At 42.2% G+C, this 60,948-nt stretch overlaps 3 protein-coding genes across 7 annotated transcripts; 2 read left to right on the top strand and 1 right to left on the bottom strand.

The window, feature by feature from the left end:
* Positions 1 to 43,861: 43,861 nt before the first annotated feature.
* Positions 43,862 to 45,769, bottom strand: MRPL32 (mitochondrial ribosomal protein L32). Its single transcript, XM_075142951.1, has 3 exons — positions 45,585 to 45,769; positions 45,135 to 45,316; positions 43,862 to 44,500 (listed from the first exon to the last, which is right to left on the bottom strand). Exons 1-3 carry the CDS (start codon positions 45,706 to 45,708, stop codon positions 44,246 to 44,248), a joined length of 561 nt encoding a protein of 186 aa, XP_074999052.1. The 5' UTR covers positions 45,709 to 45,769; the 3' UTR covers positions 43,862 to 44,245.
* A 280-nt stretch (positions 45,770 to 46,049) lies between these two features.
* On the top strand, positions 46,050 to 52,917 carry PSMA2 (proteasome 20S subunit alpha 2). Its single transcript, XM_075142958.1, has 8 exons — positions 46,050 to 46,161; positions 48,493 to 48,569; positions 49,192 to 49,324; positions 49,729 to 49,851; positions 50,258 to 50,339; positions 50,973 to 51,046; positions 51,505 to 51,562; positions 51,645 to 52,917. Exons 1-8 carry the CDS (start codon positions 46,121 to 46,123, stop codon positions 51,759 to 51,761), a joined length of 705 nt encoding a protein of 234 aa, XP_074999059.1. The 5' UTR covers positions 46,050 to 46,120; the 3' UTR covers positions 51,762 to 52,917.
* A 2,937-nt stretch (positions 52,918 to 55,854) lies between these two features.
* Positions 55,855 to 59,748, top strand: C2H7orf25 (chromosome 2 C7orf25 homolog). 5 transcript variants are annotated; one of them, XM_075142952.1, is made up of 2 exons: positions 55,855 to 55,938; positions 58,173 to 59,748. In XM_075142952.1, exon 2 carries the CDS (start codon positions 58,189 to 58,191, stop codon positions 59,446 to 59,448), a length of 1,260 nt encoding a protein of 419 aa, XP_074999053.1. In that variant the 5' UTR covers positions 55,855 to 55,938; positions 58,173 to 58,188; the 3' UTR covers positions 59,449 to 59,748. The 5 variants fall into 5 exon arrangements, with proteins under 5 accessions (XP_074999053.1, XP_074999055.1, XP_074999058.1 ...); XM_075142954.1 differs by having other exon boundaries at positions 55,855 to 55,935; XM_075142957.1 differs by lacking the exon at positions 55,855 to 55,938 and adding an exon at positions 56,275 to 56,294.
* The last annotated feature ends 1,200 nt before the right edge of the window (positions 59,749 to 60,948 follow it).

Genomic DNA, 60,948 nt, shown 5'->3' on the forward strand with positions numbered 1-60,948 from the left:
TCATTGCTTTAGTTAAACTACTTATCATTAGCTCAAGTGGCAAACCAATGAAGACAGCAGCTGGTGCTTTAAAATCTTAACAAAAATGCAGAAGATAAGGCAGCATTTGGTCTCTTGGGAAAGGAACTTGACTGTAGTGTTCCCTTCCTCAGGGATTCAACTTCTGAAGCCCCAAGAATAAGAAAACACACAATCTTCTGGGAATGTCTAACTCTGCATCCTTTTGATAAGGCAAACTTTTTACTTCATTTGGGTTAAATTGGGGAGTTAAAAAACCACACATCATATTTTCACTCTCCTACTTTAAAATGCAGTCTGTAGGTTCAAAGAAGGGAAAGCAATCACTCAAAATCTTCTAAGACCTTTCAGAATAGAATATATTAGAAAGCTACTAAATAGATGCTCAATATCCAAAGCAGCTTAGAGCACAAAAAACAGCGATTATAAAACCCAGCTGAGATGCTTATGTAGTTTATCACAGTTCTGAAAACAAAGCTATTTTTCTCCTAATGAGACTGAAGCAAGCTATCATTATTGTAGCTGTTCTTCTACCTGTTGGTAGAAAGAACTGGCAAATAGCTTGGGGGATCCAGTCCTCCTAGTACAAAACACCCATCCCGGTGTACTAACTGTTCACATCATTGGGCATTACATTTCATTATCCCAGCCAAGAAAGCCTTTACTTTTTAAGAGAGATTTGTTTTCTGAATAAAGCAAAGAAGCATTTGTACCATTTTGTTACATTGAAAGAGAATGCTTAAGTTGATAAACACCTTCCTTCCCCCCCCCCCCCTTCCTCAAGGAATATACAAAATATCTATTTCTGCAGGAAGTTTCAACCAAAAGGCACAAAGATAAAATTTGACCAAGACATCTAGGAAACATAACAGCAAGAAGTTAAAATGCATAAAACCTGTTAGCGAAGTGCTTCACATTAAGCATTAGAGCTTGATACCTTGTTGTTTTAAAATACTTCCATCTGTATTTATTTTAGTCTAGTAAGAGAAAAGACATTTTTATTAACAAGCATCTAAGCAACTCTTGTGAAGTTACGTAAGCCAGCATTTCCGCATACTTAGAAGCAGGCCAAAGGGGGACCAGAAGCCAACAGTTGATTTGTCCAGTTCTACCCAACTTAGTACTTATTCAAATCCTATTTCATTTGGCCTGCCACTTGGCTAGGTTTGGTAATTCACAAATAGCTTGTAGGAACCTGTCTCTGCAATTGTTGCTTGTCTGTTAAGATTGGTTACATTGGTCAGATGTTTCTTAAATGTTAATGGAAGAGCTAAGTGGAAAGGAGATGAACACCTTGAAAAACTGTCTGCTTGAAAAAAACAGACCTAAGTCAGAAGTTAAGTAAGACTTCAGAAGATCTCTTCTTACATAATTAAGGGATAAGTCACATTCTCAAAGCAGCTGGTAGAAGCGCTTCACCAAAACACAAAAATTGAAATACATCCTATTTATTGCCTTAAATATAGACTTGAGGTAAAGGTTAGAAAACTCAAAAATGCAAGACCACTTGACCAAATGGTTGCTGAGATGTCTACACCAAACATTCATCTCAGCCAGCATCCTGACTAACAGCACACAGGTGTACACAGCCATGGATGAACCCAAGAACCAGATAACTATGTGGTAACATATCTCCAGATTACTCACCCAACTTCCCAGGTACAGTGAGCCTCAAGAACCTTCACATGAAGAAAGATGAGCCTGGAGCTGAGGACAACCACAGTGAGCAAGGCCAGGCTGATGACAGGGTCCATCAACAGCAAAGACAAGGCAAAATGATGAGCCAGGTCCAGCATCCAGGAGCAGCAGGAAACAGAGCTACCATGCAAGTCCCAGGTCCGTCCAGAATAGAGGACCAAAGGCAGGACCAGGGACAAGCAGCATCATACCAGAACCCACCCAGCAACACCATCCTCAAAGCAGGCACAGACAAAGCCTCACCTCTGGGCTTAAACAGGGCTCCTGGGCCAATGGGCAGAGGATTTGTGGGAAGCTCAGGTGGGGCTCATCTGGGCCATTAACACTAATCGGTGCCTTCAGGGCCTCACCTACAGTCAGTCCTAATTTGCTTTCTCTGTGTCTCTTGCTTTTGTTATAGTATAGATCTTTGTTGTCCTTTTCCACAGTCATTTCTTCTAACACCTAAAGACTCCTAGTCTACCTAATCATTCCTGCTATGGAAATTGTGTGATTATCCTTCTCACTGCTCTCTGAGCCCTCTCCAATTCTATAACCTCTTGAGGTGGAGGAAGGAGAACAGAACTTCACATGATATTCTGGAGACAAAGATATTACAAATTTATACAGGGCATAATTATTACCTGATGTTTTGTTCTCCAAGCCTTTTTAATAATTCCAAAACATTTGGATTTTGCTGGTTTAGTCACTACTGAGCACTGAACTGCCATTTTGATAGGCTGTCTATTGAAATCACACCAATATCCTGAATAATAAAAATCTAGAACCCCTTTTTTATGCACAAAATTAGGATTGCTTTACTTTCCTTTGCATTGAATTTCCTCTGCCTTTTGTTGCTGAGCTGGACAGTATTTTGAGGTCCTACTGCCTGCCTTCCTAGCTAGCCCTCGTCTTCACTACCTTGACTAACTGAAGTTCTTGGCAAAACGGGTTCCCTGGTTATCTACTCCCCTTTTCTGACCATAGGATATATCTGCCTTTCAGACCATTCAGACTGGAAGGGATATCATGGTAAACATGTTTGGCAGAATGGTTGCAAGAAGTCTCCACCAGCAGCAGACCTGACTCCTAGCCCCGCATCGGGCTCTGTGGGCACCCCAGCACGCTGTGGGACTGGTAGCAAGGGATGCAGTGGGGACAGGAGTGATGTGACACAGAGCAGGTACAGACTGGGGTACTCACAAAAGGCCGTAGTATCTTCGCCTCTTACTGTGTTAATCCACCTCTGTATTGTCACTCTTTCAGAGGAAACGATGTGTCTGGTGGGCAGGCAGAGGTGTAGGAAGGAGGCATATTTGAGCTCTGCTATATATAGCACAAGTCTGAGGAACTGTTGCTATTAATCTCTACCCCAGCAGCAATCTTCCTGCAGCAGGGGAAGAGCGAAGCTTGGGGGCCGTGCAATTCCCGGGATATAATACATACACGCATACATCATACCTCCTTACTTGAAGACTTTAAGTTTGGCTTTAGGTTTTACCCCGGAGAAAGCCTGCTCCACATTTCTCATTCTCACCCATCAATCTTTATCTCCCTTTGCCTATTTCTTTCAATCCTTGTTTCCATGGATCAGTCTCTTTGCTGTGTTATCTAACAGGCATTTACAAGTTTTGGCTTGTGTAGGCAGCTCACCCTCTCCTCCAGACATCAGTGTGAACGCACGAGGCCTCTCCTCTAAGATTTCACATCTCCCCTTCCAGCTGAGGATTCATCCACGGATAGTCCCCTTCAATAGCTGTGAAACACCTACAGCCCCAGCTCCCAGCCATTTCTGTTGTCCCTGCAGCACTCCAGGCTTCTTTAGTGCTATTTTAGGAGTGATTATCATCCCCCACTAGGTTTCCCATGTCTTTGAAGGTAGGCACAAGAAAAAGAACAAATCCTTCCATTCACCCACAGCTCTCATCTGCTCTTGGGCTTCTTGGAGTTCTCATCCTTTTTCCTGGGTCAGCCCGTTTTCCTCCTCAGTCCCAGCAAACAGTCTGCTGAATACTTTCTTTTCACCACAGGTTGCAAAATGCCTGCCCTGTTGAGGACAGGTAGTCTCCAAGCAGACTGCAGACTACGGCCCAAACCCTGTAATCTACAATTTGCAGTCAAACACACCACCAGGCAACAGACAAAATATTACGTTACCCCTCGCCCCCCAAAATGCTCACCCTTGCGGAGAAGGAAATACTTCTTCCTTACAAGAAGTCCCACCCAAGCTTCTGACTTTGTTGGCTCTCCTCATCACTGGGGTCTTCTCTGGGAAAGCCACTACTTAAAATTATTCATAGCACTGCAGAAATACACACATTGGCATGGCTATCAGCAGTTAAGCCAAGGCACTCAAAGACCTGCTAGGTATTTGGAGTATTTCTTTTACTCGTGTCTAGTGCATTAGAAGTTCAAAGGCCCAAAAAATGCCACTTTTGCATCTGTCAAGAACAGCCAAGTGAAAAAGTGCCAGAAGCAATTCTTACACGTGGAGAGCAGAAAGCTATTTTGCAACATCGCCCATAATCATGCTTCTCAGCTGATCCTACCCAAGCCCTGGAAATTGATGTTCATAACATGAAGAGACATAGAATGAAAACAGTCAAGAAGTCATAGGCTGAAAAAAGAGAAATTAATATGCTCCTGCTCTCGTAGCTCTCAGGCAGTGTACTCCTGCCATGAGGACGATCTGACAGTTCTTTTCCTTAACAAATAATCACAGAAATCTCTCTTTACTGGTCATCTCTTTCCCAATCCTGGCAATGCTGATTTTTTTTAATGCTGCATATGCTCAGACACCAGGGTTTCTTTACTGTCTTTCAAAAGCTACTTCAGGATTAAGAAATCTTACAGAATCTCAATCTGTAGTATCTTTTATTAATTTATTTTCATTCTTCCAAGGTCTACATCTCGTACCAATTAAATAGAGTATCTCCCATCTAAACTGATACAATCTTCACATTATCTCTTTATCTCTCTTGCCAGAGCACTATACATATTGGATGTTTCCAATAGAAAAGATTTTGAGGAATTTATTCTCAAAAATGTCTTAGGTATTTAAAATTATATTTTTCTCTTTCATAAATTGCCTGAAGTTTAAGCAACATTTCCCAGTGGAAAAAAGTAGCTGCTATTACTGCCGCAGGTTTGGTTTCACTTTTCTGTTCAGAAATTGCAGTATTAGAAGGAGTGGGAACAGAACTCAAACATGACATCCACTGTTATCCTTATATCTGTTATAAGGAACAATGTCTTTGATGAATTAAATAAATCTTTTCTTTTAAACACAAAACCACAGAAAATTATCATCCATCTGCTTGAGAGATTGCACTGCAATTTTCCTCTCGGAGATGGCAGCTTTTGGTCGGGCATTGTAACTTTTATTTTTGCTGTCCCATAAGCAATCTTATCTTTTGCTGACGGCATTCCTGAATAGCTGAGACATGGCTTTATGCGCATCTTGTAGGCAGCCAACACTAGCAGGGGCCACTACAAGAATGGAGAGGGCAATATTTGAAGACCAGATTGTACACAGGGCTTATGAACGCAATTTCTATCCACACATTGTCACGTTTATGACAAAGGCTTAAAGAAGACACGAAAAAGACACATCTGTCCTTCCATAAGCAAAAGTTATATATCACATAAAGCTAATTCAGCTGGACTGTGAAATATTTCCTGGAATTAGAGAAAAAATAGCCTGCAAAGTGACACTCTCCAGACCTCCACTTGTTCTCTGCTCTTCGGTGCAGCCACTTTCCCTTCAGTGTGGAAGCTAAGTTGCAGGATGGGTGCAGAAGAGAAGAGAATGAGAAGTACAGGAGCATCCTCTTGATTTACTGCAAAACAGTAAGGAGGTACCATCACTGGGGAGCTTAATGTCCTTCGTGACAGATGCCCAAGCAGTAGACATTACCTCTCAACACATCACCTCTGAACAAACAACCAGGTGGTTATTTCACTGACAGCTTATGTTCATTGGTTGTTCATTTGCTGAGAAAGCTGTCAGAAATATAACTCTCTGATGCTCTGAGCCATGCCAAGTCAAAAGTGTCTTCTGCTCTAATATGAAAGGGGGAGGAAGTATTTTCTTGGTCTTCTGCTTTTTGATGACTACTTTTATTTCATTGGTATTTCATAAAAATTAGTGATGGGCAGGCAAATTTGTGCGCTTACAATCTAAGCAGCTGCAGGACCCACCAAATCATGTGCCAAGTTCAGGCTATAATAAGTTGGAAAAAGCTGTTTAATAAATATAGAGGTGGAGATAGGGGTGGTTCTGTGGGCCAGTATCAGGAGAGAACTAATGGAGCAGAGACTGTACAAGCTGCTGAGAGACTTTACTGCTTCTTTAAACCAAGGCTGTTGTCTGTTTATTATGAACACAATCCTGCAAGGCAAAAAGTACCTTCCAAAACATGTTGAGCACATTCATTATCACCGCTGTCCTATCTGAATTTCTCCCAGGTAGGTTTTTTGGGAGTGAAGGAGATGCCACCTCAGGAAACTAGAAAATGGCAAAGTTTATCCCTGTGAGGTGGAAAATGTCATGAAAACTGTCCATCGGGTGTGTCATGATAAAGCTGTGGAGAACCCTGGATCCAAAACTGAGTCTTGCTGCCTATACCTCATAGCAAAATAAAATAAAAGTAGTATTCTTAATGCTTTCAAATTAAACATGACTAGATCTAGAGCTGGACTTCAATGCAGAAATCCCAAAATAGCTTGCATAAGATTGACCTAAAAGTATCTAACTTCTCCGGCTGGCTAAAGTTATTTGATGACCAGTAAATATTTGCCTAATGCTTAAAAAATTTCATGTAATTCCTTTGAACTTTTCAAGGCTGTATGACACTGCGCCTGTAAGTGTTAAAACATAAACAAGTCTCAGGATTTAAATATCAAATATACTGATAAGACATTTCTAGATGCTTTGTGGTCCAACAGGTTCTTTTGGCCCAACCAGTTCACCTTGAATTCAGTCAGATTAATTGCAGCACAAACACTTGCAGGTTTACCCTTTGCTTTTCAAGATCAAAGAAATATATAGCACAAGACTTTATGGATCAGTCACAGAAGTGAATTTATGCTTATCAAGTGAACCCGTTTCTCTTCAGTCTTCAAGTGAAAGAGTGAAGACTCATTTTCCATTTTCTATAGGGCTGTCTGTTTCAGCTAAGATGGAAACATCGTAGCTTGTGGATAAATTAGTAGCATACGCAATTCAGAAAGAAGATGGACTTGCAATTTTCAGCCTGGATGGCAGACATATGTCTTCTATTTTCACCCGCAAAATAAAATTTGCTATGTAATTCCAAGCAAATCACTTCACCTCAATCCTCCCTTCATCTCCTACCCCATAAACCATAATTACACCTGCATCTTCCTATCACAAGATGCCACTGCAATCCTGGCTGTACTTTTTTGTGCTTATTGGGCCCTACCTAAAATGCTTCCTAAAAAGCACAAAGGTTTTTAAGTTCTCTGACAAAAGGCCAGGAAATGGTGAATTATTGTTTGTAATTAAAAACCAATATATAAACGTTTTATTTGCAACTGTGAGCATGTGCAGTTACATTCCTCAACCTATTAACATACATTATTAATATAGGCATGCAATGCCATGGCAACTGACTCTGAGAACAACAGTGTTCACCAGTAAAACAAGAAGGCGTGTGTGCATATATGAATATATGTATTTAATACTGGAGATCATGTCATCAGTAATGGTATATGGTAATATGATAGCTAGGTTCTCATTATTTATTAAAAATCATACAAAATGATATAGACACATATAAAATCAATAAATTCCAAAGCGTAGAGTATCAGCCATTTCCTTCAATAAAAGACCCTGTAACAGTCTCACATTCCCTCTTTCACCCTCTTAAGCAGCACAACAGTTTTCCGGGGTAGGAACAAAATGCCTAGCACAGCATTTTGCTCAGTGACCGATACACTTTGAAGGGGACTTCCATCAATTCAGATGTACTTGCTATGTATTTGTATTTGCCTTTATGCTGAGGTAGAGGTTATCAGGAAAACAGCCAGAAAGGGAGGTGTGAAGGAAGGGTCTGTGCTCCATGCCCTGATCTCCTAAATCTGGAGGCTGGTTTCTGTATAAATACTGTCAGCGGGCACATTGTCATTCTTCCGTGCAAAAGCAGAGAGGGATTTCTCCTGTCTTCCTCTCCAGTTAAGCTGGAGAGAGCTTGTTTTCAGCCATCAGCAACACACCGAAGCACACGTACCTACAAAGTGTCTGTGTGGTTTTGAGCTGCCACCTACGAGTTCATGGCCTGTCCTCTTAGCCTTCACTCTTCTGAGAAAGATATAGCCCCCACAGGGCCTGAGTGACAAGAGTGAAGACAAGCTCATTCAGCAATGTCCTCACACTGTCTCCATCAGCACGAAGCAGCTCATACATCGCAGCAAGCAATGGCGATGAACAGAGAATGAACATCTCCTCAGCATCTCAATTGGTCCCATGCACCGCGGAAGGGTGTGAGGCTGCAGCTTGAGCAGGATCACATGAACAAGGATTATTTGTAGTTCACTGCAGCATGAAAGCCTGGCGTTATCTCAATAGGTATGCCAAGGATTTTCATATTGCAGATTATTTTTTAATCAAAATGCCAAGTTCTTTTCCATCTCTATCTCCTGGGAACAATCAGAATACCCATAAAAAGCAATATATTGACATTCCTGGAGACCAGAGGTTTCTCACTTACTCCCCATATCAAGTACAGCATGATCAATCATATCTTGCAAACATGAATCCATAATAACTGTCTTAATTCCCCTCCAATTCCTGTCCTACAAGGCTGCTACGTACAAAATTTTGCGGTGCACATTTTGGAGAAGGAGCATTTCACCACTGGAAACGAGAAGGTGGTCCTCAATTCCTCCTGAACTGGTCAGACATTAAATTTTTTTAACTTATGCCATCATGAGCTCCATTCAAAATGGCAGCCTCAAAGACCAAGTTTTATATTTTATTACTGTGTTTAAAGCTCATTAAGTCAAAATTTCAATTTTGTAGATTCAAGTACTTTTAATAGAGAAATTTGAAGATGTTTTTCCTCTTCTGCCTCTCCTTTCATTGTTCATAATTTTGTGAGTGTTTTTTAATACAGTCATAAATGTATGGTATTAAGGACTATTAAAAGCAAATATAGCTTAGCTTCTATTTTAGTTAGAAATGAGCTGATCTTCAAAAGGTTTTAAACTGTGACACAGGAGATTTGTTTTCAGTTCCTGCTACAAAAGCTTTCTGCATTATACTAGGCAAACCATTTGATTGCTCTGTCCCTTCCCTATTTGTCTAAATATGTCCCTTTCTTTTCTATTAAATGTCTCGGCTATGTGCTGTGACAACGCCTAGCTCTCTTCTCTCTGTGTCCCCACATTCAGTTAGGAACACGCAAACTTGTACAATACCTAACAGCAAACCCAATAACCTGGCAGAAACACAAAGCATCTTATCCTTATCCTTATCCTTATCCTTATCCTTATCCTTATCCTTATCCTTCACCATTCCATTGACTTCTCCATACAAAACATACCTTGACATGAACAGACTAAGCCCACCTGCCTTGTTGTAATAAGGAGACTACTGTACCATTTCTTATAAAACTATTTACTCTGTAAGAAAAAGGTCTACCAGACAGTCACTCTCAACCCCATTCTTAACTGAGCTTTACCTCCTCCTGGCCAAGTGCCTGGGTAATTCGTACCATCACAATATATAGTCTCCAGTGAAACACACACTTAGAATCATAGAATCATAGAATCATTAAGGTTGGAAAAGACCTCTAAGATCATCGAGTCCAACCGTCAACCCAACACCACCATGCCCACTAAACCATGTCTCTAAGGGCCTCATCTACACGTCTTTTAAATACTTCCAGGGATGGTGACTCAACCACTTCCCTGGGCAGCCTGTTCCAAGGCCTGACCACTCTTTCAGTAAAGAAATTTTTCCTAATGTCCAATCTAAGCCTCCCTTGGCGCAACTTGAGGCCATTTCCTCTTGTCCTATCGCTAGTTACTTGGCAGAAGAGACCAACGCCCATCTTGCTACAACCTCCTTTCAGGTAGAGCCTCTTCTTCTCCAGACTAAACAGTCCCAGTTCCCTCAGCCGCTCCTCATAAGACTTGTGCTCCAGACCCTTCACCATCTTCGTTGCCCTTCTCTGGACACGCTCCAGCACCTCCATGTCCTTCTTGTAGTGAGGGGCCCAAAACTGAACACAGTATTCGAGGTGCGGCCTCACCAGTGCCGAGTACAGGGGCATGATCACCTCCCTGCTCCTGCTGGCCACACTATTTCTGATACAGGCCAGGATGCTGTTGGCTGCCTTGGCCACCTGAGCACACTGCCGGCTCATGTTCAGCCGCCTGTCAACCAGTACCCCCAGGACCTTTTCCTCTGGGCAGCTTTCCAGCCACTCTTCCCCAAGCCTGTAGTGTTGCATGGGGTTGTTGTGGCCGAAGTGCAGGACCCGGCACTTGGCCTTGTTGAGTCTCACAGAATTGACCTCAGCCCATCGACAGGTAGCTACAGAAGCTGTAAAGACCATGAACTGCAGAGTTACCAACCTGCATCCTTATGACCTGAACATACAGTTTGCCCTGGCACAGGTCACTGGAGCTTTTGAGGGAGGTTGGGATACTTGGTTTGTTCCTCGGGGGCAGCTCCAGATGCCAGTCTGAGGGGCATGAGCGCCTGCTAGTAAACCCTGCTGGTCTTTACCAGGCAGTGACTCACAGGTTTTGTCTGGCAAAAGGAGAGAAGGAGTCTGGCTTTATGCTTTGGAATTGCATACACTGGCCAAGTGGTTTCCTTAACAGCGCCAGTGTGGGGCTGACACTAAGCAGACACATGTTGTACCATATATGCTCTTGAGTCACAGCCAGCTCAGTCCCACCACCAAATCCAGCTCATTTTCTGAGTATACGTTATATCTCAACATCCATGTGTTTAACCACTGGCGCTACTTTGGCGTATAAACATGAATTCTCACTAGTAGGGAAGCTGCCAATACAGAATTTAAGAACAGAAAAGTGATGTGCAGACTCTGATGGATAAGAGCAGATTTTACATAAAAAGCGTTGCAGGTACAAGGAGAGGATCTACTTCCTGACCACTTGCAATCCACGTACAGTAAAACTGGTGAGAAAGCAACAGAAAGGCCATACACACTTCTCCAAACTAGCTGCTGTCACACGCTCTGTATTTACAGTAGGTTATTTTGGCAACATAAGTCTTTCATTTCGCATGATGTATAGGGCTTGAAGGAATGGACTGGGCATGAATACATATCCACATACAGGGATGCTCTGACTCTTCCCTTATGAATATACCATGCAAGTTATCTTTCTTACAAGTGCATTTGCAAAACTATGCTCCATTTCACCAGTTTTACAATATAATAAATGAGAGCTGACAGTAGTTCTCAGCAGCCTACCTTCCCACCAGAAATGAAGCAATAGCGTATTTCAGGTGCTTTAAAAGGAAAACGCTGTCTCTTATTAGTGACTGTGCATGCGAAGATGAGGGCCACTTTGAGTCAACAGACAAAAAAAAGGAACTATTCACAGGTGGCGGCTTTTTTCCTGAAATGACACTTGTCAAGGTATTAAGCAGTACACCTGGTAGCAAGTGATTGCTGGATTAGGTCCTAAAAAAGATGCTAATTTTAAAGCATCTTTGTCATGGTTTAAAGAGAATTACCATGAAACCAGGTGTACAGAAATACCAGCTGGGAGAGGAGGAGGAAAGTATGCATCAGGTCCAGTTTAAGCCAATACTGTCAGGCTTTAAAATAAGGACGCAGATTAGAGTGAAGGCAGACCTAACGCTGTAAAATATCAGTACTGGTGCTGCATTTATCTAAAGGGAAGTCATTGCAGATTCACAGAAAGGTAGGAAGTTCAATTTTGTAAATATGCTACTGGCCTGGGACTTGGGCTAATGCAATTCTTGGCCCATAGATTTTCTGCATGTACTTGGACAAGCCAGCGATGCGCTCTCTCTCTCAAAACCACACCAGTACAACAAGGATGCTACTTCTCTGTCTCACTGTTTGGGGAAGGGGACAGGGATTTTTGCACACATTGGCACTAAAGTCCCAGGGAGAAGGAGCCAGGAGAGCAGTGCTGGCAGGTCTGAGCTTACGTGGCTAGGGATGGGGAGGGGGAACTTGCCACCACACTGAACATAAATGACGTGGCTTCCAGGAAAAGGGGGAGGCTTGCCAGAGCTGTATTTAAACAGGTGGTTTAAAAACACCATCTGTGATTTCAACTGCCAGTGCTGAACCAGAATGAACTGCTTTTTGGGAGGAGTATATGAAGGTGAAAAGCCATTTGTGATTCTCTGGGACTATGATTGGCCAAGATGCCTGTAGACCTTGTTCTCCACATCAGTTGTGTTTTGACGTTGTGTCACCAAGCTGTGGCACAAGGGAAGGCAGCAATAGTAACACAGATGTTGTCATAGCATCTATCGTGGCAAAACTGATAGTGATATAAAAGAGGTGGGGTTTGAAGGAGGAAGTCACACATTTTATTAGCCCAGGGGGTACAGTTGTGGGAGGAGCAAAAATCAGATAAACTTCTGAACACTGAAGTCCATGGCATAGGCCACCCCATCAGAGTCCCCAGGGCTGTGAAAATCATGCAGCAGGTCAGGGCTGTGACACACAGACTGCAGTTTTATGGCCACAACAACAAAATCTAGGAGAGATGGTCAGGAGCGTTGATTTGCATGACCAAGGATCCAGTCATTTCTCTAAAAGCAGTTATAAATAAAGGACACAGCCCAAGCTGGTGGAAGTCCTTTGCTTTGGGTACAAGGGCAACGGCCTCTGTAACAGCAAATGTTGCATTGGGGGGGCGGGAGGGAGGGCTCTACTGAAGCAAATAATGACTTTGCAATGAGTTTAGCAGCTGTGCATAAAACTGATCTACTAAAATGCATCACCTTTAATTAGATTATCAGACTCTCGTGTGTGTATTGTATGAAAGCCTCCATCATTTTAATTACTAAGGACCACATGTCAGAGGAGGATTCAGGTGAGAAGAGTATTTCAGGCAGGGGAAAGATGAATTCTCCCAGTTGGGGCTAGGAAGGTAGGCTTAAACACAGCTGTGTTTTGAAAAAATTTTTAATAAATTGAAAGGTATGAGGTGCCAATTGCCTGCTCCTCTTGCAAGGCTTCATATAAAATTTAGGGAGGAGGGAATGAAATAACAAAACCCACTACACACCATTAAGGATCGTGCTGCGTACACTGGAAGTGTTATTAACCTGCTAACCAAACATGCGGGCTTTCATACAAGTGTCTGAGCAGAGGGAAAAAAGTAATTTATCTAATTAAAACTTGAAACTTGACAACTTTTTCTTTTCTTGAAAGTCATGAGCACTCACAGCACCTCATACCAGTTTCAGTAGCTAAATTGCCTCAGGAAATAAAAAGCTTTTAAAAAGTCACAGGCAGGATAGCTTTGAAATGTCAAGCTGCCCCTATAAAATAAGAAAAAAAAAGCAGATATGAAGCATCACGGGTTTGCAGCTTTTAATATATTTTTTCAGTTCAACTGGCATAATGTTCATCTCTCCTTCTTTGTACAATCCCCTAAAATCCTGAACTGTATGACATGGAAATTTATGTTTCTTCAGGCCTGTTCTTTTATAAAAAGCTTCTAGCATTGCCCAGTAAGGTTGACTGTCCTATAATGCTTTGCCTTGTAGGACACAGTTGGTTCTGGCTTTGCCAAGCGTTATCCATTTTGAGTAATACTGCCCCTGCTGAATGTTTGCCTCAGGCTGATTAAATTTAATAAAAAAAAAATCAGTAAAAATGGTTCAACTGTTTCTAAATAAAATACTAGAAAAAATACTGGTTTGCACATTAGAGGAATTTTTTTTTTTCTTTGGAATGCTAAGGTGACTTGCTATTTTGAAAGAGAAAATTAAAGTTTGGCAGAGATGGCTTCTGAGTCAAGCAAAGAAGAGAACCTGGCCAGGTTTCAGAACATGAAGAAAATAACATTTCAGAAATTCAGATTGCTAAAAATTACACTCCTGGCTGAGCATGCAGTGCCCCAGCGTACAGCCAAGCTGCCTGAGTGCCATCCTCCCGGAGGATTACCAGGGCAAAACTGGTCTTTCCCGTAAGCCCACATCGGTGCGGAGGCAAGCGGTGGAGCAGAGCCCGGGCACGCCGTCTCTCTCGGGAGCGGGTGGCCGGCGTCCCAGGAGCTGGGAGGAGGTAGCCATCTGGTCCAAATGCGGTTAACAAACTGGCTCAGGTGGGAAGCGGAGGAGTGCACTAAAATAAGGAGCACAGTGAGGGCTAGGAAAGACAAACCACAGTTCAAAGCAGCAGAGAAAACTAGACTGTACAGGGCTATACAGGCTTAGGCTGGAAAGCGCAGCAAATCCGTGTGGCTGCAGTCGTTTGGCAAAGGGAGGGGAAGGAGGTTGGACCAGAAACTGCACTGAGACTGGGGCTAATGGTGACGAGAATGAGAGATTAGGACTCAAGCAAGTCACTAGGTTTCTCTTGCTCATAATTTAACTGAGTTTGGATGGATTTTCAGGGACGGTGAAGGATGTGCCACCTCCTGACAGCATCCTCACACAGTATGGTTTGGGTTTGTTTTTGCTACGTTATCAGCAGGTTTATTGTGACCCTAAAAGATAATGCTTTGAAAGCACATTAAGACTCCGCAGCTATGTTCCTCCATTTTCAAGGTCTACCAACCATTTTCTGGTTTATGTTCATATGGTAAATTATTAGAAGCAAGGGCTGTCTTAGATTATATGAATATGAATTATAGAGCTGAATATGAAAAGTCCCATCTCTTGATTTCTAGGTGCTGCAGTAATAAAAACTCTTAGGAATGCACCCATTTTTCTTGCCATACTGCTAATTTTAAGGTAAAGGAGTGGCAACAGGGCCACAATGCCAGCCCCTTCTGAGCACTGACCACCGTAAAGTTTTATTGCATCCTGAATTGTAGCTCACTTTTTCCATCTTCCAGCACCACTTTCAGGCATGATACGCCCAATATGCCCACTTAAGAGATTCCATACGCCACTTGTATTTTAGTTTGCTTTGCCTTTTTAAGAAGTTTTTCCACCCTGCTCTTTAACAGCACAACCAACCACAAAACTTGGATTGGAGAAGTCAATGAATCACTTTTCCCACCCCGTATCAACTGTTCTGTAACTACATTTCTCACTCCACAAAACCTTTTTAAAGGTTACTTCTTAAACAGACAAATGGTTCATTCATACATGATGGCACGAGGTCAACTGAATGCTCTTGATCTGATGGTGGAGAAATGTGATTATTTTTTAAACAACTGTTTCTGCGAACTCCTTCATTTGAGCCACAGCACAAAGTTTTGCTGAAGTCTGATCAAATGATTTATTGCAACGACAAGCCCAGCCCCTTAAAACTATTGTTGCTCCATCTCTGAGAATGAGGACCCTTTAATGTTACATTTATATGCAATAGTTTCACTCCAGCTAATCGACTATATAGCAAGTCCCTAATTTTTGCAGTGTAAAAGAATTCCCCTTCAAGTTATGATGATTACTGAAAAAAAAGAGCCAGACAACTCAGTTTTAAAGAACAAAATGTGTGGTCATGCACACAATCTGAAGTCATATGGTTGACATATGATGATTTCTGCTGGAAGTGCAGTGTGTTTTATGTAGCTTCAAGTACCTTTGATTTCTTCATCCCTAAAAACTGATATTTTCATGGGAAAAAAAGCAAAAATCTTATGTTACCTTTAGACGCCATATCATCACATTAGAAACCCTGAGACCACCTAACTAGCAGCTTATTTCATCCCAAGTTCATTCATACTATGAATTTTTGACACTATTTTGTACTCTCTTTGAACAACTTTACATAATACGACCTTCCTGTCACTGTTCGTTCCCTTCAGAGCATTTGAGGTTTTAATAAAGACATACTTCAACAAAATGCATCAGATAGAAGCTTGAGGGTACAAATGTTTTAAGAACAGAACAGATTAAAACAAAAAACCCACACTCCATGACTAGCCTAGATAGAAAAAGGAATAATATTTCAAATTTTCAGAAAACAGTGCTCGATAGCACAATTCCCAGATATCTTGGGGCAATTTCTCAACTTGAGGAAGACACTGCTCCCTAGCCAAACACTTCCAGGAAGCTAAAATAAAAGAGGCTTCCGATTTATTTTTCTACAAGGACTCACGTAGAATAAATACAATTATGCTCCAGTCCGCTCAAAGAAGCAGGTGGGCTCAGAGGTCCATCCCTGTGTTTCTTGGCACCATGTGTTACAATGCTCTGCCAAATTTAACACCTTCCACATCCCCATCAGGCAAAGATTATCTTCTAGGTGTCAGTCAACAGCCGGCAGGCACCCAGGTTGGTGCTGTCAGTATCCATCCCTCATTAACAGCCTCTGAACCGTTGGCCCAAAGAAATATGTATTTCCAAGGCAATTAAACTCTTTTAAAAAAAAATTATGAAAAAGGATCAGCATCAGGACAAAGCTGAAAAAACAAAATTAGTGACCTGCTGAAGAGAAAGTGCAGAGTGTGTCTGTCCTTCATTCCCAGGGAAGCGAGCATGAGGCAACGGGGGCAACACAGACCGTGCAGATGTCCCCTGGCTCCTGGTGGGGCGGAGGGGACAGGGTGGCATTACTGGAATGGGAGGAAAGAGAGAACTTGAAGAGGAAGGCAAAGGACTGAAATCCACAGGAATTTGGGCTGCGTGAACTCCACGCAAGAATTGCTTGTTTTTCAATACAAGCCAATGAAACTTATCTCCATGTCTTCCCAAGCAAGTGTAAAATATACCTGGCCTGCAATGAGGTGTTCTTGGAAGGATGCGCACTGTACATGAATGTGTGGCTTACAGAGGCACGACGTGTTAAAAATCTCTCTGAGGATCAGAAAATACTTGCTCTGTTTTTGGTACTTGCCTCTCATTAGCAACATTGTGCTAAAAGAAGCAGTAGTTTGCCTAAATCTTTCATAAATATCTCAAACTAATCTGAAGTAAGAAAACTCAATCCTTTCAAATCCTCCTGATGCCATTCATAACCAAGAATTCAAGTCCTGAGGAGGGATGCTGTACAAGATAGCAAAAGTTGTCTAATAAGATTATTCTCCTTTATGAATTCTTGTCTTTTGATAGGTTCATTAATACTGTCCTGACTTGTCTCCCTTGTAGACAAGCTATTTTTCAGCAATAAAAGCAGTGGATTATTTATTGACTGGTCTCCACATTTATTTTTGCCTTTCACTTATTTTTAAAAGCAGCACTTCAGAATGTTAATGCAAAGGAAAAAAAGTATCTCCCTCCCTCCCCCCCTGCCCCATCAAACGTGACCACAAATCTGGATCTTCTTAGGTCCTTTCTAAAGTCAGGTAATGATGAACTCCAGTCACCAGCTAGGTGAGATGACACAGCCTGGGTGCAAGGCTTTGCTTCAGTCAGTTTTACTCTGTAAGAAAAGGTCTACCAGACAGCCATTCTCAACCCCATTCTTAACTGAGCTTTACCTCCTCCTGGCCAAGCGAGGTAATAGCGCAATGTTGCTAATGAGGGGCAAGTACCAAAAACAGAGCAAGTGTTTTCTGATCATCAGAGAGATTTTTAACATGTCGTGCCTCTGTAAGCACATCCACAGCCTTTCCCTCATCCACGAGGTGGGTCACCTGGTCATAGAAGGAGATCAGGTTGGTCAAGCAGGACCTGCCTTCCATGAACCCGTGCTGGCTGGGCCTGATCCCCTGGTTGTCCCGGACATGGTTTGTGAATGCCCTCAAGATGAACCACTCCATGATCTTCCCCGGCACCGAGGTCTGGCTGACCGGCCTGTAGTTCCCCGGATCCTCCTTCCGGCCCTTCTTGTAGATGGGCGTCACATTGGCAAGCCTCCAGTCGTCCGGGACCTCCCCTGTTAACCAGGACTGCTGGTAAATGATGGAGAGTGGCTTGGCAAGCTCCTCCACCAGCTCCCTCAGTACCCTCGGGTGGATCCCATCCGGCCCCATAGACTTGTGAGACACTTAGACTTGTGAGACTTGTGAGACCCCATAGATACTTCTCATTACAAAGATTTTGTTAGGATTTTCTTAAACTGTTTAGAGGTTTTGGTTATAAATATGTACAAGCAGATCAAAGTGACAGTTTGCCACGCCCATGAATGAGACCATGCATTAGCTCTTTTATTCCTGTGCTACAGTCATCTGGTATAAGGTTTTCAAGAGGGATATTGTTAACAACTGCTACCCAAACCCCACATATTTTATGGTACTGCAGTGTTACACAATAGTATATTTATGTTAGGGGCAAATACTGTATTTTCATTACGCATAGCTAAATGGGCTATTTGAAGCAACCAATCCTCTGCATTACAACCTCCCCCACTAATGAATAACACGTCAGCAAGCGTAACAATATAGGAGATGTTTGCTTTTGTCTCTCTTACTCTCAATACTCCCTGCTTTTCATCCCAGTCAAAACATCCTCATTCCTTTATCTGTGTGGGATTAACCAGAGCATGAGTTATTCCTGCAAAAGACGGGGATTTAATCCCACTGATAACTTCCTCCACCTAGTAGCTGTCATTTATTTCTACATAAAAACTGTAAAATAAAATAAGTTTCACTGCACGTGACATTGTTCCTTTCCATCCATGAGAAAATATTTAGGACTCCCAAGACAAGTGCACACGGTTTACCCACTTACATACTCTGTTCAAAATAAAGACATATATGTCCAGTAATATTTGTTACACCCTCCTTATCCTTTGGTCCATAGGGGACCAAAGACAGGAGGTAATCATCAAGAGGAAAATTTTCCCTACTTTAGAAAAAATCAAAGAATGCTACTCCTTTTTCATAATTTTCAGGTCCTTCCACAAAATCTCCATGACTTTGCAATTAGGACTAGCCCAATCAAGCTCATCACCAATTATCTTAAATCACCAATGATTTTTTTAGTTTTTTTTTTTTTTGTCTGACCTTGAATTTCACAGAGTCTTACTCAAATCTGGTTGCTACTATGGTGAGACCAATTCAAGTTAGTGATTTAGAAAAAGGAGCACCTCCTCTGCATAGACCACCCAGTTCCTGAAATATTTCACATGTAGCTTAGTTCCTCTTGCATTATACTTAGTGCATAAGTTGTGGTACAGCAATGAAGGGAGTGAATCAGTTTTCCGTGCCTGCAATTCTTTTTTAGAGGATCTTATCCAGGTACGACTGTTTGAAAAATCTCTGACCCACTCTCTGTCTACCCAGAGTGCAGACCTACAATGTTAGCAACTCTAGGACCCATCAGGGTAAACCAGTCTCCAGGTTTTGTACCATCTGGTCAGTTATTAAGGACATTGGTTACCAACCGTTTTGATTCAGTGCCTCCTAAAAATTTTGCAGTGGAAAGAATGACCCTCTGTGGTGAACTTAAGCAGACTGAGAGAGTAGGCTTAAAAATCAGTGAATTACCTTCTGCCAAATCTTTTAAGAGTATTCCACTGGACACAGATTTATTAACATTGATTTATATGTACTCCAGCGATGATGATACAGAGTATTAATGACAGTGATGCTTCAACTGCAGAGGGAAATTTATAGAGATGACCAGTGCAAACACATATCGGGAATTACACTTCTGGATTAGATTAAGATTTTGAAACTTCCATAACTTGACTATTTATGGAGATGCTGTGTTTAAATGGGACAACATTTAAATACTGTATTTGAACTGGAAATACATAAGTCACGCTGTATTGTGATCAAGTCAGCTGTAGGAGGTGATTAAAAAGTAGTAGTGCTGGAAGTAATACCCTAGATCACTTTGCTTAAGAGAGCGGTGAGAGCAAGGTCTCCTCCTGCTAGGAGCAGAAGTCCTTCTTGCAGTCGGCAAGCTGCAGGCACACTTTCTGTGAGCAAACCATGAATCCTGTGGTAGAGGAGGATGTACCCAAGTGTGTGAGCTCAGTCATGGATGCCAGGCCTTCACGGCATTAATGTCTGTAAATAAAGGGCATGTCGCCAGGAGAAACAGCATTGGCAGCCCTGCAGCCACACCTCACCCAACAGATGCAAAATGTCCCTGCTGGAAGCCACGTGTGTGCAAATTTTGTGCTGGATTGTGTAGACGGCCCATTTCTGGCATCCAAGGAAATATCCAAATCCCATCTCCATTTCCGAAGGGGTCGGTGGGGAAGAGCATTACTTCAGTGTCAGAAAGGGAAGGGTTGCGTTAGCTTTGCTGCTGCAAAAAGGAGGGGAACTCTGTGATTGCTTTGGTTGTGCTGGGCACAGGCCAGGACCGTGGCTCCTGGCTCGCGTTAGTGTGATCCTGAAAGCAAACACAACATTAGGGCAGCTTCTTTTGGCTCCTGCTGTTCAAACAGGTCATGCAATTGAGGAGGTCTGTGTCCTGGCAGAGCAGGGATGGGCTAGGCAGCAGAGAAGCGGGGGACGTCCTCCCCATCCCAGGCTAACACACCTCCCTCCTCCAGTGCTGAAGAGAGAACTACAGGGCCACAAGTGCTTGTGGCATAAATTCAGCTAAATCACTTAATTCCTTCCCCTTTCCTTCCTCTCCCCTTTCTTCCCCAAATGCTTTAACAGCTATAATTAGGGCAGTGCCAGTGGGAAGTGGAAGTCTTAAGAGCTTAATATCATCTTAACATAGGCCAAGTGCTATTACTTTGATGCCACGAACCCATAAAAGAATAGCAGCTCAGGGTTAAAGAAGAGTCACAAGATTAAGTAAACTCTCTAAAACACTATTCTAAAAACTATATAGAATAGCCTAATACTTGGGGAGTTTACACTTCTCTCTTCTCTGGCACAGCCCTGCCATATAAGCTAGCTACATCCCCATATCCTATTAGAGTATGGGCCAGCTGAGTTAAAAACATTTTTTCAGAAGCACTGATTTACTAATGTCTCCACTCTTCCAGCGTTCACCTCTTACGCAGCAAGATTTCTGTCGCATCTTATTTAATTATCACCTTGATCATTAAGGTTGCTGAATGAAAAGTGAAGACAGACATTCACGAACAGCAGATTCACAGTAATGTATTTTATGGGTAAAAATATAACATTCTTTAACGATACTATTTTCTCCTGCAGCTTTTAATAAATGCAACTACTTGAAGTAACTAATAAAGTATATAGTATAAAATATAAGCAAAGAATATAAAGTATATAATAAAGTGTATAATTAGTATGCACTAAATGCATACCAATGTTAATATTACTGTCTCTGAAATAGAACCTCTGTACTGACTTCTTGTATCTACATCTTCACCTGATTTTTTCCCCTTTCTGTCATTTCCTCCTGGACACCCTCTGATTCCCTGTCCTAGCAGGAATGTAACAACTCACCTGCCCTGATACCCCCTCTCTTTCCCCCCATGCTGGCAGCACCACCCTCTCTCTCAAGCTTGAAATTTTTTAACCCTTTTTCCCTTGTCTCACACAAAAAGGGTCACAATGAGGCAATATAATCTATTTGGCTTGCTTTTCCAGTCTGTACCAGTAAGAGTCCTGGAACCCGAAGCTTGGTCCAGAAAGCATGTTTTCTATTGTCCACTCAGCGTTTGGCCACTGAGCGGATTGAAAACACTGCAGTTGTGAGGATCTTCAAAAGCATAAAGTTCACGGGCATCTCCAGAGATGCAGATGGATGAGTTGATTCTTCTGTTCTTATTTTACGTATAAATTCACCAATCTGTAAAAGAGCTGATCGGAGAGGTTTAAACCAGGCCTGTTTGCTTAGGGCCAGGAGCATAACTGTGACCCCCCTAGATGCCCTGAGGACTGCAGGGGACACACGCTGCAGACTGGTTTCACCATTTGTCCAAGGAACTCCATCAGTTACAGCTGAAAAATCCCATCTCTGCTGTGTGCTGTGCCTAGCGCACGACGGCTGGCCAGCGCTGCGTGCAACGCAGCGCTTCATTAGCACAGCCAAAAACGGAGCTTGGATTACAGCTTGTGGAGCAGTAGTTGTAAGCTTAGTGCCTGACCCTTTTCTTTGGCCACAACAAAATGAACAGAGCTCCCTTAGAAAGAAGATAGAAAATGTATTTGTAAGCATAATAATCAGCTCGTCCCCCCTTTCTCCCCCCACCCCCAGTGCAAACACAGCGCAAACACAGCCTGACTGTGAAGTCTGTCGTGAAATCCGCATGTGCTGCATTCTGGGAAGGGAGTGATGGGAGAACATCCTTTTCATTTCCTAAATTAAAAGCAGCGATTGAATTAGCCCCCCTCGGCATCACCGCTGCCCCGCGTAGCGTGTGACCGAGCTGGATGCATCTAAACAATAGGCCCATACAGATGATGCACAATAATTCTCTGGCTGAGTTGGGATCTGTCTTCTCAGCACCTGCTGCAGCTGAAGCTCCCATCTGTGCTCCCCGGAGAGCTCCAGCATGTCAGTACTTAATGTGCTTGGTGTCACTGCGCTTCCTGAGCTCTTGTTTCGTACGAACGACAGAGAATTTGGGGAGGAGAGGGTTGGAGGGGGAAGAGGCTCACAAAAGCGCGCGCACATGAAGAGCGTGAGTTTTAATTAGAAAACAGGTTGGGGGGCACAGACACTGTGGGCAAACACTTAGTGCAGCGCAGAAGTAATTAGGTGCACAAGTCTCTGTTGTTAACAGACTCTTCAACACCTATTATCCCAAGCACTGCACAAAAAAAAGTGGATCCCATGTGTGAAAAGGGCTGGAAGCCTTCATTTTCACTTCTCTCTATTCAGGCGCATCAGTGACAAGGAGGGAAGGAGAATTGGGAGGATACAACTCTGGGCGAGCAGAATATGGGTCCCCCTTCACCCTCCCTGCCCCACTCCCTCTCTCCACTTACCACACCACCCTCCATTCCAAATACATTCGTTCGCTTCTCCCAAACTATGAGCTTATTTTGTTATGGGTCTGTCACAAGTTTGGTTCTGTTTTTTCCCCCACTTTATTATTACAAGTTTCATCGTTCTCATTCGTTACTGCAACTGTATCCCCAGGCGTTGCTGACAGGTAGGAGGATGAAGCCTACATCTTTATTTCATTTCTCAATATATAGAGCTTACTTGCAAATCTGGCCCAAAGGTGAGGTGACCACTCTGCAACGGATATGCAAAACAACAGTGAGAAACCCAGAGGCATCTCTTTGGCACCAATTATTTCCTGTCACTGTTAAAACAAACTTTTCTAATATTTCCACCTCAGGGACTCTCAACTGCTTTACAAAAGCAGCTGTGAGGGTCATTCTTGTTACATTAAAACTTGCAATTGAGGGTAGCTATGAATATAAGGTATACGCATTTTAAAACTGCCATAGCACTGAGAAATGGTATAGTGCAAATTAAGTTATCAATTACCAGATGTCACATTCTGCCCCCTTATTCACACTGAGTAAGCCAAACCCCCAAATTAGGACCTTTCATATACTCTGATGATTCTGCTCTTTATATTCTGCCAGAATAAATCAGAAGCAAATCCCCTGAAGATATGAGACAATACCAGTTTCCACGAGATCAAACGCACAAGCAAGTGCCATTCTGGATTCACATGATTAAATTCCACATCTCCCCCAGCACTTTAGATAATTTTTTTCTCTATTTTACTAAAACGTATATAAAATCTCAAAGATTTTTTTCTTGGATTTAGCTAATGGAAGTTAAGTGCCTGCATCTGCAGGTAGGCATGAAAATAAGTGTCCTGCTTTCTGTCTTCAGTTTGCACTTCAGAAATAATGATAAAAAAATCTGACTACTCCCCCAGGATCTGCTCCACCATGCGCTGAAACACATGGCAACTGTTTCTTTCATATCAGTAAGCCCTGACTCAGCTCCTGTTGGACTTAACTTCAGGCACGCAGGTTTGGAAATAATAGGGGGTCCCTAAAGGTCACAGAAATTGTCACTGGAAGAGTTAGGAAAAGAACTGAACAGTCTAATCTTTCAGTTCCTTGTCTCACTGTCGCAGAGCAATAGCTTGGTGTGCATAAGTGAGTGAAACCTCCCATTTACATTGTTCTACTCTTTGCTTTTAAGTTATTTATTTATTTTGTAAGCAAATTATCTTTCCCAGGCTGAGAGTGGGGGTCCCATAAAAGAGGTAAGATACCGTCTATGTAAGAACTGTCAGTAAAAAATGTTTCTCAAACTGTAGAGATACTGGCATTGTTGCTGAGGTGAGTTCATATGCAATTGTACAATACGGTACACTAAGGTATGTAAGCATTACACACAATGAGCTTTGCATTGTGGTGACCCTGAACACCGCTGTGATAGCTCTGTCCCTTCGTCACATATTGCAATCCTAACGCCTGTGCTCACCATCTTCAAATGCAAGTGTGGAAGTCAGTAACTTCCGTACACTGTTGGCTGAGAACTGCTCACGAATACCCTTCCCAACGTGGCAAATACCACAACTAGGATTTAAAGTTTTAACAAAGACGGTTGCAATGTGCTGCAGCGGTTGCTTTATGCTGCCCGGGGAGTGCTATCCTGCATGGCCCATGGGCACCTTTGCCTCACGTGGGGGATGTTTTCCCAGCAGGAAATATTCCTCCTTGATTTACTTGCAGACTATATTATTTCAATACTAGAAAAGCTGAGTTCATGCTATCAATTACCTTTTCAAAGCCACTTTATGTTATTTGAGAGAAGCGCTAAGCACATAATGCAAAACCACAAAAGTGCTTTTTTGGCATTCTTTAACTTAGGAAGAAATGGCTATGCTAATTTAAGGTTGTTGTAACCGTCCACAGACTGAATTTCATCCCAGGGAAAAGTTATTATTGTTATGTGCCTTTTGAAAAAAAAAAAGGGGGCTTATTTTAAGAAGCGAAGATGACCTTCATCAGAAGTAATAGTCGCTGTAACACCATCATTCTACAAACGGCACACACAGAAGGGACGTGCCTAGGGACTAGAAAATAGAAATAGGAAATCTGGACGATTCAGTCAGTCCTTTGCTCTGCTATTGACTTAGTATTTGGCCTCAGGCAAGTCCAGGGAGGTTAGTGGAAGAATTTTCTTTGACTCATTTGTCTTTGGGTGAGACCCTTAAACACCCTATATGCATGCTCAGTTGACTTCTCTGTAAAACTGAGATACTGAATACTCCCAGAAACTAATTGATTAATCTTTGCAAAACACTTTCTAATCCTTTGGCAAGGCTACTTGATGATTATTGCACACATTAAGTCATATATATGGATATACAGATATCAATATCTATATATAGAGACAGGCATTCTTCTCTCTGTGAAATATTTTCAGATGGATTATTGATGTTGTTTTTTAATGGCATATATGCTTTTATTAATAAAAAGGCAAACATGTAAGCGTACTTTTATCTATAGGACCACTTTTAAGCTACACGGGCACAATATAAAAGACAACTATATGGTCTCTCAGTGGCTCAGTTCCATAACCACCTTAAACTGGCTTAATGCAGGCTGCCACCACCAGAAAAAGTAGTTTCATCCTCTCCCCTACCATGTTTTCCTGCACACACCCTTGTGCTGGCAGTAATGCCTGCGCACTTAGAAATCTCTTTTTTTTTTTTTCCCCTCCCCTGGATGTTTTTTGGCCAGATCTGTTCCTCTGCGTGGTTGTGTGGCTGCATGGCAGCAGGAGTGCTTGAAAGGTAAGGCTCCATGTCAACCCTAAGCCAACCTCTATCGCAGATGGTGGCTTCAGGACCTGGAGGGAGGTTGTGACCCAGAGCACAGGGGATCTGGAGTCACCGAAATAATGCACCAACCATTTCCTAACCCTCCCCTGCTCACTAGCTTCTGAGCAGCACCAGGTCTGCCTGCCAGCTCAGTAGCAGCCCAGTCCGCATTTCTCTATGGTGCGTGGGAGCTTTCAGCATTACTACGTGAAATCCATCTCAGAGTACAAATACCACATGGAGGAACAGCAACACGAGACTAGTGTAAAAGCTGTCTGCGCTGAGAGCCCAAATACACACACAAGCCTTAATAATACAGATTTTAAAAGTAAAATAAAAAATGGCTCATTTTGCCAGACAAACGAAGAAGAACAGTTATCCTGGCAGCCTGTATTTTATTTATAGTAACAGGTAATATCTCTGGGGACTGCCAAATACTGAGCAAAACGCAACTGAGTGCAGTGCGACTATTAATAATAAATTTTAACTCTTAGTTGGCACTTCACTCAGATTCCTTTGCTTCTCCTGTCAAAGCAGCAGAGCAAAGCATGCTGACAGCTTCCATAAATAGCAGAGATTTAAATAATTCATCAGCAGGCAAACGGGATGCACATTTATACAGAATGTGAGCATCTCCCTCGCTAGCTCTTAGAGCCCAAGCTAGCTGAATGCATTTCCTTGTAGGCATCAGTCAGCTCCAACATAAAAGAGCAATACAAGAGCACAGAATCAAAGGGAGTAGTTTTGTCTGCGGTTTTACACAAGGGACCAAAGCTTCCCTGATTCTTAAAGCTGTCTTCGGCAATCACTAAACTTCTTGCTTGTACAATGCAAATAACTGTATTTCTCACTTGAAGAGCTCTCCTGCATATTGAAAGAATGAATGAAGGGTGTTTAGAAGCAGGAAAACTGGCTTTCCAAGGGGCTTTGGGTGCTTAGATACACTGCTGAGATGTCACTGACATTCACAAAGCCACCCCTCAAGTGACAACTAACCCTGTAGGTGCATAATGGTATGCTATAGTAATGCCATATGCTATTTATAATAGCTATCTGTAAGTAAGGTAAGCTTGGAAATGGAAGATGCACAGCAAAGTGTGGGGACTCCCAGGCCAATATATGATGCTTCCCCAGAAAGCCAAAAAGAAGCAGAGTGAAATGCTACAGCAACACATCTAGGCTGCTTCCAAGACTGAGTTAATGTATTCAGCAACGGCTCAGATGTCTTCACGTAACACCACTGCTCAAGTGTTTGCCCCACTGTCCGAAAGCCCACAGCATCGAGTCGCTAGGTATCTAGGACACGTCTGGGCCCCATCATGAGCCACAAAATACTGTGAATCTGCCGATTTCATCTGCCAGGCTCAATTCAGGGGGTGTGCTCTCCATGCACCGATCCCCCTGTGCTGCCAAGGAAGCGTGCAGAGGACACCACCACTTCCTTCTGCGCAGTGACTGAGGACGTTTGCCTGGAAGGCTCCAGGAATTAGTGCAGTGTCTTGGGCTTTGGGAGATATAGGTCAAGTTTCTTAGACAGAGGAAGGTTTTGAACTGAGGTCTCCTATATAGGTGAATGCACTAGCTAACAACCTGTTGGCTACAAGGAGAAGCTGCAATGCTGATTCCTGTTCTGGCCAGCTACCGGGGTGAGGCGTACTCAGAGAACAGACTCTGACTTATGCTGAAGTGGAGCTAGTTGTTTACAGCGAACAAAAGAAAACAGATGCTGCAATCCTAATTTGTACAAGGACCGAAATTTCCTCTATAATACACAGTCAAGCAGAACTGGCTCCACATAAAAAACAATCCCAAGAATAAAAAAAGGTCCCTCTTAAATCAGCAAGCCTAATGTGCAAGGATTCACATATATTGAACATATACAAATATCGGTAAGGATCAATGTGACTTTGCTTGCACTTAACATTACACAAATGCTTCTCGGGACCAGGGACTAAATTTTCCTCTTACAAACAAATAAGACCATGGTAATTAATAGAAACCAAAAAGAAATATAGGCTAGCAGATTGGTCATTTCAATGAAATAACTCTACTATCTGAAAGCGAGCGCCTGAATATTCAAGAAAAATGAGTTGAGCAGAATGTACAATCGCATCGGGAAAATCTATTACTTATTCAGTAGCAAATGCATTAAGGATATCATCACAAGCAATAGCACTGCCAAGTACTATTAAGAAGCTGTGCATTGAGTCAGGCTGCTCCTCATAATTTATTAAATGAATGCCTCTTTCTTCATTCCAGCAAAGACTGGCTTCCGAGATTGTGATGTTAAGAATGATTGGGTAAATTGTTTTCTGCAGGACAGTTTTCCAAACAGCGATAATTTCTATTTGCTGCGTGCACTGTGGAAACCAGTGCCTGATGTTGACGCAGTCCCCATGGGCCTGGCCGCTGCTCAGCAGAGTGGCCCCAAGCTCCAGCTAGGAGCTGGGGGCATTTGTCTTCTGTCGGGTGCTGCAGGAGCTGTAACCTCCTCCAGAAAAGCCGGCTGACATGCCGGCAGTCCCCTCACCTGCACTGCCAGAGAGCTGAAGGCTGGGGACTCCCAGGGAGCTTCACATCAAAGCCAGGACTGTTCAGGTGCACGGCACAGCCCTAGATCCCCACGCCAAGCCTAGAGAATGTAACAGTGTCTCTCTTGTCTAGGTAAAAAATGTCTCTCCGTCTTTTTTATAAGCCTCCTTTATATATTGAAAGGACCCAATAAGGTCTCCCCGGAGCCTTGTCTTCTCCAGGCTGAACAACCCTGAATGCAAAGCCCTCCCCCTGTCTCTCCCAGCTGACTACAGACTAACCGCTTGGGTTGACTTCTCTGCCGTTCTAGGCCAAGCCCTTAAAAAAATGCAAGACCAAGAGAAAAATCAGGAGTACCCTGCCAAAATGTGCAAATCCAGAAGCAGGTAACACGTGTCAATTCAGACCTTTTTAGGAGAGCCCTGCTGCTTACGCCCTTTTACGACACTGTTTTCAGGCAACAGTGAATGCTTCTGGGTCTCAGGAGTCATCTGCGCTTTTATTTCAAATAATGCTATTATAGGAATCTGAAATTACAGATGTCCTGGGAACCCATTCTGTTTAGCCTCAACACAAGTGAACGCACCATCTTCAAAACTTTAATATATATACATATAGTTAATTAATTTGGGGCGTTTTGAGTTTGAAGTCTCGCTATAAAAATCCCTTTGAAAAAAAGCTAAGCCCTGTGGATTTCCCATCTAGGCTGCCACACCCAATTTTTGAGCAGTTGTAGAAATTCTGTAGGGACTCAAATCTGGGATTTCACCATTTTGGCTTAACCTGGCCCCCTTCCTGTGCAGCATTCTTGATAACCAGGTCACTTCTTGGATAAATCTTAATGATTTGGCAGTTTTATAAACAAACACAGGGCAGTCCTCTTGATGGACACCCACAGCTTCCCGAGTTCAGAACAGGATTTGCCTCCGTTGCGGTAGCACGCACGCTGCCATCGATCTGTTCGCCTCCCTTGGAAGTTACCACAAATGCATCCAGCTGCTTCGGCAACAAGTCAATCACTTGAAGGGGAGTAAGCTGCAAAGAAGCAGTGGTCTCTGTTTACTTCCAAGCAGATCTGCTGTTATAACCCAAGTTACGCTAACTAGTGCTTCTGTTGGCTGCCTTAGTGCAAAGGATACTGCCTGCTGGCCTTGAAGATGAACTTGCTTCTCACCCCTCAAGGCACTGTCTCAAACCCAAGTTGAGGACTGTTACCGAGACCTTCGGGACAAGCCTTCACCACCACTGTATACTATCCTGGGATACATGGGAAACGGCAGTATAGAAGACCTCATATAAATCCCATAATTAGCAGATCCGCAGACATTATTCTGTTTTTCCTCTCAGAAAAATTTTTGCTTTACCAACACAAAACACAGCACAATAAATTATTAAACCAGAGATTCAGACGATCACATTATTTCCATGTTTTCGCACATCTGGAAATCTGACAACAAAATTTTTTTGTCCCCCAGCTTCTTCCCCCTGACCCCTTCATCCTTCTTCCAAAGGAGGTCAATTTTTCATGCAAGCTGTACAAGTAACTGGGTCAGTTGTTTTGATTTTGCATTTCTGAGTTTTCATGATGCTGGCACCTGTGGGAAAAGTTCATTGAATCTGGATAACAGATAAGAGATCTACCTTGGTGTATTGAAAGAGGGCTGGCTGGAAGCTACATTTTGTTTTTCCTTTTTTCCATTTTTTAAAACCAGAATGAAACCTCAGTGGAGATGTAAGGTTTGAAAATACTACTGCAATTATGGGGGGAGCAGAGATGAAGGGATGTGTTCTATATTCTCACTCATCATACATCTTCATTGAGCAGGGTAAGAGGAAAGGGAGAGGGAGAAGAGGCAAATGTCTTCTTTTGGATTATTTCCTCTAGGAAAATGAAGTTTGAGTTTAAATGAATATTTTTGGAATCACCCACAAAATGGACGCAGCAGAAAGATCACCCTGGATTTTTGAAATCAAATGAAAAGAGTCTGCTTTCCTTCCTCATTCAAGGAGAGAATAATTTTAAAGTGGATGTTATTATCTTTGTCCTGGGCAACTGGTTTATAGTAGATATGAAAGTCATATTGACTGTGGGGTCTACTTCTGTTTCTTTTTTTCCCCTGGGGGAGAGAGCGAGCATCCCCAAACTCTCAGACATTAGTTTGTAGCTTCAGGTTAAAAGTACCCGCTTATCTAAACATGCTTTCTTGTTTGTTTTCTAACAGGTCACTAGAACGGACCTCTCTCAAGCCTGTGGGGGCCAGTCAAGGGACTTCTCCTCTTGCATCTTGAGGTGGTCATCCACACCACATCTCCGTGGTCTGCAGAATGCAAAAGCAGCACTGGGGAGACACCGGGAGAGATGGAGACAAAACCTGGCATCAAGCACTATAACCTGGAAAATCACATACAGTTATTACTAGCTTTTTTTACCCAAAGGACAATTGGGCTAAAAGACTAAGGACAACGAAAGCTGAAAACCTAGCAAGTGTCTGCAGAAGTGTCTGCAAGAAGAGAAAGCAGCTGGAGGCCTGCTGGCAGACTTTGCGATAGGCAGACTTCTCCATCTTAGCGGCACAGCACGAGAGATCAGAAGAGGCACAATGTGATCTGAAGCTGTGACTGAGGGATTGTTGCAACCTGCATGAAAGGAAAAAGTTATGAAGCTTTTCTCATTACAGCTGGCAACAGTTTCATCAAGGGTTCAGCGACTTGCAAGGCTGGTGTGCCAGACTACATCTTTCTTTCCCAAATTAGCAGGTTGACAAAAGCTCAGTGGGAGACGTGCTGCTGGTGTGATGTGCCTCTGCGGAGAACGGCACCTCTCCCTTCTGCCGAGTTTGTCTCTCAGTGGGAGCTGCTGCTTTTTGTAAATGTCTCCCTCAAAATGCTGAAGATCTCCTGCAAGATCTGCCAGTACGCAGTTTGGCAACCATGCTTGAGGTGCCTGCATCCCAGCCTCGATGACAGTAGAAGGGAACCTTCCCAACCTTCACCGTCACACACCAGTAAGGCTTCTGGCTCTGAGTTCGGCTCAGTGGGAAGTGACTTGGGTCTCTATCAGTATCTGCCTTCAGCTCCTCTGTGTTCATTCTCCCCATTTCGTTCAGAATCCTTTTTTGGCTTACCCATTCTTCGTGATTCAACACAAGTTTTCTTATTCCCAGTGCTTGCTTTCCTCACAAGTCTGGCAGCCTTTGTGACCTGCAATATATTTGGCAGCTGGCTCAGTCCAAACTCATACATGATTTTACTGAAGAAGTTTAGTCTGGTCTAGTTTTGAGGAGAAGGTCAGTAGTACAGTAGCTAGCTGAAATATTACAAAGTACAGTGCCCTGTGTAAATGCAGCTTGCCTCTGTTTTATCTCAAGCTGGAGAGATAAAGACCATAGGCTCATCACAAAAGAAGCAGGGAAGGAGAATTTTGGAAGAAAGAGAGTTGAGGAAATCATACAGTTTATTTGGGAAACCTGTATAATTGCCTGAAGCCCTGAGAATATTTGCTTTCAAGACTTTTGTGGGTCAGATTTCCTCTCTAGAGGCAATTTTAGCTCTGCCAATTGGTCAGAAATGACGTAAGGAATCTCATAGGAGTTTAACTTTATTTCCACTTTATGTTTAAAGAAGTTCCCAGAACCCTTGCTAGCATAGACAATATGATATTTGTCTTTATATACCTTGGGTGGGGTAGGGGGGAAGCTTAGCTTCTCCTTATGTCACCTGTCCCGTTCCTTACCAACTCACATAATCACAAAATAAACCATATTTCACCTGCCTTTTAACTGTCTCTCGCAACACTTGTTTTTTTCGTTATGAAACTGTATTACTGGCATATCTCAGGCCATGGGATAATTACTCAATAAATTAACTTCACCACTTTCCGGAGAGGATCTGGACTGGACTGGACATAAACAATCTGTTGGATGCTCAGTGGTCGTAAACTGTTCAAAAAACTTAAGTCAGAACAAACAAAAAACCGAAATAGGCAACTGGAGAATATAAGTGAAATTTTCAAAGCAGCCTATGCCTATGAAGATACATTCCTGTTTATTTTAATGTGCCTAGACTGTTTCTTTTTTTTTTAAATTCCAAAGTATTTTGTTTCATTAAGTTCTCTCAACTTCTCCACATCTTTTCACTTCTGCCTTCCTCTCATGACTCCAGGTTTCCCCACGGGTTCTGCCCAACACAGGGGTTTCTTTGGCTATTAAATAAAACTAGGAGCTAGACTATGACTTGGACCAGCCACACTATGATACCGGATCAAATGCTACTTGGACTCTGCTTCAATCACACTGGCAGAGAGAAGGCTACTTCTGTACTGGAGCAAGTGGGGGCAGAACGGATGGTCCTCGTTCTGCTTCTCTGACCCAATGTTTTGTGAAGGGAAGGTTATACCAACGGTACCTTATTAATACAATCTTTCTTCCTCTCCAGAGGAAAAAAGATGGCAAAACCAAAAAGATACAACCAAAACCAGATAAGCAGCAAAATATGATGTAGGGAAAAAAAAAGTAATTCCCTGGGAAATGCCATCTCCTGTTAACTGTAGTCATAAACTCAAATTTAAGGAGACAAAGCAGGAAAAGATACATTTTTTAGTTTAAGGTTCTGTCCCATAGGAGCTGGAATAATTTGAACGATAGAGACACCCATCACAACTTTGTCACAACATAACTCTCAGCTGTGGAATGATTAAATCCCAGAATTAAAGCAAGCATTTACTAGACTAAATAAAATCCTGTCAAACCTGATTTCCACAGCTGGATTATGCCTTCTTAGGCTATAGCAAGACAGTCAAGATTAGCCAAAGTCTTTCAAAAAGGAAGCCCACCTAAAATAACCTTTGCTTCATTATCAGGCCTAATCTTACCGAGCTGAATTGTATCTTTGTGACTAAAGTCACAACCCTGAAGAACTCTGCTACGCACAGGACAAAATTCCAAGCTCCTTATAGAGAGGAGGAGATCCTCCTTAGAGGAACTCCAGGCAACCAGGAAGCAGTTTTACTGTCTATATTAATCTTTGCAGTACAGAGGCTGCTAAATTTCTGCATACAATAGCTCAATATTTACCCAGAGCTGTACGTAGGGGCATGACCTTGCCTTTAAACAGGAGCTCACCACTGCTACTACAGAAGATAAAGAAGTGGAAGATGAGAGGTTTTTTTTCCCTGTAATGTCAGAAGTCGGTCACCTTCCAGACAGCTGGGTGCTTTTGCTGAAGACTCACTACCGATATTGACAACTACCGCGCTGGTGCATCACCTCTGTAACGGAGGGAGTGGGAGCAGGTTCTAGGTAGTAACTGAATTTAGCTGTGACATTTCATTTCATAGTGAAACAGATTTTTTTTTTGCTAAGAAAATGCTCACATGCTCCCCTCAACTCTTCCCGGTTTAATTACACCTTCCATAATTCAGTCAGTAGTTCCTCAATCTTCCTAGTTAAATTATTAAGTAGAAGAGTGGAAAAACCCACAGCTGAGCATGTGGGATGGAGTGCTCTAGGAATGCAGCTAGGGTTGGGCACACACAACATCTGGGAGAGCGAGTCCTGGCGCGATTCTCCATCTAAGCCTAATCTCCCATCTCCGAACACACAGGATTTCCCTTCTTCCCTCCCTGCTTCCTTCCCTCTCTGCCTTTGTGTTTTGCCTTGTTATTAACACTTCCCATCACTTTTCCTGAACACTGCTTTTGGGTGTCCTTGTGGCTTCCCCAGTAAACTGACTGTCTTTTTATATGCTGCATGGAAATGTCAGGTCCCAAACACACTTCAAGGCGAGACCTCAGAAGAACAAGGAAAGGTTTGTTTTCAGGAGCTAGGGAAGAGCATAAGGTATCTTCAGCTTCAGTGGGGGTAAAGATAAGGGTTTCACACAATAGCTAAAGGTGAAAAAGAGAAATCCTTAGAAGAAAATATGGGAAGGAGGAACACTAACAGATGGGTCAGAGATGTGGGAATAGTGAAACTAAGCTGATAGCTTCACTGAGACAAAGGAACATGGAAAGCAAGAGGGAGAACGGATTTGGCATTATACCTGAAATGGCAGAGAGAAAGTAAAATGGCACTTTTTAATGATATAATTAACTATCCTTATTGAAGCTTTCCTTCAGCTGCTAAACTGCATATATGCTTCCCATATTGATCCACATTTCTGGTTATTAACTTGCGACAAGGTCATCCACTTGAAAAGAATTTCTGAACAAGGCAATGAAGTAATTAATTTGTCTGTTAGAGAACTTGTTTAGCCAATAACAGTTCTTAATATTTTAAGACAATTTTCCCCTACTTAGAAGAATATATGGATTATGTGTGAATAAGTGGTAGAAAAAACCTTACCCCTCAAGGAAAGTGGTAGGCTAATTAAAGCACTTCTCATACTCTGATACAATATTAAAAAACTAATTAATTACAAAATGTGGCTTTCTGCTGGCTTTGAGAAAACCCGTGCATAAATTAATTGAAAGGTATTGCAGCCAGATACACTACATGGCAAGCGAATCAAAACCATACTGGGATATAAAATCCACAACTGGTGGTGTTCCACAACTAACAATCCATGTTCTCTTTGCACGATCCTATGAGATCAATGCGCTTACGATGAGATCTCAGCACTTACGATGAGATCTCTGGTTTCCCTATAGAGTACCAGCACTGAGTGCTCTCCAGCTGTTCATTCCCCTTCCCCCTCCATACACATTTCCATACTGCTGCTTTTCTGATAATCCCCCACAGCCTCGGGACTTCCTCTGTAGCTAAAATAAGATATAAAGCCATATTAGTCTCAGCATAATGAGTGATGCATCAGACCTCTACTTCTACACACTGCCACTGTCTTTCCAGCTGATCAGAAACAGAAAAAATTGGATACACATATCTCTGGGTGAGGAACTGGAGGATCCTCCTCAGCACAAGCTTTGTTGTTGTTAGTGTTATGTATCGCTGCCACTGGAGCTGTGCAGACACAAAGCATTCTTTTGTAGGAGCTGAATTTCACAAAAGCACAATGTCCTTTTCTTTAAAGGAAAAGACAAACTGGGACGAAGAAGTCAACAAGGTACAGAGAGTCCTCCATGTTTATTGACTATCTCGCGGACTGAATGTGAAAGTAATTTGCACCAAGTTGCTCACCAGTTCTTGAGCTTTGTCTCAGTATTTTGCTTTACTGGAAAATGACTGAGGAAGAGAGCAGGAATTGTGCCAGTCCAGGATTTCAAACTTAAGATGGAGGAAGCCTGAGAATACTGCTTAACTTCTGCCCTGCATGAATTAATTTACTGCAAAATCTGGAGGGACTAATGCAGAACCGAGCAATAGGTTGGCTGGAAATATGGAACCATGCTTATCCCCATGTACACTGCTTAGATCAATAGTGTACCAAAGGTGGAATTAGCCCCAAGGCCATATGCAGAAAATAGGAGGAGGGTACTAAGAAAATTGGGCTGTATAAAATGTAAGATCTTCTTTTACGAAAGGGTGTCCAACAGTTAGTGTTTTCTTAAAATTTCAGATGGGGAAAATGAGTGATTACATTGGGAAATCACAAGACATGCCAAAGCTATGCATATTTTGGGAGTGGGGTAAGCAGCACAGGGAAGTCCACCATGGCCAAATTATAATGCAAATGTCTAAATATTCAGGCACTGCAGCAAGAATTGCCTCGTGGATGGAGTCCAGGAAAGCAGAGCACCGAACAGTCCATAGAAAACGATAGCTGGCAGTTCCTCCAGCAGGAACAAGGCTAGAAGTTGGTGCCTGGCCTGTCAAACGTTCCCCCATACTTCTGTCTATTTCATTGATGGAAGAACTATGATACACTTCAAATAGCTTAAATTTAAAAATCTCAGCTCCATATTCTCTCCAGTAAGGGCAGAAAGCGTGGGTAAGGCAGAATTGCTTCCTGCTGCACTCCATCCTGATCTCGGCACAGATCCAAGAATCTTTATGCCGTCTGTAATCCAAGTCCGCTGCGGATGGTGATGGGTGGAAAAGAGACGCTGCAAGGTTCAACTGCCCTCGGCTAGGGACTGCCTCCTCAGGACCTGAAAAGGTCAGATAGTCCATGCTTCCTTTGACCACCAGGTATGGCAGAATCTGTCCCTCACCATTTAGGGGCCACAGTGCGTGGCACAGTCAAGAAAACACACAGACCACACACAGGCACAAGCTGCTGCAGCTGGCTGCATACAATCAAACCAAGATGTGGTTTGTGCCATCTCCGTGAGGCTTTGTACTTGCTTGTTGTTCCCCAACAATCCGTGGGAATGATTGTTTTCCACAACTACTCCTCTGAGGCTGTCAGTGCGGAGCTGCTGTTAGTGCTTCTGCGCAGGCCAGTGGTGCTGTGTTGCGTAGCCGCGAGAGCGAGGTGCTCTTCTGTAACGGGCACACCACATCTAGTGGCATGAGTGTGAAGAGCCTGAGAAATGGGCTATAAGCATGGTTATTTCTATAGAGGGGACCCTTTCAGCCTTTCTCAGAAGCTGAAGTGAGCACCAGTGCCCAGGGGCCAACATTTTGAAAACAGGCTTTGCAAGCAATACGCAGTCCGTCAGTAAGGTAGACTGCTGCGTGCACCTGGCTTTTTCTGCTGCTTGCTCTATTAATGAGATCTACGTGTGGTCATGATTAACACCGGCTGCAGACTTGCAAGAGCAATTCTGTTGGGACATGGATACAGCATGCACAAAAAGTAGCCTGCCTGACAATGCTTTCTACAGCTTTGAATCAGCAAGGAACTTTCATCTTTTTCTTTTTTACCTGCACAGGCTGGGAAAACTTGGTGAAACATATTTATCACCGGTCATCACTTTTTCATTTCAGCTTTATCTTTGGAAAGAAAGGAATCTTGCTTAAAGCCTCAGATTCTCCTTCATATTCCTCAGAACCAAATGTGGCTGTAAGATCTGTCAAAGAAGGATATGGAGTCTTTTTTTTTTGCTCCTTCAAGTAAGTGCTATGTTCCTGATACAGATAGCATTCTTGAAAATCATAGTAACAAAGCCAATGTCTACGCTCTTGGGAAGATACAGTCATTGCAATCAGGGTCATTGTAACATCAATAAACTGAAAAGAATTAAATTACTTTTGATCCAGACTACCTATTCTTGATCGGTTGCCTGTTGAATCTGATAGTCATATAACCTAAGCAGCAGGCAGATTCAGGATCCCAGCATCTGCCAAATCAGCAGGATGAGGAAGATACACTCTGGTGGCTTGAAAGCAAAGTACATCTCTCTCTGATCGGAAAGAAAAGGGAAAAAATGATCGCAAATTCTCTTCCTTTGTATTTTTCAGCACGAAGTGTCTCAGAGGAAAAACGTTTTCTTTAAGAAGTGATCTAAACCAATTCTTTGCACATTGGTACTGCTGGTTTTGCTGATGCACGATCTCTGGATCTTATGTTCTTGGTTTTTTTCCAAACAATTTAATTGCTTGCATTGTTTGGGTTGGTTGTTTTTTTCCTATTACACAGAATGTCTTGTATTAGCAGATAAAGAAGGCACCTTATTCCTGGTCCAAAGGAATCTAATCTGTGAAGAAATCTTTTACTTCTAGGACTACACTTATTTTTAGATTCATCCATTAAAAAATTCCTGGGGAGAGATTCTGTCATTGTTGACCAGCTGAGTCATACTCTTATAAATAACCCCACTGCACAGAATGGCTTTGCTTTTAGGGTAAGAGACTCTTCTGCAGATGAGAAGTGATGGGAGTCTGATCCTTGGAAGCTTGCTGCAAAAATCACAGTGTTTTTCCTCCTGTTCTCAAGTGAAAGGAGAAAAAAAGAAGGCATCATTTAGTAATAAACCAGATTTCCAGCTTATCTGAGGAGCTGTGGATAAAGGCCCTCATGGGCCTATGTCCTAACATTTGTTTAGATATATAGTATCTTTGCAGCAGTTTACTTGATCAAAACATAAACCTAGCTAGATTAGTGGCCACCGCAAGTGATAATTGTTATTACTCCCTATCCTGTGACACAGCAGAGAAAACAACAGGCTGATAATCTGCAAATAGCTTCAGTTCCTTCCTCTGCCACTGACTGAGGGAGCAATTTTGAGGAATTCACTTGCTCTTTCTGCACCTCAGTTTGCCACCTGTCAAGTAGGAATTGTGCCATTTAGCTTCCAATATAAATTGCTAACATGAAAGCGATGCATGATGGAGTGGTATTTGCTATGCCATCCATTTCTGCAGTGCCACACACACAGGTACTTTGCAGTTATTCACTCAGTTGCACAATGTAGGTATGTTTCTTGAAATAACTCCTGTTGCACTGCTCGTATTACATACACGGCAACAGGATGCCTCTTCCTTCTACATACTTACCAAGGACTGTACCTCCTTGGTCTTCAACCCTTCCTCCATTCCTTTTTCATAGTAAATTTGTGGTAATCTACTCTGTGCTGGACAAAAACATCTGAGAAGGATTCATTTGGGGCAAGAGAAATTCAAAGGTCTCAGCATTCTCCTGAACTCCTAAAAGATTACGTTCTTTGTTCATAAATTACCTTATCCAAAGGACTATGGCAGAGCTGGACTCATGGGCTCAAGTGATGTATCATGATGGGTGTTGGCAACTGACAGGCTTAATTTTTATTTCCTTGATTTCAATAAAAAACTGCTTTCATGATCTCGTTAAGTGACTGTAGTACAACAGCTTGATGCTTTACAGCCTGCCTCTCAGTCACTTGGAATTACAATTTCCTTTGAAAGAAATCCCACTGAAATCAATGGCTTCTTGAAGATCAAGATATCATTTATCCTGTTTAAGAGTGGCAGCGTTATGTAAGATATCTTTAACTGGACTGAATCCTGATGTTATTCTTCAAAACACCTTAGATGCCTTGCTTGATCTGATTATGATTGAGTAGGAGCAGTCAAAAGATGAATGAGCAGGAACTTCCGAACCCAATATATTTAGAACAAACCTCTCCTACAGGACTGGTCTGTCAATCTTAGCCTTAAACTATTCAGTATAGCCCCTTTAAAACCACTATTCTTTGTATTTAATATTAATCCCAGATTATAAAATGAAACATACATCTTTCCAATAGCCTGTTCAAAATCCTTAGGTCCACTGGAAGTATTTCACATAATGTGCTCTAGAGCTACACCATAATGGAAAATAGAGCTGTAAGCCATATTGCTAGACAAGCCCATGAGCCTGTGTGACCGGGCTGGGAATAGAAACAGCATTAGTATACCTTGGGAATGGATGTAAAAGTTATGTCAGCTGTGTAAGTAGGGACTGATTGTCCTTCCTACACCATGACACACACTGCATTTAATGTGCCTATTCCTCCTGAGCCTCGTGAGCTGGTCCCAAATTTAGGACACATAAAGGATTAATCAAGCTTATACCCAGGACATGTCAGACAGAACATTTCTATATGCTTATGTAGTGAGAACAACTCCATCAGAACCACCTTGTATAGAGAAGAGCCTGTGCCCTCTCAGGAAACCAAGGGACACAGTCAGATGCTTGTGTATTTGGATGATCAAAACACACTAAGTGTATCCCAAATTTTCAAAATCATAGGATTGGTTTAAAAGGTATGACATTTAAGAAAATAATAATATAGGATTGGTTTTCTGCCTAGTGATTTTCCAAATCTTTGCTTCTTCATCTTTGACCCACCATCTTAGACCCAGGAAATCTGCTTTATTAAAAAAAAACCCAAACAAAAACCCACATGCTCCAAGAGCGAGGCTTTAGAGAAATCCCTGCCAAATATTGTACGTTGACAACTCCACAAAAGCTTTTGGTTTGGGTCTTCTGCTCCAGAGCAGTTTCAGTTTTGCTTTTCATACGTTTACTCAGCACATTCAATATGAAATGAATCCTATGTCCTTTCTTCTAAATATGTATATTGTCTCCAACCAGGGGAAACTGAAATATAGGATGTTTGAAAGAAATTCAAGTATCAACTGATTAGACTCAATTTACTATGTTCATCAAATGCAATCTTAGTTTTCAGCTGTAAACCCAATCCTGTTGGTATCCAGCAGTAGTTTCACAAGTATGTGCTCTGCATTAAAAATATATATACTTGCATACATCCATACGTCCAGGGTTTCAGTACATTGGACCAAATTCTGCCTTGAATTATACTCCACGGACTTCAACAGAATTTCTTAGGAATATACATAGAGTACGCAAAACTAGATCCATCACTGCTGCATAGCCTACTTCCTCCTCATTCCTTTCATTGATTTTCCTCCCATTTGGCCCCATTCTTAAAGTCTTTGCCAGGTTAAGAGTTAGGCAAATTATTTGGAAACAACTTGTATTTACTGATCCTCATTCCCTGTATAAATTACACAATGCAGTCATGGGAGGTAAAAGAAGGATTTTTGCTAATATCTTATTTAAATACTAATTAACAAGTAAGTTCTAAAGATACAGGCACCTTTGTCACTTGTGTGCTTCCAAAACATTTTAAAACTTTGAAGGAGCACACAATCTTCTATTCCCTTCTGAGCAACTAATACTCATTTAAACACCATGTTGGTTTTGTTTTCTTTCCACTTCGTGTCTGCTGTTTGCAAATTGATCCTTATGACTCCACAAATTTGAGGCAGTTATACCTTGGAATTCATTGGAATGCCGCCAGATCTATTATTTGCAGGACTTTCCAGCTGCGTAAATAAAATGTCAACTAACTGAATATACTAGGCATACAAAGTAACACAGAAAGCCATCTGTAATTAAGAGTCGTAAAAAGAACTCCACTATCTTGCTATGGAAAAATGATAGGTACAACTGCAATTTCAAATAATTCACCCAGCAAAGAGTAGAAGTGCATAAATATACACAAAAGCCAGCGCATTAGTTCTCAGTATAGATCTAATTAAATTTAGTCAGAACAATGAATTACAATAGCTTAGTTTATGTCTCATAACAACTATTGTATTTTTCTTCGTACTTAGCAAATTTAGTCTTTTTGCAGATCTTTTGCTTACACAGGTGCAAATTTCTTGAATCTGACACTGACTGTTTTCTATCTCACTAGTGATCTTTGGCTTTTGTTTTGCACCTACCAGAAAGCTATGCTCCTCTGCCACCTAGTGCTTTAAAGAAGTATATATTATATCAACTGCCAGCTCTTGCTTGCAGTGTGTTCAACAGAATAGATGAGGACTATGCAGAAACCTTTTATTAAAATTTCCTTGCTGAATGGGAGATTAAAGAGAAACTTAGTTTGTCAACCTCTATGGATATCGTAATTGATCACTGCCAGAGATCACCTCTATCTCTGCAGATCTTAGTGTGATACAAAATCGTTCAGCAGCTTGCATCCTTGTATTTTAGGACATCACATCATCTTCCTGGTTCTTTCTAAAATGTAAAACAAAATAATTTTTACATAAAACCCTTATAGAAGAAAAACATAATCAAATATAACGTGTATTTAATTGTATGAAATTTTCCAGCAAAAAAGAATGTCTTTTTCAACTACTAGCAGGTTCCCAATGTATCAAAGTGAAATTCCCCTGAAGCATACAATTTTTGTTTTTAAATGGATTCTGGAGTACAGCATTTGTAACAACCAGCTTGCTTTCTGTTAGTTTTAATTCACATTGTTTCCAAAGTGTATGCTTATATATTAGCACTATTGCAATTTATATTTCTTTCAAAATTACATCTAAACAGGGTTTATTTCAAGTAACAGACTATGCCACGTGTTTTAGAGGAATTTTGGAATTTTTTTTAATTTTTATTTTTTTAAAAAGTAATAGAGGTTCGTATTGTCAGTGTTAGTAAAATGAAACTATGAAAGTGAGCTTTCCTTTACTCTTCTTTTTGAAGGAAAAATCATTCAAACTATACTGTTCTGACTCTCACTGAAGATAATTTCTTTTTTGGAAAATTAACTGGTACTGTATCAATTGCATATACAAATCTTCAATATTTGTCAGTTGTTTCTAATTTTTCTTTTAGAGACCACGAATACCAGCTATTTTAATGACTTTTTTCCCCCACATTACTCAGAAATCACTACGAAACATTATCAAGCATCTCCTCTTGTCTGGATTGCACAAATGCAGTACAAACATAAGCACTATGTCTGTGAAATGAATCATTGCCTAACCATGACCTAGCAAGTATCTAAAAATGTCAAATGTGTTGACACAGCCTAACTTCACTCATGTTTCATAAGAACTCTATTTGTAAAGCATCTTCATTGCTTCACTGATACTATAATTCAATAAACTAATGCAATATACTGCCAATTATAATTATTACTCCATTAGCAGAAACCACATGTCCTCTCTCATGTTTAGAGAAAAATAGTCTTTTTTTTTTTTAAACAGTATCTCTGTGTTTCTGAGAAATCAACATCCCAGGCTAATTTAGCTTACTTCTCTGCAGAACCTTTGTCAAAAATACAAATATATAAAAAGCAACTAAGACAGTAAGGTGTAATTGGTCCTATGTGGACAAAGAAACAAAACCCACCCACCTCTCTCTAAAATCACCTTTCCCTCGGGACAATATACCTGTCTTATTGCTTGGCTAATCTCCCCTCCAATATGTCAATCTCATCCCATGCAGCTCTGTCAAAAGTAAGCCCTTCACTCCGCATCCCACTTCCCACCTTTTATTGGCTTCAGTTCTGAATAAGTGAAAACCAGATACAACTGGAATAATCCCTGTTTGGACAAATTGAAAAGAACTTACATTGTTTGCTTGGATACCATCAATTAAATGGCATAATTTACACTTACCAACTTCCATTATTCCTTTAGACTATGGAGGAAATGTAACATCTCTGCTAACATCTGTTCCCACCAGTTATGTTTCAGAACATGGAATCCAGAGTGAGGAAAGCAGAAGTGAAGCGTTACAGCACACACGAGCCCACTCCTTAAGCAGGCATAACTGGCTCAGCCACGTACAAACGAAGGCTATTCTGGAAAGCGTGGTCCTGCGTCCTCCACTTCCATATTCCTACTGTCCACGTTGCCACTTTTGTGACCCTGACACGAGCCAAGCTACAGGAAGGTACCCACTGAAAACCAAACTGTAGAAAGCCAGGGAACAGTTCTCTGTCAGCATAGCTCCCCAAACCAGGACAGCACAGGAGCAGATACACTCAAGTGCCGCAGAAACACAGGGGCAACCTAGCCAGGGTTAGGGGCAGGCGTGCATTTTTTGGCAGCAAATAGCTATTAGACTGCTGAGCCATTTCGAACAGTACCGTTCGCATATTGAAATCCCAACCTAAAATTGAAAACAGTCTTAATCTTAAATGCAATGGTGCTACTGTGTGGCTAAAACCAAAGTGAAAATCCACAGCTAGGTGCTGTAACTGCACCACTGGAGAGTACCAAGACAGCAGAGGGCAGAGCTGCCCCCCTCTGCAGAAGACTCAAGACAGGATAGTACCGCTGTTGATTGCAGTTTTCCAAGCACACACTGACCACCCAGACTACTTAATGGCAATAGCTGCAACGAAACAGCTTTGACATTTGTCAAATTTACAAATTTACCGATTTCCAGTCATTACATGTCAATTCGTTATTTCACTCAAGAAATCAAGTGCTCTTTGAGGGGAAAAAAAAGGCTTTCCATATCCCTTCAAGACAGAAAATTATTTTGTATACTGACAACAGCAAGAAACACTTAACCTTCAGTCTGGTACAGAAAGAGTGCAAATACTACATGGCAACCACTATTTTGCTCAAAAACAGGAATATCACCAAGTATCTCAAAGAGCAGCATTGTGGAGAGATCCAGGCAGCTTCTGTTAAGAGCCATGGAAATAACCAGATAATTGTATCTTTCCTTGTAAATATTGTCTGTATCTAATCAACATTGGTTTTGAACTCCCCCCCCCCCATTTTTTTTCCCCTCCAAAAGAGCAGCAGCCAAAACCAGAAAGCAGATTTCCCTGGGAAACTTAACATACTTTATTTTACATCTGTGAATGTCTTCCCTTCATTAAAAATATGTTATTTACAAAACCAGCATAGAACATTAGCATACAAATTATTCAGTGTACTGTATGCAGGTGTCCAAACCCAAGGTAGATGCTGATTTCTCTTTAATTGTTGACTGCTATGATGTATCTCTGAGAAGCATTTCCCACTGCATGCTATAGAAACACCACCTGACTGCAGAATCAAATGGCATGACATGCAATTCAAGCAGGCTTCCCAAAAGTTCACAGGTTTTCTGTAGCAACATTGAGTGAACAAAACGAGGAAAACACTCTTGAAAATCATGATCTTGCTGTAGCAACTGTTTTTGTTAGCATTAGTTCTACAGCGTCAATTTTGAACAAACCAGGACGGACGCTTTCTGGCTCTTTCAATGATCCGCTTGCCTTCATCTTTTTCTGTGGGCTTTTCTCCATCATAAAGGACGACAGTCTCTACAGTTGGAGCATTAAATGGTCCTCCTTCCTTCTTATGTATTTCCATCCGTATCAGCCGAGTTTCTGCTTTGACTTTTGCATAACAATAGCCACAAAGGACGTGTTTCTGTTTCAAGTTTCCACACTCAGGACAAACATCTATGTTGCTCTAAAAAAGACAGAGGAAAATAGGAAATTTTGTAATTTGAACAGCAGCAACAAAAGAAACAGGGAAGAATCACAAACTACTAAAAAAGTTAAATGAAATAACAGAGAAATTCAGTTGCCCTTTCAAAATTTATTCTTCTATGTAAAGTAATTCTTCTGTAATGTATTGCTATGTCTACTTAATTGCTACTAAATTGCTTAATTGCTACTAAAAATAGCCCATGAAGTCAATACCTAAATCGTTATGCCTATTGATGTTTGAAGACTAAAGACCTATCAACTCTATTAGATGTACAGAAAGGATAGACCTTTTCCATTTATACTTGCTGTTCAGCTAAAATTCGCATTTTGTTCGCTTGCACCTAAACTTTCACTCTTTATTTAACCACAGACTACTGCCATACATGATGAATGTACCTGTTACAAAGTATTTTGAAGATTACAATGTCTTTTAAGCTTATTTGCAAACAAATTCCAGAAAGCTTTTTCAGTCGGTATTAACCACTATAATGATTCTCTAAAATAAGTGAGATGAAAAATGATTGGTGTAAATCTTACTCCAGTATGCTTGTTTGCCATTAACAAAATTACTTGCAGTGAATATGGTGGCAAGCCCATGGAAATCTGGTGATTACCTTTACTTTTATAAGCTTATTGGGATTTCTTCGCCTGCAGCGGTTCACTTCAATGGTGCGCCTTTTCTTTGGCGCCGCCATCCACAAGATGCTCTCTAACAGGCTTGGCGCCTCATTACTTTCCCTAGTGTCGTTTACTGGTTGTGGAAGAAAAGCTGGAGCTTGAACAGCTAGTGCTGGTCCTGAAGGAAAAAGAAAAGGTAATTCATTACGCCCAACCCCCGTTTTCGCGTGCAGCCGAGGAAACACGGCACGGATGCTGCTGACACCCCCAAAGCGAGGAGGTAAGAGCGGCCAGCGGCGCCTCCCGCCCCGTTCCCTCGCCGTCCCCAGGGCTGCGCGCTCTCCTGCTCCAGCGCCCTCCCTCAGCCGTTCACCGATAAAAAATGGGTCCCGCAGCCCCGATGCCGCCCTCTCCTTCAGCCGAGAGGAAAACAGGCCGCTACCTACCCCAGGGCGGGCTCTGGCCCCCGGAGAAACCCGGCAAGAGGCCGCGCTCCAGCCGCCCCCAGCAGCGCTGAAGGAGACCGCGAAGCCGCGGCAGCGGAGAGAAGACCACCACCAGAGCCGCCATACCCCCACACAGCCCCGCCAAGGCCTCAGAGGAGGGGAAGGCCGTCCCTCCCCCGAGGGCACACTGGGCATGCGCACCTGTCGCTGAGCCTTCTGGGAAACCGAGTACCCTGAGCACGTCACGGCATAACAGGGACGGAGACCAGGACTTCAAGTCCCAGCATTCCTCTCGCTACCAGGAGGGTGGAGCGGCGAGCGAGGGGCTCGAGGACTTCAACTCCCATCATGTCTCACCGCGTGCCTCTTCGCCAATCGCGTCCCTCGCGGGCCCGGCGCTGCTTCCCGGCATGCTCCGCTATTCTCCACCTCCTCGCCAATTAGCGCGCTAGCTGTGTCCTCGTGCAGGAAGCGGGAGGAGCGACTGCGCCTGCGTAGAGGGAGCTGGTGAGGGGAGTGGAGGGGTTTGTTCCAAAATGGCGGAGCGCGGCTACAGCTTCTCCCTCACTACGTTCAGGTACTCGGGGGGAGAGGGCTGCAGGCCTAGGCTCTCGGCGGGCAGGCCGTTGGGCGAGGGGGAGGACGGCGCACAGCCTACGCGGAGCGGTCTTCCGGCGGCGGGGCAGGACGGAGTGAGGACTTTGCAGAGTCATCGCGTCCCCGGCGGGTCCGCGGAGCCGGGCCTGCGAGCGCTGGGGGGCGGTGGGGGCTGGACCCGGCCAGAAGGGGCGGGCGTGGGGAAAGCGACGGGGATCAGGCGGCTTCGCCTTCGCCTGAGGGGGGGCACACAGCTGGCAGGAGTCTTTCGTGAGCCGAACGGCATAGGGGCGGGAGCTGAGGTGAGAGTCCCGGGTCCCACCTGATCTCTGTCGCTGACCTCGGGCCCAGGTGCGGTCGGTGCTTGTATCTTCTCTCGTTGCTGTAAGTTAGAGTCACTGTGGGGCCGACCTAAGGTCTGTCTCGTCACTGGTTGTGCCTTATAGCCAGCGCTTGGTGAAACGGTTTAGCAAACTTAGGGTCCCCACGCACACGATTTAGGCTGGGTAGTAATTCTGAGCTAATTGGAAATGCGCGATGATAGCTGAGCAATAGGATCTTGAGAGCTTGCTTCAGAAGAAACTTTGCAGATGTGGGAATGAAAGAAGCCTTCAGATGAGTTTTAAATAGTTTATTTCCCTTCCTGCTGCACTTTGCAGGCGGTGCTCTCCTTGCACTTCGTGTTGTGCACAGCCTAGCTGTGGGATGATTGCATTCACAAAATGAATATGCTATTGGAGTGGTATCTATTAAGTGTTGCTCTAATACATACACTAAAATTAATTGAGGGGAAAAGAAATTACTTTCCATTTTTTTTGATGAAACTATTAAGCTATCCAGAATTACATTATACATATAAAAAGAAAAACAGAATGCAAGAATCTTTGTGCTGCCTTTAGTAAAGTGCCCGCTTAATCTTAGAGGAGAGTAATGCTGTGTAATTGCAAAGTAGGCTACTAAAGACTTGTTGCAGTTAAGCAAATGAAGCAGTTCAGAATCTAAAACTAGGAAAAGAATCTTCTTAATGGATGCATGCAGCGAAGCATGCCTGCTTTATTCAAGTGGGTTGAATTCTTTTTTAGCTCTTGGAAATGGTTTCCTAAGGGAGTTACAAACTTTCTGTACTGTACAGAAGCACTACGTGCTCTGAAACTTGAAGCCGTTTGATTTTATACTCACACAGAAGAGAATACACCTACTTACGTTTTCCCTCATTCACCTGTTCCTTGTACTGAGAATTATTTATTTTAGTTTGTGCTTACTTTTAAAATATTTTGCTAATGTTCTGTATATTTTAATTGCTGGCATAGGAAACTATTGTTCTGGTTTGTTAGTATTTTGTAGTGGAGAAGCTAGAATTATTACTTTGTCACCTTTATACACTGTTTACTCTGTGTATAAATAACTACACTAACTGATTATTGCTTGCTTCATTTTTTCTAACTCTTCTAAGCCCTAAGTTACATAATTTTTTATTTTACTTCTGCATCTCTTAAAACAGCAGTATCTGAAATACAGCCCAGAGAATAGATCCCACTTACAAAATCACTTTTCCGATGAGTGACTGGCCGTGTGCTGTCCTTTTCCCTGGGGATGGAGAATGGACCCCTCGATCCCCCCCATTCTGAATGAGTTACTTTGTCAGCCTGACACCCGCTGCTCTGTTCTGATGATTCTGCATCCATTACCAGAACGACATGGATCATTAAAACAAAATGCAGGAATGCCTGGGGATGGAATGGGAGCTGTTTCTATCTTGTGCCGTTGACCTGATGTGTGCTTATCAGTCAAAAAGAGTAGCTGTCTTTAGCTCGTACCTTTCAGCAGTGAATATCAGTGTCTTGAAAACTTTTGCAAACCACATGTATAATGCCATTTCAGTAGAAAGTCATGACGCGCTCTGAAGATTTTTCCACTGAGTGGAAGACTTGTTTAAAATGGTGTAAAGTTGGAGAACGGACTTGTCCTCCTTCAACCTGCATCCCATGCAGTCACTGCTCCCTATCTGAGACGCATTAGCTTTCACCAGGGTTGTAGGCAGCTGCTGTGTGAGTATCCCAGTAGCACTGTGCAGCAGTGAGTTCTGTGCTGAACCAGTCCAGTTCTTTTAGAAGCTGTTACGAATCTTCAGACTTGTGGTTTTTGGTTTTTGTTTTGGGTGTTTGTTTGGTTGATTTTTTTAATTCTGATTAGAATATGCTAATGCTAGGTGTAAAGAGGCTTTAAAAAGCAAGTTAGCATCAGATTGTTGTAGGAAATATTTGAGCATATCACAATTATATTAGGCTTACTTTTGCATTTTCCTTTTTAGTCCTTCTGGAAAGCTTGTTCAGATTGAATATGCTTTGGCTGCAGTGGCTGCAGGAGCTCCATCGGTTGGGATTAAAGGTATGTTCAGAAAATAACTACTTTAGTGAAGGATTTGGGATTCTGAGTATCATTAGAGAGAACTAAAATAGTTTGGACTATGTACTGGGTCTTTCTTCATCTTGCCTTCTATTACATATTTTGTTTTTCTTTCAGTGGATTTTCACATGTTTTAGTGGGTTTAGTATTTCCTATGTTTTTTTTCTGCAACTCAGTAATTTTTTTATAAAGAAAGAAGGGAACATAGAGCTCCATGCTAGGAGAAGAAAATTGCTTGGGTGATTTTGGAGACACTCAGCTGGTAGGAGTAGACATCTTTTTTTTTTTTTGAGTGTTCCTGTCTTTTAAGTAAATAACTCCAGCTGTGTGTCCATATATATAGAAATTACACAAAAAGTTACTTCAACTGCTCAATTATTAATATGTGCTTTAGAATCTCTAGAATGGGATTTTGGGAGCTGTATGATTATTTAAAATGAGAAACAATGTATTGAGTGGATTCATTAAAGTATCTCTGTTTAACGTGATCGTAAACTTGGAGGGAGGAGCAAAATTCTTTACAGTCTGATAAACTTGTTCTGTGTTTTGACGGCTTTCCATAATTTTAGTTCAATAGAAAAGAGAAAATCTTGTTCCTTTCCAGCTGCAAATGGAGTGGTGTTGGCAACTGAGAAGAAGCAGAAATCCATTCTTTATGATGAAAGGAGTGTCCACAAAGTAGAACCAATTACCAAACATATAGGTTTAGTATACAGCGGTATGGGTCCAGATTACAGGTATTAAAAAAATTTGCCATTTAGATGCATTTTCGTACAAGAAATGTAAGAAACAGAAACAGATAGCTGTTTCTTTCTAAGTGTATGGCATAATATTATATTGTATTACACTGTATAGGAAATTCAGTTTAAGTTTTTCTAATATATTCAATACGTTGTCAAATAACCTTCTATCTAAAGAATGATAGGGAATGAACAGCAGTGTAATTCAACCTTAGTTTCAGTTTAAGTATTTCAGAGATTACTCAGTTGATAAAGATAACCCAGCACAGTCTATATTTTCTTACATTGGTGTTATGCTAGATGTATAACTCCTTAGCATAGTATTTATTAAGAGTTTTCAGTTCTAGTTGTAACAAATAGTTGGAATTTCTTTGACATACTAATTTTGGCTTTGTTTTTAGAGTACTTGTGCACAGAGCTCGGAAGCTGGCCCAGCAGTATTACTTGGTTTATCATGAGCCCATTCCAACAGCTCAGCTAGTACAGAGAATTGCTTCTGTGATGCAGGAATATACGCAATCTGGGTATGTGGTTTTCTGAATTTTGAAGTTGCTTAGAAAGATTATGTTGTTCAAATGTAAGGCATAACAACTACCTGGTGATTCAATTTTTTGTGTCAAAAAGTTAGTTTTTCAATGGAGAATGTCCACAGAAAGTGGGCCAGCAGGAGGAACGCTAACTGGCAGCAGATGAGATAGGGTCTTTACATCTTGTGAACAAACATGTCAGACACGGCAGCATACTTTTGTTTTTGTTCTGTTCGTTGACTAGTCATTCCTGATCACAACCCTGGGGTGGTGGGAAGCATTTGGGGGGAGGTTAACACATCCAAAATAATTTAGTCACCTTTGGTTTTCACTGAATAAATTTCACGTATCAACTGTGATTTTTTAGTTTGTGGGGTTTTTGTTTTGTTTTGTTTTCCTGTAGTGGTGTTCGTCCATTTGGTGTATCACTGCTAATATGTGGCTGGAATGAAGGGCGGCCCTATTTATTTCAGTCGGATCCATCTGTAAGTATCTTACATTTGTAAATTCTACTGCTTTTATAAAACATCTAAAACTTTATATGTGCTCATGAAATAATTTCTGTGATGAGAGGAAGAATGCAGAACTAGAACAAAAGATCCCTTAACATAACTTCAGAAGTAGAATGAGCCATTTCAGTAGGTGCTTGGAGCAAGCCTGGATCATTGTTCCTGTACTTCCATTGAAGGATGGCAGCTGCTTTTGAGGGAGATCACCATCCCTTTTCATGCCTTCCCACCTAATTGGTAGTGCCAGCAAGAGTGGCATTCTGCAGCAGGTACCAGGAAAAAAAATTTTGACTGCTTATGCTGCTCAAATAGTTCTTCCCTAAACTGGATGGAAGTTAGGCCAAAATCTGTTGCATTGTGAAATGTAATGCATATACTTCAGTATTTAATGACAGTCGTTAATGTAAGTGAGTTTATTCGCTGTGTTTGCACTGCACTTCTGAAAAACTACCCTTTGATGCATGTGTGAGTTGTAACACTTTACATCAAACAAAAAACGTGGTCACTGTAGTGATCGTCGATAAGCTTCTGTACTTTTTACCAAGTAATTGAATACGTAACGTTTGATTAAGTTACACAAAACAATTCAATAGATTGTTGCTTTTACAGGGAGCTTACTTTGCGTGGAAAGCAACAGCAATGGGAAAAAATTACGTCAATGGGAAAACATTCCTTGAGAAAAGGTAATGTATTTGATACTTGACTGAAAGGATACTCTGTTTTGTTCAGGTTCCATGTAAAACAGCCAAATAAAAAATGCACACTTCTAGATTATCAGAACAAAGTTTTAAAATACTTAAGATATGATGCTTCCAGTTTACTTATTTACACATGCACAGGAAATTTGCTTTATTTAAACTCCAACTTTTGTTTATGGAGAATTATTTCAGTGCAATAAACATTATAGTCAACATATTTGCAGAAATATTGTTCTATACAGTGTCAGTAGGAAAAATAGTGAAATTTGTTTTTTTTTTTTACAAATAATAACTTTGACTATTAGTATCACAGTGCTTACAAATAATATTTGTATGATAAATAGGAAGATTTTAGTAGTGTTTGGGTTTTTAGAGACTCCAGGATTATTAGGATTTGGAAAGATCTTTGTCCCATGCTGAAATACATGAACTTCTGTTTACAGATACAATGAAGATTTGGAGCTTGAAGATGCCATTCATACAGCTATCTTAACACTAAAGGTTAGCAAAATATTTAACAAGTAAGTTTCTTACTGTTATGACATCATGGATATGATTCACTGAACTGTATTTTCTTTAATAGGAGAGCTTTGAAGGGCAAATGACAGAAGACAACATTGAAGTTGGCATCTGTAATGAAGCTGGTTTTAGGAGGCTCACTCCAACTGAGGTTAAGGACTACTTGGCTGCAATAGCCTAGTAGAAACCGAGCAAGACTGTGTGATTCAGACAAAGGTCTTTTTAATTTTGGCTACTTAAGTGGTTTTTTTGCAGTTTTTGCATACTTATTTCTACATGGTTTGTCTGAGAGATTTTTTAAATATCATGGGTGGAAATGCAACAGTCCTAATATTGTAATACATGGAATCTTATTACAGGTAATTCTTTCCCTTGACACATGGAATCTTTGTACACAAAATACTGTACAAAATGTAAAGTTACAATGACAGCTTGAAAAAGGCTAAAGAATAAAATTTGAAGGCCACTGTTTTGGGGGAAGGTGTCTGTGTGTCTTTTTAATCATAGCTTGTTTATCTGCATAAAGCTGAGATTTCAGTATCTATTGTTGAGGAAACAGAATTTTCCACATACATATCAGCCGTGATGAACTCACGTTAGACCTTCTTTTAAAAAATTTAAATCTTGAGTGGACAGGATAATTTTTTCACTTTGGAATGTTGTTTAAATGTTAAGTAACTTCCAAAAATGGTTTTATCTGGTGTAAAACATCATGTACTTTCACAAAGAGGCAGAACAGTCTTCCATTTCAGGTGTGAACTGTGATCTACTTGAGAAGCTTGGTTCTTGACCCTCTTGGTCTTTGTGTCTCAAGAACTTGTTTTCTATTACTTGGGTTATTTTTGTGGCCCTAGAAATTGCACTTTTTCAACCCTGAAATATTGTTAGAAATAATGGAAGTAATAACTGACTGAAAACTAAATGCCTTTATCACCATCAATAAAAATCAACAGGATTTACAAAGCAAAATGAGAATATGTAATGTAATTACCTTATCCCTTGAGTTGTGCTAAAGTATTTTCAAACTTGCAAGATAACTGTAAAGGTGCAGTAATGAAAAGAGCACTTAATATATGCATCACAACTTTTACAGGTGCAGAGCTAGATGCTTGAATATTACTGTGTGTGGGTGTATGTATCGATACATTTGTTACATGTGTAGAGTCCTTCAGGTTATATAGAAGATTTATCACAAAAGAAATAGGATAAATATATGTACTTTTTTTCAGCAGAAATAATCTGGTCTGCAGCCATTTAAGTTACTGTTTGCAGATTTTTTTTTTTTAAAGCAGTCTGATTGTTAAAGTGTTGATAATAAACTGGGAGCGATAGCTGGATCACTCTGCTTGTACGTAAGGCTAAGCACCTATGGGAGCAGCCTGACAGGTTACATGTTAGCCAGCCGTAACTAATGAAGAAAATATAAAGTATGAGTTAGTCTGCAGAAAGTGGTGTATAAGCTAATTGATCTGTTCTTTCCAATGTCTGTCTTCTGATGTTTTATGTTATCGTTAGGTAAATAAGAATTTCTGAAGCATGCCATAAATGAATTTTTATTTCCTCTTGTCAGAAATAAAAGCTGTGTCCAAACAGTTCGTTAAGACTTACTCCAGATCCCTTTTTGAGTATTTTACTCTGAAAACCAATCCATGCTGTATTCTTCTTCTAGAGAAAATGAACAACTAGGAACTGAAACTGGAGACTTTGTATTGCTACATCTTCAATTTAGAATATTTATACACATTCATTCAGGTTTTTTAATGCTATATAAATATTTAAAGGAGTTTTCTATATGAAAAAATGCAGGTAGATAATTCAGAAAATGGTTAGCATGAACTGCAGTAGCTTAGTTGCCTCCTCTACTAGAAACAGTTGATTAGCAAAGAACATCCTATGAAGGGTAGTTGAAACCAAAGCAAATTTCAAATTTTCAAATAAATTTCAAAAATGAGTGCTGTCTCACTCCCAAGATGGTAACAATGGGACAAACAAAAAAAATGTGTTAAGGTTTGGGGGGTGTGGTTTGGGTTTTTTGTTTGTTTTTGTTTTTTTTAAACAATTGAACACTTCCATCTGTGGAATTTTACTAATTTTACAGGTGGTGTAGAGAAGTGAAAAAGCAGTATCTTCCGTCTTTTCCTGTTGTTTCATAATTTTAATGTAGTAACTGTTCTGTGCATTGTAAGGATACCTGATAATTGGTGTAAATGTTGAGGGGGGTTTTGCCCAATTGTCCCTACCCCATTAGGAGGACAGACAACCAGTACCACACAGGGTATTTTTACTGAAGTGTATACTTCAGAAGTGGTGTTGGTTTTACTTTATGTTGTTATGGACCAACATTGTATATGGGTGGCAATATGAAGTTAGTACATTTGTCAGATGTTCTGAATATCATCTTGTACCAGGTTGCCTCAGTCAGTGCTTTTAGGAATGTAAACTGTTAGAATTGATAAAATGTGTGATTTGATTATTATTAAATAGTGGCACCTTTTTCTTTTGAGAACAAATAGAAGTATGCCTTGAGAAAGATGAGAACACTGTCACTAGGCTATCACAGCACCAAACATTAGTACATAGTCTCCTTTTACGACAAAAAGCTGCAAAATTACAATCAGTTGTAACTTCCCTTTGAGAGTGCTTTCCTCAGGCTGTCTCTCTGAGGGATGATTTCATAGCCCCTGTCATCATTTCTGTGGTAATATTTAATTGGTCCATGCTTTGTGTGAAACGAGAACGGTAGGTCTATACCACAGCCTAATGGTTTATTGTCTGTTACTCATTTTGATAAGCCACCAAGTTGGTAGTTGAGACAGTTTTTACACCGTTAAGAACTGAGTCCTAAAGCTCCCCAATATACTTAAGCCTTACAGGGAATCAAAGTTCATGGGACTTTGTGTAATTTGGAAAGAATATGCATAATATTTGAACTCAGCCTTTATTTAGAGTATTAGATAATTTTCTGAGTGGTAGGCAGATAGACCTTGATATTATGCTGTTCTAATGGGGAAGGTGGTGTGATTTGGAGTGTGGTGGGTTTTTTTAAACTGCTTAATCCTCCACTGAAGAAAATCATGGCCACGCTCAGATGACTGCACATCTAGAATAGTAACTAAATTTTATTTAGTATTTAAAGGGAACCTTTAAACTGCAGGGAACTAATTTACATCTTTTTCCATTCAAAATCCTTGGAATTTAAGGAAATAGTGATTTTGAGATGTATTTCTCAAATAATAAAATCACTTCAGGAGTGAGATACTAGTGCAATGGAGTAGCAAATTATATGGTGGTTGTGGACATTTCCAAAAAGTGCAATTAATTTTTTTAGTTATATGATATTAGCGTTTATATTTCGTAAAACAACTCACTGCATAAAGTGGGGTCAAGCGGGAATAAAACACTGTTCATTTGTGAGAAACGACAAATTACAAGCTTGATTACTTAAGCTGACCATGAAGTATGACTTTGCTTTGTTTATCTTGTTCCTAATGCAGTTACCTGAAAGAAGAAAAAGAGACACTGGTCACTTAAAGTAGGTAATGTTCTTGATTTGCATGTCCTGGAAGATGATCTGCTCTGAGGAACTCAGGATAGCGTGACACCTATGAGACCAGAGAATTTCCTTGGGCTTTAACTAGTAGGATCGGGATCTGGGAACAGTATCACCATTTCATGAGGTTGTGACTTTAAGTAGGTGCCAATGGGATAGAAGATACAGGTGCAGTAAATCCCTTACAACTTGCTTTGGCTTACTATTGCTTTGCAGAATCTTGTGAAATCATTTGGGCAAGTAAAGATGACTACTCACGGTAGGAACCAGCCATCAGTAGTAGGTGAAGAGAAGGCATGTCTCTCCCATGCTGTTAGGGAGTATTGCTGCAGCATGGAGAGAGGCTGGAGGCCACGGAGATGTCTACTGCTGGGAAGCAGACAGCAACTCGGAGCAAGCAAGGAGGATGCTTCCTCGCATTTAGCACCAAACAGTTTAATAAGGCCCGTTTTTGTTACCTGAACTTCATGGACCCAACGTGCGTTGAGCCACGGTTGCTTCTTCCCCGCTGAAGTTCAAGCCTAAGGCTGACTTCTCTCTGACCTAATGTAATGTCTTTGCTCCTTCATAAAGCCTTGTCGGGATAAAATACGTATTTATTTGAGGACCGCCGTGATGGACTGCAGGCACGCCGCGGGGGGGGGAGAGGCAGGCCGGGAGGGCTGGGGCCGGCGGCGCGGCGAGGCGGGTGCGGCGGCTGTCCCCGCCCGGCGGCCCCGGGGGAGGTGCTGGGCCGGGCCGAGTCGCGCCACGCCGGCCCGGGCTGCGTACTGCTGCTGCCCGGGGCGAAGGCTGTTGCGGCCAGGTTGTGAGTATGGGCGGCGGGGGAAGGCAGCGGCGGGAAGGGAGCGGGGCCCGGGAGCGCCCGGAGAGGCGAGGCGCGCCCGGGCTTGTCGCGCCCCGACAGTGACTGGGGGGCAAGGAGGGGGCAGGGGCGCGCGTCCCTCTGCTACCCGAGTCCCGCCGCCCGCCCTGCCGGGGAAGGTGTGTCGGGTGAGGGCGAGGCAAGGGGGCGCGGCCGGGGCCGGCCGCCGGGGCTCACTGGGGTCCGCCGGCGCCGCCGAGAGGGGCTGGGGGCAAGCGCCTAGGACACCCTGCCCTCACCCAAGATGGCGCCGCGACTTCCCCGGCGCCGCTCTCACGTGATCGCGGAGCGGCGCGAAGGTGGGGGCGGCGGGCGGACAGGGCCGGGTGAGGGGCGGGAGAGGTGGCCGTTCCCCGCCGAGGGGGGACGCGGGCCCTGAGAGGAAGGGAGGGCGGTAAAGCGGCGCCTGTGCGCGGCTGCTGAGCGCAGGCGGGCTGCGGGACGGACCCTGAGGGGCGCCCTCAAATGGCGGGCGTGTCCCGCGGGCGTGGGGGATGGCTGTCCCCGCCGGGCGTGTCTGCGCATGCGCGGCGCGCTGAGGCAGCGCTGGGGTGAGGCGTGTCTGCCTCAGCGAGCGGCCTCGCGGGGCTCCTTGTGGCAGCAAACGTTTGTGTGAAGGGCTGTATTTTTTTCCCCCGCCTCATTTTAAGGAGCAGTTCTTCTTCTGAGGCCTCGTGGTTGGTAGTGAGGCCGCCTGGCAGTTGTTGTGCTGAAAAAGTAGTTGGGTTTGTGGGCTTACTTTTACTGAAAAACTTGAAGTAAGCTTCGTCTTGAAGCCTTTTTATGTTTGTAGAAGTTGAAGCCGCTGTGGTGAGAGGTGCCAAAGTAGTAACTGTGGGGTTTTACTCATCGCTTTACATACAAGAATAAACTTGTGGCAATGGTGAGGACTTTGGGGGGCAAGGGCTGATTTCACTGGCCTCCTCTGACCCTGAAGAGAGTCAGTAGGTCATGTTGGAAGACGTTAGGCATTTTGGTTGAGAAGAAGGGGGAGATCTTGGTGATGTTGGATGTTGACTGGGCCGGTAGCTGTATTTGAACTTGTGCATAATGCAAGGGTGATTTCAACTGCTTGAAGCCAGGCCCCACAGTTGCACTGGCGGAGCCTGCTGTAGGACCCAGGACGTATTCTGTTGCTTGTTTTCAGCTGAAGCTGCATTTGTCTTGCCCTTTAATACCAGTTTGCTTCAACATGCAGCTTAGGTAAGAATTACAGGAGCATGTGCTTATACTTGCAGTTGGGAGTCAAAATCGATTAATTTCACTATTCATAGTGGCTATTTACTGCCTGTCATAAAAAATGATATTGTTTGCTGTGGTATTGAATCCTACATTTTTCAAAGCCAGCCCACATTCAGCTAAGTAATTCCTATCATACTTTCCTCAGGGAGACATGCTAAAGTAATATGGATGCGAAGGAATAGACTTACCGGATGCAGCACAGTAAATTTTTAGTAGAACTAGAAAACATAGAGATTTATAGATCCTCCTGGCTCTAGAGTTATGAATTGTAGTCTGTCATGATGCTGTGTAATGTTGAAACTTTGCGAGGAGGTTGTTAGGGGCTCATTCACTGAGTTGTGCAGCGTAAGTTGGAAGCTGGGGAGGACAGAGCTGTGCTACCCATAATTGTAAAATGCAGTGGGCTTCCTCTATGCTGTGTTAAAATACTTGATGGGAGCCAGACTTCACAGTTTTTATGTATGTCTGTAGGCATAGTGGGTAGCTTTTATATTTTAATGGTAACTGTGGTGAGAGGGAGAGGCAAGATTTGCTTATGGCAAATAGGATTTCTGATTTTGCTCTGGATGGCACCTTGCAGATGAGCTGTGAGAGTTGAGATCTCTTTAAGTGACTAGCTCATTGAAGAGCTCATGTGCAGGGCGAAAAAAACCACAAAATTGTGAGGTATGTGTGGAGACTTGAATGCTGCTGTTCTCACTTGCTGAGAACTGAGATCTGAGGCTGTAGCTTGGATCCCCAGAGGCGAAGGAAAGGAATTGAACTCTTCGGTGGGACTTGTGCTGAGTTTGCTGATGCTTGTGCTTTACAATACTGGTAGCTGTTGCACTAAATCTACTGCGAAGCTCCGGTGTATACTGTTCCAAAGACGTCTTTTGACTGTCTTTATTCTTGGGCATGCAATAACAATCTTCTCTTTTGCTTTCACTTGATAGGAATAATGTTCTCAACATGTCTGTGCAGTCGCTGCTTTGTGAAAGAATTGCTGTTGCCGAAGAATTGATCAAGAGAGCAGAAGCCCTTTCCAAGTCCCAGAAAAGGAGAATAGAAGGTGGGGCAAAACTATGTGGCAAACTAAAGGCTGAGCTAAACTTCTTACACAAGGTGGAGGCAGGGAAGGTGGCCATTAAGGAATCCCATCTGCAGAGTACAAACCTTACCCATCTCCAAGCCATTATTCAGTCAGCAGAGAACCTGGAGGATGTTGTCAGTGTCCTCCATGTTTTTGCTTATGAGGACAGGTTTGGAGACAAACAGACGCTGGTGGTAGATGTTGTTGCAAACGGGGGTCACACATGGGTGAAGGCCATCGGTCGGAAGGCTGAGGCCCTGCATAACATCTGGCTGGGGAGAGGCCAGTATGGTGACAAAAGCGTCATTGAGCAGGCAGAGGACTTCCTGCAAGCAAGCCGTCAGCAACCAGTGGAGTACAGCAATCCCCACATAATCTTTGCGTTCTACAACAGCGTGTCCAGTCCTATGGCAGAGAGACTCAAGGAGATGGGAATATCTGTGCGAGGAGACATTGTTGCTGTGAACTCACTGGCGGAGCCATCTACGGAAAGCAAGCACCTTAGTGCCAGTGAATCAGATGAAGAAGGCCCTGAACTCCTGCAGGTGACCAGAGTAGACCGGGAGAATTTAGTGGCCAGCATTGCTTTTCCTACCCAGATCAAAGTAAATGTGTGCAATAGAGTTAACTTGGACATCACTACCTTAATAACCTATGTCTCTGCTCTGAGCTATGGTGGCTGCTACTTCATCTTCAAAGAAAAAGTGCTAACGGAGCAAGCGTCTCAAGAAAGGAGGGAGAGAGTCCTGCCTCAGCTGGAGGAGTTCATGGAGGGGAAAGAGCTCTTTGCCTGTGAATCTGCTGTCAGAGATTTTCAGTCCATCTTGGAAACGCTGGGAGGACCTGGGGAGAAAGAGCGAGCTGCGTTGCTTGTTAAAAGAATTAATGTGGTGCCAGATCAGCCATCTGAACGTGCCTTAGGACTAGTGGCTAGTTCAAAAATCAACAGCCGTTCTCTAACCATTTTTGGGACAGGAGACACTTTAAAAGCCATCACCATGACCGCAAATAGTGGTTTTGTGAGGGCAGCTGCTAACCAAGGTGTCAGGTTCAGTGTTTTTGTCCATCAGCCACGAGCATTGACAGAAAGCAAAGAATCTGCTGCCACACCTTTACCAAAGAGCTGCCCACCTGATTAATGGACTATAAGTCATTAAATGAGTTAGTCATTGAAATACTGCAGGTGCTGCAGTGGAGGCATTTGGAGAAACAGAAGAATCGTAACAATACATTTTTGGGTTTGTATCAGTGAAAACAGTAACTGTAGTAGTGGAAGGGCTCCTCAAGGGATTTGTGGTATCTTTACTCAATCCTTGAGGTTTTTTGGTTCAGCTGACCATTAATTTATTCGCTAAGGTAATAAGATTTCAGTGAAAATTGTTAACTGGCTTACAGTATATTAATTGTATCCATCCCTATTAAAAAGTTCAGTTAAAGCACAGTTGCGGTGGTTCCCTTGTCATTTTTGTCCTCTTCAGAGAGATTAAATTCAGCACCTTAGGTGGACTTCAGTCTTGACTTCTGTGGAACTTAAGTCTTTCTTTCATCTATCCTATTCAACTGAATTCTTTGTTGCTTCAGAGGTACCTTGTGTAGAGACTGTGCCTTTTTGGGTGTTTCGTAAAGACGTGACTAGTAGTCATGAATAGAAACCAACTTAAGCCTTCCTTCTTTTACTGAAAGAAACCTCTGTATGTATACTGTGTTAGACTGAATTGGGCAACAGCTTTAAAATTCCTGGAAAAATCAGTTGAAATCGGAACTTATTGGCACTAATATGTTGTGACTCTTGGGCCAAACTGGACAGCCAGTGGTAGCAGACGAAGGAGGCAAATCTGCTGCCCTTTTCTTTTAGCCTTTTCCCAAGTGCAAAGCCTTGCTGGGTGCAAAACCTAGCTTGAGGCTTCAGATAACAGAATCCTCCTAAATTGAGCCTGCACCCAGGTAGTTCTTGATACTAGCAAGCTCTCTGCTGAGGACTCACGGTGAACTAGAATTTGGCTCTGTTGCTTGTGGATTACCTGAAACGAAGCCTCACTGAGGTCCTTTAGTGTTAGCATGGTGGAGGAGGAGGTTTGTGGAGTAGGTTGGTAATTGCTAGTTTGCCCTATATTAGAGAGAAGCTTTTTCACTGGTGGTGTAATTGCTGGTTTTACTCAAAGTGTAGAATAAACAACAGGTGGTGTTTTTTTGGTTTTGGGTTTTTTTTTTTTTCAGGAGAGAGTTGCTGTTTTAGAAGTCTTTCTAATGTTTTTTCGTATGCTGTAATGACTGCACTTGCTGTTTGGTGTTAATTTGCATCAGGTTCCTAGTGGAAGATTTTGAGATGTCAGAGTGAACCTCTTGGCCCTGAGCTATACGTTTTATCAGGTCAGTGAAAGAGATACCCACTGAATATTTTATAGGCTGTTGTTCAACAGGATAGCATTATTATGCAGCTTATAGTTGAGGCAAAGAACATTCCCTTGCCTCTTGCCACTCCGCTCTAGATTTCTTCCTACAGTACAAAGTAGCTGCAGCGCTGCCCTTCGCCATAATCTCTACCTATTTCTTTCTGTCTCCACTACTCTGGCATACTCCAGCACTGGTGTAAAGATACTGGCATGCCGGCAAAACCACTCTGCATGCCTCTTCCAGCT

The sequence above is a fragment of the Calonectris borealis genome, chromosome 2, assembly GCF_964195595.1.
Source record: "Calonectris borealis chromosome 2, bCalBor7.hap1.2, whole genome shotgun sequence".
Lineage (NCBI taxonomy): Eukaryota > Metazoa > Chordata > Aves > Procellariiformes > Procellariidae > Calonectris > Calonectris borealis.

What these genes read in the sequence shown, in the direction of transcription:
- MRPL32 (XM_075142951.1), bottom strand. Translation starts at nt 45,708, where the DNA reads ATGGCGGCTCTGGTGGTGGTCTTCTCTCCGCTGCCGCGGCTTCGCGGT. An exon ending in GGGCCAGAGCCCGCCCTGGG is followed by an intron (nt 45,317 to 45,584) that starts GTAGGTAGCGGC and finishes TTTTTCCTTCAG; the next exon opens with GACCAGCACTAGCTGTTCAA. An exon ending in ATAAGCTTATAAAAGTAAAG is followed by an intron (nt 44,501 to 45,134) that starts GTAATCACCAGA and finishes TGTCTTTTTTAG; the next exon opens with AGCAACATAGATGTTTGTCC.
- PSMA2 (XM_075142958.1), top strand. Translation starts at nt 46,121, where the DNA reads ATGGCGGAGCGCGGCTACAGCTTCTCCCTCACTACGTTCAG. An exon ending in TATTTCAGTCGGATCCATCT is followed by an intron (nt 50,340 to 50,972) that starts GTAAGTATCTTA and finishes TTGCTTTTACAG; the next exon opens with GGAGCTTACTTTGCGTGGAA. An exon ending in CAGCTATCTTAACACTAAAG is followed by an intron (nt 51,563 to 51,644) that starts GTTAGCAAAATA and finishes TTTCTTTAATAG; the next exon opens with GAGAGCTTTGAAGGGCAAAT.
- C2H7orf25 (XM_075142952.1), top strand. Translation starts at nt 58,189, where the DNA reads ATGTCTGTGCAGTCGCTGCTTTGTGAAAGAATTGCTGTTGCCGAAGAA.